Below are 72,089 nucleotides of genomic sequence, written 5' to 3'. Positions count from 1 at the left end.
AAGAATCGAGAATGGAACAACGAATCATCTTCTTTCTCTAATAATTCAATGAAATGTCAAAGCTTCTGCGCGGGGAAAAAAAAAACTCAATTCAGACAAGGATTAAGAGTCGAGAATGGTACAAAGAATCGTCTTCTTTCTCTAATAATTCAATGAAACGTCAAAGCTTCCGCGCGTCGCGCGGAGGGGGGGGGGGGAACTGAATTCAGACAATGATTAAGTATCGAGAACGGTACAACGCATCGTCTTCTTTCTCTAATAATTTGTTGAAACGTCAAAGCTTCCGCGCATCGCGCGGAGGGGGCTAACTTAATTCAGACAATGATAAAGAATCGAGAACGGTACAACGAATCGTCTTCTTTCTCTAATGATTTAATGAAACGTCACAGCTTCTGAGCTTCGCGCGGGAGGGGTGGGGAAACTGAATTCAGACAATGATTAAAAATCGAGAACGGTACAACGAATCTTCTTCTTTCTCTAATAATTTAATGAAACGTCAAAGCTTCTGCGCATATTATCCTCAAATTTGTGCTCGCTCGCTTCGCTCACTAGCCGAATTGTGAAACCAGAAAATTACTTTTTCAGGAAAGAGGCTTCAGCCCCCCCCCCCCCGATGAAAATGTAAAAAAAATTGTACCGGTATGGTGCTTCTAATATGACCTTGTCAGTATTGGTATGTTGAGTTGAAAAACGGTCTGCGCAATTTTTCAAATCTCCGGCCCCCCCCCCCCCCCTATTGGAAAATCCTGGATCCGCGCCTGCTATATTACTAAAAATGAAATTTATTTGATTCAATTCTGAACAATAAGTTTACAAAGAGTCCAATGCTCATTGAACCTTGATAATTTAAACATGTTTGACTTTTGTGTGACATTAAAGGAGTGGTGCTGGGCGAACAGGTGTGTTTTGCACTGCTATGGAGTGTATCGCTCAGATAGCTGAGGGAGATTCAGTCGATATTTTCCAGACAGTCAAGATACTGCGAGCTGATAGGATGCAGTTCGTTCAAACCGAGGTATGAAAACTGATTTCTTTCCTTAGCACACTAGTCAAACATAGACATATTGGCCCGAACTCACAAAGAAGGTTTGTCGACAAACCTTGGTTTTCGTACGTCATATGACGCGTTTTACGCGTTTCTTTACAAACCTGGTTTGTAAAGAACAAAAGGAGGTTTGGCGAAACAAAAGGAGGTTTGAGCTCAAACCTTGCTTTGTGAATTCGGGCCATAAAGAATAGGAAACCACCATTCGTTTCGCAAAGTTGCGCTTCATTGCTTCACACACGTTGGTCTCATTTTCCCCATGTCATAGACTCTACACACAAGCGTGTTTGTGCTGACAAACGATTGTTTTCCAAAACCAAGATAAAGCCAGAAATGATATTAGTTTAAAGAAAGAGAAAATAGTTCCGTACCATGTATAGTTGCAACATGTAAACATTCTTTCTCGTTGTGCTATGGTATGCAGAGGAAAAAAGTTAAATATTAATAGATATTCGGAATATTCTGATCGGTGTCAAATCTATGACTATTTCGTATCTATTTTGTTAACATGAGAGGTATACAGCTTCTGAATCCTATAAATGCGTACATTTTCTTCCTTATACAATATCATCTTTCTTCTATTTAAAAAAAATTCTAATCTTCATTTCCCCATATCCACATAATGTATGTGAATACATATCAGGTAGTAAACAAGAAAATTCCCTGTCTATTTTGTTCAGGAGGAATATGCTTTCACCTACGAAGTCATCCGTGAATACCTGCACACTGAAAACTATGAGCAGCTTCCATACCCGATAGAGGACCACACGTATGGCAATGTCGAGATCGACTATACACTTGACCCGGAAGAGAACCCGTATGAGGTCACTGATCCGCAGGAAGCAGGTGCCACCGCACTCATGTATGGCAATGTAGAGACTGAGAGGAGCCAGGATAGACCGAAGCCAGAGCCTCAACAACCCTACTCTGTATACGAGAACTTTGCATTTGATTCTTAAATTCATATAGCTTTGCGTTTGTTGAATGGTGGTCTATATACGAGAACTTTGCATTTGAATCTTAAATTCATATAGCTTTGCGTTTGTTGAATGGTGTTCTGTACCCGAGAACTTTGCTTTTGAATCTTAAATTCATATAGCATTGCGTTGTTTGAATAATGCTCTGTATACGAGAACTTTGCATTTGAATCTTAAATTCATATAGCATTGCGTTGGTTGAATGATGGTCCTGAAATCTCTAGATGAAACTGTATTTGTAGTTTTTTTTGGTTGTGAAATATTTTTCTTTTAACCTTAGAACATAAAGTGAAACTGAAGAAACATTCTTGTGGAGGGAGTTGTGGTATAGGTGGTCCATTTACTTGATTCTCAATCCAAGGTTGAGGGTTCGAATCCCAGCCCGGCACCAACATCATATGGCAAGCCATTAATACACATCTGTACAGGTGCATTATTTTTGGTGATCGAGTGAATGTTCTAAAGCTTTTAATATGAAGTACATAATGTCTTAAAGATAAACTTGAGTTCTGGTAAAAAAAAGAAAATGAATTCTCACAGAATCTAACGAAACTTACACTGAATGTTCAAGATTACAAATAAATGTCATGTGCCAAACAATTTTGGAAGAAAATTTATACTGGCTGAGTAATGAGCATAGAAAGATAAGAAAATCAGGGTAGTACTAGCCCCGACACCATATGTGTTTTCCCATATACATCTTTCTGTGTAAGTGATTGTTACTTTTAAAGTAACAATCACTTACACAGAAGACTCTGCCAAATTTATGATGATTTTGATGACTCCAGAACCTTGCATTACACACCATTACTTACATGCTATATGATCAACTTTTCTGATCCATTTCACACCCTTTTTTCACAATGCAATCGCATCACCGGTACTCAAGTTTATCTTTAACCCTAATAAGGTCGGGGGGGGGGCATAATGCCCCCCTGTCAATTTTTTTGCCGCTGCATCAAAACCCCTGAACCTTTGGGGCTGAAATTTCATGACTGTTTCCCTCATGTCTCCCGCACATTTTGATACCAAATTTGCCATGGGTGGACCTATTGTTCATGTGTTAGGTGAAAACATATCATCACATGTCTATCAAAATTCGAATTTTTCAAAAAAAATTATTGTGTTGTTGCTGAGGTTATTTTTTAAATTACTTGTGACATTTATTTTCCATTTTGATGACGGGATCATGACGAAATTTGTGGTCAAAGACGACGAGTCCAAATCAAACTTCAGTTTTTACATGCACTTGTGATGACAATCGAACTTAAATGATCGCCGTAAAATTTTAAACGTCCCACAGAAGTCAGCCGTCACTATAAACGCGTCTTAGATTGGTCTTCAATTGTGCTCGTCATTAATTGTCTTACCGCTGGAGACTTGTAGATGTCTTTTCTGTAACTGCTTTTGATTCTTTTTTTTATGCTTCAAATTTGTCAGATCAAAATTGGATAAAATGACCCTTCGAGGTCTGATCTTAAAATTTATCGACCTTTGATACTCCAGACCTACAGGCAAACGATTTAGACGTATTTTATGATCCCACGGGCAGTGGAAACTACCTCGCACTTTTGGTCATCTTAACGTGTATTCTTCGCTCAAGGCCCCAATTTAATTCCAAATTTCCAACGATGTTTAAATTACACGAGGGTTTGTATCTTTCTACAAAATACACGATAAACAATTAGCCGAAAATAACCTCGTGTCAAGTTTAGCTGAATGAATGCGGGTATTATTCGATGGTCAAAAGTTTGTAAAACGACTTTGAATTAAAGGGAGACAAAAATCTTTTCTCAAAGTTTGTTTGTTGATTCAGGGAAGCAGGGTGCGATCCAGCCGGGGGCGATTCTCAACAACATGAAGCAAATAGTAAGCATCTAAAAACCAGATGCCTGTTTTGATTATGATTTAAATTTGAGTGTATGAGAATATAACCACTAATTTCGCTGAAACGATTCTCCTCCTCCCCGTTCTTCTTCATCTTCTACTTCCTAGTAGTAGTAGTTGGAGTAGTTATAGCAGCAGTATCATAATAATCATTGTTATATTTATAATTATAGTAAATATCGTAATTATAATCATTATTATAAAGCTTATTTGTTATTATCATTCTCATAGTTATTTGTATGCTTTTTCTTCTGATCATAATTATCGTATACACAATACGTCATGTGCCACGAATTTATTGCTATGATACATCCAAGATGTCTACCAAAATTGTCAATTCGTTGCTGAAATGTTATCAAGCCAAAAGAAGGAACATTAGAATTTCCATTTTAAATTGAAATAAATTATATAGGATGACCGGGGTAATAACATTATATCTGTAAGGCGCTTTGATAGGGCCCTCCTGAAAAAGCGCCATATAAGAAATAGTTATTATTATAATTATTATTAATATATAGAGAATACAATCCTGATTTTGGAACTAGGGGATTAACATGGACATAATGCACTTGTTTACATGACCACATTATCTCTTATTCATTCTACCTCCAATTTTTCGGACTGTTTTCAAAACAATATCATGTTTGTCGATCATAGTTCTATGAAGCTTGAAGTCTCATGGTGATTTAAGCAATCTAAGCAACAATTTCTGAATTTTAGCGACAATCGTTCGCCTTTGCTGCTCTTTAATACTATTATGACGTGCAGTAACAAATTGAAATTTCAGAACTCGTGATAAATTCGTTAACAGTTGATTCCACTTGGTTGATTCTATTGTTCGGGTTATTTAGCAGAACGAGATAGAAATTGATATTCTCATGGCTAACGACTTTGCGTTAGTAGTTGTTCATCGTCTCTACAATGCTATTAGAACAATATTTGGTGACAAAAGACGGCATTTCTATGTAGCGTCAAAAGCCATCAGATAACAAAAACATGGCAGATAAAAAGATCCTCAGTACCGGGTCTAATAATTTAAAGAACACTTAATTTGAACCCGGCCATATTCTCTCTCTTACTCGTTTGTCATTGCCTCCATTTTCCCTCGCTTACTTCATTCTTACCACGGAATATGTAATGTGTATATGTAGGCCTCATTATGTTAATTAGGGTCAATGGTCAAATTGTCTCAATATATCTTCTATACATCTATAATGATCAAGGCTAAACAGTAGACACTTGACATATGGATAGATTATAATGGGAGAAGCATTTTATATAGCAATATGACATCGTGAACATGCATTCTTTATTATGTAAATCATTAGCATACGTATCACCTAATTCGTCAAAGTGACGAATTAAAGTCTAGTTCAGTTTAATTTTGGCGATTACAAGAGGTGGGTCTATATAGACAAATGCTCATGTACCCCTTACAGCTCATGTTATGTATGTTATTACCAAAGAAGAAAAAAAGCAAGTCAGTCACTCAATAGTGTCTGACAGTGAAGTCTAGCAAGTAAACGGGTTTCCATGTATAATTTGAATATTAAGACACTGCTAACGTTCAAATGTTACAGATAGGACATACATGACATTCATAATTCCTGCAAAGTTCTACAGAATTTGAGGTTGGCTGCAAAAGAGACATAGTATCTTTAAGACTCATGTAAACCTGCAGTATTAGCTAGGTTCTTTCGTTAATGAATTAATGAATGTGAATTTGAAGTCTATAATGGTGTGTGTTGCAGAAAATGATGATATACATGTACAAATGCTAATTAACATCTTTTCTATTTTGGAATTGCACTTATAATTGAAATATATTTTTCAAAGGGTGCAGGTTTGTGTAGCGAATTCGTACGACTGACTGATATATTGTAAATAAAGAGCAAAGTCCATTACTATTTACATTAACAAACCACAATAAAGCAGACAGTTCTTTATAAATGCTGCATGCCAATGGCTGATGTATTTGAAAATGATTAACGAATATGCTCAAGGTCACTATGGCCTTTGAAAACTACATGTAAGTGAACTAAAAAGTGTGTTTATTCTTTGCAAAGTATAAATGTATAAAGTATAAATGATGTTAGATAAATTTCTAGTAATGATTGATTTACACTTAAAACAAGTAGTCTCGAATTAACACTAATCATGCTTGTGATTATTAGAAATAAATGTATAGCTTGCAAACTAATGCTTGTGACACTCTTCATTTCCCCCTCTGTATCATCAAGTGCGTAATGACCACATAATATTAAAAATGCTATCAGACAAAAAAAAATCGTTTCGTTTTCATTTTCATTTTATGTTGTTTATTTGCTTAAAATTCGACAGCACATAATGAAAAAAAATCAAGGTTAAAAAATTGAGGTTACCATGATATAAACTAAATTCTAAAAATTGATACAAATAAACAGAGTAATATGCTCAGGGAGACAAGCAAACATACCAGTGATAGTTGTTCAATTAAATAAATCAAACAAATGCAATCTTGTTTAAACAAAATAAATCATAAGATTTACATTTATTATTTGCAGTATTTGTTATTATGTATCGGGGATGTGAAGGAACTGCTCGAAATAGAAATTACACAATTACCATATTTATAGAATAAACGTATATCCGTTCATTTATTTCGCACACATGTCACAACTATAATCATAAAATTAGATTATGAATAAGAATAAATAATGATAATGACCCAAATAAAATAGTATTCAATTCCATCGCAATAATGTTGATAGATTTAATTGGCTTTATCAAATAGTAAGCCTTGCCGAGAATTCATAAATCTACAAAATAAAATATATATTTTAGATAATAATTGGTTAATCATATTGTGTGGCCTGTACATAAGTTACTTCGGAAAGCAAGTTCAATACCTCTTTATGACCTGAAAGCAAAAGACAACTGATGCTGAATTATAAGTCTCATGTTCTTATGCCATAGATATTCGTTTAACCTATCTGTTTAAAATGAAGTCCTCCTCAAATACGCTGTATATATTTGCCGCAGTACAAAACAGTACCGACAACATCAGTCTGATATGTATATATGTACATATGTTTATCTTTTGGTAATGGTTAACAATATAGTTAACAAATATATAGTTCATACTCTTACCAAGATATTATTGCTTAAGTATGTAAAAATGTATTTGTCCCGAATAATGTTTCTTGAGAATTTGACATATTAATGCTTACATCTAAAATTACTCAAGAGAATATATATATATATATATATATATATCATCTGCGAGAATCTTACATCATAACACCGGCTATTTCTCCTAGGACATCCAGTTCAGATCCAGTTAACAACTAAATTATTCATACACTTACCAAGCCTGCCAATCAATACTTCCAAAATGATTGGCTTATAAAGTCTGCTATGGAGCTGTTTTACATTTCGGGTAAAATACTTAGCCAGAAGCATCAACTATAAACCAAAATTGCCTAATCTTTTTATTTAAATTTTCATCAGAAATAATCACGCAATCACGAAATGCATTTTCACGCCTGTTTGAGAAAGGGAAAAAGCATTTTGCCATTATTTACAGTGCAAATTCCAGGTTAAGAAAAAGAATTGTCGTGGTACATCGGGGGCTTTGAAACAAATAAAACAAACCCTTATTAATAAACAAAAACAACGTTGATTTGTACTTTGCTATCGACAGGTAAGAACCATACACGTAGTCATTGAACTAATAAATAATGTGATGATGATTTGATCGAATTCGACCTTCAGAGAATCCAAGTTCCTTCCTATTTCTTGGTATTAGCAACGGATGGTATGGCCACCAATACAAAATTATCTGGCAAAGAAAGTACTAGGAAACATGTAGAATCATCATTAAAATATATCAAGCTTCTACATGACATGTAATGATGGAAAATTGGAACTCACAGTTGAAAATTGTTCAATTCCAATGTTCTGTGCCTTTTGAAGTGCAAAATATATTCAATGTATTCATTCCTACCGTTGTGAGTATAAAGATCATACAAAATACAATTAGAGCACATCATATCATTAAATATATGTTGCTACATGTCTGTACACAAGGCATCGGAGGGGGGGGGGGGAGGGGTGTTCCCTCAAACTATCTCAATCTTTAAAAAATGGTAAAACAAGGAGGAAGGGAGAGGAACATAAAACGAAGGCGATAATACCCCCTTCCCCGAACCCACAGTAAGAGCCGTGCGTTTCCCCAACTTTCACTATGAACATGACTGACAAAGAAAGCGTACAAAATATTCAGTTCCTCAGGTAGACAAAGGAACATCCCTTCACTGCTATTATGTAAACATGTGTAGAACAGATGAATATGCATGTGACACCTGTTCTACACATTTTTACATAATATCAGTGAAGGGATGTTCCTTTGTCTACCTGAGGAAGTGTATATTTTGTCCGCTTTCTTTGTCAGTCATATTCATAGGGTTTCCCTTGACACGCAGTGCCCCTCAAAAACTGGACCCATACTTTGCTCGTACACGTGAGGGAAACCTACTCTTTGCTCTCATCTGAGAAATACATGCATATTTCTAATGATTCAATCTACATGAATATACATTTAATATTTACTCCTCGGTTGCTGTATTCAACTTCCTACATTCTCGCTCATTTGCCACTCATGTGGTTTTTTTTTAAACAAATAATACTAATAGGCACCAATATATTGATGGATGACTAATTTGGGCAAAGCATTGGTTTCGCAAACCTACCCATTTCCAATTTTGATTAGCTCCATGACAACCATTTTATCACTAGTTATAGATTAATCTTACATTGGAAACATTTGAATGATTTTGAAGCCCCACTTTTTTCGGCATTATATCTGAACGACCATGTACAGTGCATTTCAATGTTTCAACAAAGTATGTTACTTTAAGATACATTGTATATCAGTGTTATAGCGAATGTTATATATTTATCCTCATGAAGTGAATCATAAATGTTATAACCGCTGTGTATGCTACTTTGTTCTATTTTTGCACTCGTGGCCTTGATTGTGTATCCCATAGAAATATGGTTTTCATCAGATATTTGAAGCATGAAATATTAAATAAGTGTCTCTGAAAATACGTGGGATATATAAAAAGTTTTTATTTTGTTGCTGTTTGATGTAGAAAGTTTTACTGCTCAATCTAATTAGAATAAATGTTCAGATACTATTTATCATTATAAATGGAAACCTGAATGATTTAATGTTTAATGATAACATATAATTTATAACATATAAGTTATCTAGCCATAAAGGGGCTTTAATACCGGGCCTTGCGTAGAGTTGCGTAGTGTTGAGTACCGACTTCGCCGAGCGTACGCTACCCTACCCAATATACGCAGAAAGTACACAATTTGTACGCAAGTCTACGCAACACTACGCTTCTGTACGCCAATCCTATGCAACAGTACGCTACCCTACGTCAGTCCGACGAAGCAGTAAAAGCTTGCTCACACAGTACGCAACCGTAAGCAAACCTGTACGCCAGGCCTACGTAAACTTACGCAACTCTACGCCGAAGCAACGTTTTTAGGTACGCGGTGCCTATGCACAGGGTACGTAACCATACGCCATCGTACGCCAGCCAACGCATATCCTACGCAGGGACTACGCCGAAGCAACATTTTTTTCATGAATACGCAGCCCAATTTCGGCGTAGTCGGAACGGCACACTACGCAACTCTACGCAGATCCGGTGTAAAAGGGCCTTACTTAAAGGTAATACAAAGTTTTGGTATGGGGTCATGAATTTGGTTCAAATGAACATATTGGACGCATATGCGGTCATACAATATTCAGTGATCGTTGTCGCGTTTGAAATCGAGTCTAAAATTATGCAATTGTAAATAATAAACTCTTTATGTTGTATAGCTCCCTCTCAAGGTCAAGATATAAATTAAGCTATAAACCAATGTTTCTTGACTAAAATCTACCGATTAGTTATTCTCGTTCGGAAATTATATATCACAACTACATATTCTGAGATTTTCATGGTCGCAGCTACCATCGTACGGCCGTAGGCGCTATTTGAAATTTATCAAGATTTACCGGGAGCACCGGTAAATTTTTATTTTCAATTTTTCTCGAAAGCAGTAGTTTAGGGGCTAAATTTTCTAGTGCTTATAATACATTCACAGGGGCATCCAAATATATCGAAATTGTAAAGAATCACTATCCACCCAATTTTCGAAATTCCCCCAAACTTTGTATTACTTTTAAGTATGGATTGATTTGATTTCATCTTAGCCAAAAGATAGGTTAAATAGGAGTAAAGGCGAAGGCGAAAGCGAAGAAGAAGTGTTGGGTTTATTCAGATCAATCGCAACTCTATAGGACGGGGCCCAGGAATGTTACCGGGACGATAAACTATTCACCTCCCTTTCTCATCGACAGACAGAGAAAATGACATAGTGAGAGACGAGGAAGATGACAAAGAAAGAGAGACAAATAGGGAGAAAGAGAGAGACAGAGACAGAGAAAGAGAGAAACAGAGTGAGAGAGAGAGAGACAGAGAGAGAGAGAGAGCGAGAGGGGGGTGGATATAAGAAGTAAAATGATATATCGATACAAAGGTTACATTGAGCTCTGTATGAAATCGCAAAGTTCTTAAATATGAAGTGTATTTAAAACTAATCAAGCGACCCCCAAATAATCGGGTCAACTTGATTCATGTGAAAGAAATCGAGACAGTCACTACTCGGCTATATGCAATATGCATGTATCTCTTTCAAATCATTGACTCCAACACAGTTTTATTGGGGGTGCATTCATCCGTCATCCTTGTTTTGACTTTTAACTGGTACACAGAGCAACAACAAAGAATAGTATAGTAATAATGACTGCTTAGAGAGAATTCGACTGATTGTCATATAATGCTGAATTCAACAGCAACATCTACAACAACATATTATAATCTTCAATGTCCGACATAGAAACGTACTAAAACGGATAAGTTTAAAGGGAAAGTCAACCCCGATAATAAGTTTGTTAAATAAAAGCACAAACATGAGAGAAATAAATAAGTAGAAGGTTGACCACTAGCAGATTTAAAATGTTAATTTTTGAAGTTGTCATCAGTGAAACACTTATTGGTAACAGCTCCTCTCCAATTTGCTCTGTACAGAAAATGTCATAACAGTTCATTATCCTAGTTATTGATGATGGAATAGATTTGTTTCATACAGGGGTTGTATACAATCTCATTGCAATAATTATATTTTGGTTCAATGTATGATTAGAAAGTTCTTTAAGTGAAATTATATATACATATTTTAGTAAATGAGAGTTAGGCGAGACTTAGACTAGACTTAAACCTAGGTTTAAAGTTAAACCTGACTTCAGAAAACTGGCCTGTGAGTTTACATTCCCCCCGAAGGCGTGATGTCGTTGAGCGAACTGTCAGGGAGCAGCAGTGGTCACATGATTTAAAGAGTTAACGGGATATGGATTGAAGTATCATGGATCCAATGATATGGAGGGAAACTCAAGTGGTCAACGTTCTTCTCTGGGTTCGTATTAGGTTTAGCGTCCATTTTAGCGTCTAATTTAGGTCTAGGGGCATGATTATCATACGGCATAGCTGCTTGGGGCTTACGTGACAACCAAGGTTGGCCCCAAATTCAGCCAATGTGTTACAACGAAATATTGCTTTCTGCCACACCCACATGCATCCTGCGACTGTCAGTGTTTCATGTGTCATATATTTTTTTCAAAATAATTTTCATTTTCAAAAGAGCATCACGGGCCTTTGTACCTTGGCTATTTCAATTTGAGTTCAGTCCCAGTTAATAGTACACTGCTGTGTATGATTAAAAAGGGATTTCCCCTACGGAACCCAGGGCAATGACATTGTGTATTGATCGGTTGGCAAACAAGCGCCTCGCCGATCATTAACAATGGTAAAGGTAAGATAACACAAAAATACCGTCATGCCAAGCTTGAAACCTCAATTCAATATTTTTATTATTTCCTTTTCACGAGGCGATGGATGCAAAGGGACTGTGAGAAAGACTAATTATTTGTATTTGATTTGTCTTCGTACAGTTGACACCCTGAGTGATAATTAGTAAAAACAAACTGTCTAGAAGTTTTGTTTGGATAGGATGAATCTTCCTGTTATGATGCATAGCAAATATGAAGAGTAGAACAACGTAATATCAAACCTTGAAAATGTTTATACACACACAAGCGTAAAATGAGAATTTTCTTGCAATACAGTTGAGAAGCTTTTTATTCGTTGTGTAATCACATGTAGCATTTACTATGATAATATTCTACATGGGAAATCCCTAAGAGACCCCCCCCTCCCTTCCTCTTGATAGTTGTTAGCAGACATCCCTTTGATGAAAAATGAGGTTGGGACCACCCCAGTAAAGTGTTCCTACAATGAATACACATGCCCAATGATGAGATGTACACAGTGAGAAAAAAAACATGAGTATAGTAGTTCCTGATACAGTAAATATGTTACTACACGGTCCGTATGATTCAATGCAGGAAATAAAAGCCGTTTCCGGCCACTTATTATATCCGAAACAACCAATTAACACGACTGTTTGTGGAAATAGACCGGTACACAGTGTCCTGGAATACCAGATTTGATACAGTTCTTCAGAGATCATAATGATATATTATTAAGTCGAAAAACTAAGCTTATGCATATTTATATTCACTACTAGTCCTCAACAAGTACCATCAGGGCCCCGTCTTATAAAGAGTTAATATTAATCACAACTTATTTGCGATTGATGAAACATCAGACTGATATAGGATACAGCAAACATATATGCGATTGATTGGAGGTTGGCGATTCACAAATCTTTAGAAGACGAGGCCCAGATCGTACCATACTTTAATTGCAATAATTTTAACAAAAGTATCGATGGAATTGAGGATAATTAGTACTATCTTCATAGTTTTGTTATTATCAATTTATTATAGACCATAGATGAATGGTTTGCTTTTTCATCTATTTTCACATTCAAGGATATTATTTTCAATATGAAATGACACAAAGGTTAGAAGCTTCGTCCCGTATTCTACTAAACGTAAAACCCGACACTGATTGGTTTAAGAGAAGGTTGAGTTCTGGGAAGAGGTGAAAAATAATTTGTGAGCGTTATCATTCTTATTTATGCAAGTGTGGAAGAACATAAGATAAGGCATGTTCCCTGAAAAGGACATGTTCCCTGAAAAGCATGGCTCTTCAAATGCCTTCATATTCTAAATATGTCATGTAACATCGTAAAAATCCAGTGTAGGATTTTTACGCCACGTGTTCGTGTAGTCCCATATACATCTTTCTGTGTATAGTGTTTGTAACTTTACCAAGACTTGGCCAAATTTCTTATCATTTTGATGATTCCAGAACCTTGCAGTACACACAAATTCTTATATGCTAGATGATCAACCCTTTCTGGTCAATTCCACACCGTTTCTTTCACAATGCAATCGCATGACCAGAACTCAACTTCATCTTTAAAGGCAGGCTTTACTACTTCAGCTAGAAGGGATTATACCACCCAGCGAGCCAGCGAGGTCACTATAACAGGTGGCTATCTCATTAACTCAGCTCTCATTTAACATAAGAAAAAGAGGATCATGGGGGACCAGCAGGCACCGATTGGGGAAGTTTTCTATATAGAGGGAGCAAGTAGCTACAAGTAGGACAGTGTGCCTTTAAGCTTTTGTCCAAGGAAGATAGTCTGAGGTCTACTTTACTTTTTGTTAAACGTAGTCTTATACCCAGGTTCGGGTTTATATGAATTAGAATGATATCAACCTAAGAGGAGCTAAGAGCGCTCTTCTTGAAGTATAAATATCGTCACCTTCTTAAAATAATGGCCTAAGTCATATTTTCAAGATTTGAGAAAAAAAACCCAGAGAAAACTGAACTAAACATGATAAAATGAATGATATTTTTTTGCTCACTTTACACAGAAAGGTTTGGGGATACATGAATATTGAAATACAAAGCAAGTTTACACCTGACTTAGGTCGAATTAATCCGGAGTATTAATAAGCAAAACGGTTAATTTCATTTATTCTCAATACAAACAATATGATTGAAGGAAATGTTTCTCAGTCATCTTCGTTGATATCCGAGTCACATTTCTTGACATATAACAATGTAGGCTCAAAAGTAAAACGGCCTATTCAAGTCACATGCTTAACTTAGGCCATTATAGGCAGTTTGAATATGTTCAATTCAGCACATAATGTCATAGAAAGGTGGACAGCCTCCGTCTTTCGGATGGTGATGTTAAAGGTCGGTCCCCAGACGTAAATAATCATATCTGATTGATACACGTCTGTAAAAACCCAATCACACAGACACTCATTCAAGAGATGACTTGTGCAAACATATTATTTTCTTCAAAAATGTGACTTAGGCCATTATTTTAAGAAAGTAATGATATGACGTCGTTTGAAAGAAAGCAGAATTACTATCACGTGTAGATGCTTTGATCGTACTAAAGGATACAGAAAGCACTTCCATGGATATTGACTTAAACTGTGAAATAGATCTTTGATGAAAACGAAATAGTTACGCAGTATGATGGAATTTCAGCTGTGGCGTCGATGTTGGGATTCTACTCCATAACGATGAGCATGGAAAGCGGAAATAACTTCGCACAAATAAATACTACTCGGCTTTCCCGCGTCATGGTGTGGAAATATGACCTTGATTGAGTAATTTTCTGATGATGACAACAGCCTGTTTTGGTGTCCTTTTGTCGACTTATCACTTGACTGATTCACAAAGAGAAACATATTTACCGTTCTACCACAAACGTATCATCGAAACTATGATTTATTTCACTTCGCGCGGTACACCTCATCACATCTCTGTAGCTCTCATTTACGTACCACCACTGACTGATTAATGGTGTTAATGGATATAACTCCAAGCGCAATCTTTTTTGCAACGAACATAGAAGGAAATAGATGAACTGCATCATACTCTATGCGTTTCTCTTTTTCTGTGATATTGACGATGTTTGGGGATTCAGTACTTGGATGGTTTAGGATTGTCCTGCCTTTGACTCTAATATGGATTATTTCTTCTACAACAGGTTTGTATTGAACTTACTGGCTGCTTCTACTATTCTATTCTTAACGCATGAAATTCATTTTGTTCACGTTTATTGAGGCTATCACTATATCACATTCGAAAGACTAAACTTACATTGACAATAAAGAAAACATAAGACCATATAATTATAATTGCCTAATACAGTGGGTATAACGGTGATATAACGGTCCAATTTATACAGCCGAGGTAGCCACAAGTCATCACTGTTAATACTGCTCTTAGTGCGGGCTCGACAATTATTAATACCTCAGCATTGCCAGGTACTCATTGATTACACACGGGGCGTGGAGAGGTAGAAATATGGATAAGACACCTTGTCCAAGGATGCAAGCACCCAGCGAGAATCGAACCCGGGACCTCTCGTTTGCGAGTCAAGAGTATTTACCAATATTTCACAGTGCCCCGACTCTATATTAGTGATTGTATGCTCGGGTAAATAACTGGTTATGAAAAAAGGGAGAGTTAGTTAGCTGGAATAATAAACAAATTAGAGGGCTAGCTTGGGTGCGATAGGAGCATTGGTCTACATCTAGAAAAGCGCAAGAGGTGAAGGGGTTGGGAGGTGGGACGAAGCGATTGAGAAAGTACGTTAAAAAGGATAGACAGTCAATTACCAAATGATTTATTAAAGACCTGCTCCTGTTAGACGTCTCTGGTAAATTTTGTTGGAGGGAAAGGGACAGTGGTCCACCAGATGAATGAAATTAATGGAAGGGGCTTGAATTAGGGAGGGTGAAAGGGATTATTGGCAATTATCTTCTGTTTACTTCCGTCTTCCCTTCCCCTTTCCCCCTTCTAAAACTCCCTTTCAGTTGTTTTCTTTTATGTTCCCATTGTTTCGATATCAAATTCGAAGACGTCTTTTTTTTTTGGGGGGGGGGGTATGGTGAATCTCCAGTGTGAATATTACCGTGTTGAATCTTATTACCTTACAGTTGAATGTCAGGAGTTTTCTACATCAAGTTTGAAAGTGTTTGGTGGCTATCAGTATGTCTTCTACCATAGTTTTGGTAACACATTCTCTGACAAACGACTTTTGGTTCTATTATTTCCTCGTACATAATATGTAGACAACGACCAATTATACTTTGTGCTATTCTCTCAGTACTGTCCAATGTATTCTTGTCTGCTTGATTTACATTCCCAAAGTAGCATATTATGTTGTACGTTACAATGCTTCAATCGGGGCTCTGTAGACAAATACAAATCATAATGGTCTTATCTACAGGAGAGAGAGAGAGAGAGGGGGGCGGATGTTAAGCTGCTAAAGTGAAAACTCCGCTAAAGTGTAACCCGCCGCCTAAGTTTCTGAAAAAGTAGTTCACTTCAGCGAACGGGCATCGCGGCCGTATTGTACGTGTGATATTGGCGCGCACGGAGGCGCGATGAGGAACTGACTAGTGTCCATCAATCTATGCATTACATTACAGTTACTTATCACAGTTATAGTCTTAGTATATTTCATGGAAAGGGAATTAATCCAACTATCAGAAAACCTCCCCTTGTTAGGGTATAATCAAAGACAAACAGAGATAGGCCTATATACACCGTGAAAAGAGTAGTTTACATCAATTTACATGCGACCCTATGGCGCTCTACTACCAAATTTTGATGAAATTCCCTTTCTTAGCATTCACTACCAAGGTTTTTACTTTGTGCCTGTGGTAACATGTAACCCAATGATGAGTTAAATGTTGGTTGCAAATGTATGTTTGACTATTGATTTGAGCAAATTGGTGGTATAAAGGTTATAATGAATTATTAATATAATACAAAAAAACGCAAGTTGTCTGGAAAACAAGATGCCTCATTTCTATTAAAATTTAATTATGAACTTTTATGACCTACTACTCAAGATCAGGTACTTTTAATAGCTGCGCAGTCTTCCAGATGTTCAGTTGGATGTTGGTGGCACACTCATTAGCCCTTCAAAAACAATAAGAAACCTTGGCGTTGTATTTGATTCTTGCATGTCGATGTCTCACCATATTTTTCACATGTGTAGTATGGCTACGTTTTATTTAAGGAATATTGCTAGAATCAGAAGGTTTATTGACCAGTCTGCCTGTCATAATGCTGTGCGTTCTTTAGTTCTATCCAAGGGTGTCAATTTGTATCCGTGGTTGGGGGGATGATAGGTGCCAAAATATTTTCGGCAATGGATCAAATCAACCAAGAGGTAGAAGCGTGTGGCAGGTTGCACCCCTCCGTTCCAAGTTATTAACTTTTTCAAGTCACCCTCAATAAAGATAACATTTCAGAGAATATAAGAGTGTTAATAAAATTAATACCATGCTAAATGTTAGTCCTGACTCTTGCCTGCAGTGTAGGCCTACCATGCAGACTGATATCATCTATTTTTAAACAAAATTTAGACATTACCAACAAAAAAAATCCAACGGTGATGGATATAAACTTGTGAAAGAATTATGTTACCAGTGGGCAAATGCATTAATAAGCAACCAGGAAAGGTTCATGTAGACAGAAAATTCTTTATTTCCTGGTGATAGAAAAATAAATTTTATGAATATTGATGTCTTCAAACAACATTCATCGTGAAAAACCCATTCCAATATTCTGTGTAAGAAGATCTCAAAAAACATAGTTCTCATTAGTAAAAGAAAAACATATTGCTTTTGGTTCTTCATTTGACTCTCTTCCTTTTTAATTAAACCAACTGAATCCTCTCTGCGGGAAACTCAATTCAATGGAACAGAATATCACTAATGCAAACTTTGGTTCTCAAAATGACAGCAAATTTCCACTTCTGATCTCATATAAACTGTCTGTTTCATGGGCGGCCGAGCGACTTCCAAAGTGGGAGGGGGGGGGGGGGGACCAAGAAAAAAGGGCACCTACAATTTCAAAGCTAAAATATGCATTTTGTTTAGACATTGGTAAATACCCTTACATTGTGATTACAATATTTGCTTCACTTTATACACCATACAAGATATTGCTTAAGCATCATGCTTTGCAGTTGGGGGCGATGGTCTGAAAATATATTTGCGAGCGAGCGAAGCTTGTACTGCGGCTACTATTGTTTATGAGTCTTATTCTGTAAAGGCAGACTATCATTAAAATGTCAAAAATTAGTGATGCTCCTATGTGTGTGTCGGGCGTAAGATAAGATGACTCGATGGGATCGGAGTAGGCTTCGGGTCGGGAAGCGGCAGGCTTAGTTCTGGCCGCATTCTGTGTGGCTAGATCCATCTTGGGCATGTTGGGCGAGCCTGACAAATGCTCACCCTTTTTGCCACTCTTTGCTCGCAGGTTGTAATTCTTTTGAGTGGCTTCTTGTTGAGGTCGTTGAGAAGACAACTTTCGTGCGCGCATTTTATTGGTTTGCTTTTTTTAGCGAGGGTTTTTGGTCAAAAGCAAGAGAGAGCTAGAGCGTGCACATTACTCCGTCACCGCCATTTATGATTTATGAGTGGCAATTTTTTAAGATTTGTGAGGTTGCAGTGCGAAAAATACAAAGAGTATTGTCAGAGGTGAAAATAGGGCACTTCTGACCCTTAAAAAGAGGCACTCACCAGGGGAAAAAAAGGCAGTCATGAGAATAGGGAATGGGCATTTGTCGACAGAAAATGGACTCCCATCATATTTTGATAGGGGCATTTATAAAAGGTGAAAAGGGGCATTTATGAAAAGGGGATAGGTCCTTTATTAGAAACGAAAATGGGCACGAATCATTGTTTAAGGAAAATTATCAGAGGTGAAAAGAGGCACTTATCGCACCTGAAAAGGGACAATGAACAAATATGAAAAGGGGCACTTATGTGAATGAAAAAGGGGCACTTATAAGAAAGGAAAATGTTCACTAGTTGAAAGAAAATGATTTTAAAGGGGCATTTATAGGAGGTGAAGGGGGCACTTATCTGAAGTGAAAAGGAGTAACTTGTCGTACCTGAAAATGGTCATTTACAAGAGACAGGGCACTTATGAGAATGTACAATGGACACGTATTGCAAAGAAAAATGGGAACTTGTCGAAGGGAAAGCGGCACACTACCAAATAAAAGGCACTTATCAGAGTTGAAAAGTTGAAGGGGCACTTTTACCAATTAATAGGGGCACTTGTCAAAGAGAGTGAAAGAGACAGAGAGAGACAGAAAAGGGGAGACGAAGAGAGTGAGAAAGAGAGAGAGAGAGAGAGAGAGAAAGAGAAAGAGAGAGAGAGAGAGAGAGAGAGAGAGAGAGAGAGGGAGGGGGAGGGGATCGGAGCGGAGGGGTAGGAAAGTAAATGAAAAGACTACGCCTTTTTTGCACAGACAAAAAATATGAACATCATACCCTTGTTAACCATCTATTGTTTTATTGATTCTACTATTTTGGGTTACACATGTGATCGCGTCGCGTCTAAAAAATAGCAGCCCTATGTTTCTATTGGTATTATTATTATTAGTGTTGTTGTTATTATTTCGTTTATCAACCGTAGCTATTTAAAATTAACAATTACTTGGAAAATGACGCCACTTGTTTGTTATCAGAGAGAGGATTTGAGAGTCGGCATTTAAAAACATATATATATATATATATATATATATATATATGTATATATATATATATACAGGGGCGGCGATTTTTTTTCATGACCCGGGGGGGGGGGGGCGAAATGCGAAGGAAAATTGTATTCCGTTGATATCACCAGTGGCGTAATGAGCAAAAACTTTTTTCTTTTTGGAGGAGGGGGGGGGGGGGCACAACAAAAAAATCCGCGTCACCACCACTCTTATGCGTTACATGCAGGCCCCGCGGAACGTTTTTTCAAGGAGCTAAAGTATTTAGGATCAGGTAGAGTGTAGCGTAAATTGGGGTGGGCTCTAGGGGCAAAGCCCCGGCGGGGATCAAGGGCGGAGCCCCAGTAAGCTCAGGGGTTTTAAGCATTTAATTACGTTCAGATGAGCATATTTTTGACACCTTATTAGTGGAACTGGCAGGTCACTAATTGTGGGGTTCAGGGGGCTGAGCCTCATGAAGCTCAGGGGTTTTAGGCATGAAATTACGGTCAGATGAGCATTCAGGTCCCATCCTGGGGCCCTTGGTGGGGTCCACCCGGAAGCTAGGGGATTTCGGGCAGTTAATTACAGTCAGATGAACATATTTTGATACCTTATTTGTGACACTGGAAGGACAGTAATTGGCGTGAAGTCCAGGGGGCGGAGCCCCACAAATTTCAAGGGTTTAGGCATTAAACTACGGTCAGATAAGCATCCAGTGGCCCATCATAATATGGCCCCTGGAAGGGTCCAGGGGCAATGCCTACGCAAGTTCAGATGTTTTAGGCCTTTAATTAAGGTCGGATGAGCATATTTTGATGCCTTATTTGTGACACTGGCATGCCACTATTCTGTCTCTTTTTCTATTTATCGTTGACATACTTTTTCAAAAATGTTTCAGAGCCCCCGAGCCCTGCCGTTCCGTGGGCCCTGACATGTTGGCTTCTTAATAACCATATGTTTTGCCTGACTGTAAATTTGGGAATTTTTCTCTGTCTAACAAACGCAAACAAAAGTATGATTTAAACAAAAGTAAGGAAACATCACGAAAAATCATGTCATTTCAGCAACATTTGTAAATCATGGGTATCGAATTAGAAATAAAACAAGTTTGAGTTTTATTTGGGGGAGGAAAATACCCCCCCCCCCCTATCAGTACGCTAGTGGGTATCACGGTGATACCAACGGAATACAGATTTTCTACAATATTTACTTGTACATTCTAAAGGATATTATGCGAGGGAGCGTAGCGACCGAGCTAGAAGATTTTTGCATTTGTATTAGTCTAAACGCTGCACTCTTGGGCCTCCAGAGCCTAAAAGTGTGTTGCAGTCATTAGTCAGTATTCGCTATACATTTTCTTTATGCATTTTTCAAAATTTTAGGGGGGGGGGAACGAAGATCCCCCTCTAAAAAAAAATTGAGGGTGGGGGGGGGGGACCCCCCCCCTCCGTCCACCGGTATCGCCGCCCCTGTATATATAAATAAAAAACATAGCAAATGGGGAAAATGTATCAAAATATATTTATATGTTTAAATGAAAAAATTAAAAGTATTAACACAAAAACAAAAACATTTTTGTAAAAACAAAAACAGGATATTTCTAACATGTCAGGTGAGTGTACTGAAAATAAAGTAATTCATATAGAAAATAGATTGAAGCTTTATGCGAAAAAATAAAGAAATTAAGGCCTTGAGTTTTGCTACTGAGAGAATAATTGTCATAAACAAATAAAATGTATACAAATACGTACACGCAATTAACTGTCACATAGGAAAAACTATGATAAAATGCACTTCAATTTCTTTTCAGATGATATAACAAGTATTAACAAGTATTAAACAAGTATTAAAATTGAAGTCTTGGTAGTGTGCTAATCACAGGTGTGACTTGGATATGTTTAACATTCTGAATTTGACCATATGGCAACAGGTCAGTCAGAGTCTTTGAGACTCCAGAGATTTATGCTTGCTAGAAAGCGACCTGCCCCTGATCGTAGGCGGTTTTGCTGATCCCAGGGGGTCTCTGGGAAGATTACTGCCAGGAGGGTATGAGGACCAAACTTAAAGATATGGTTTGAGCCTTGCTCCATTTACTTCGTCTTTTATTTCCTAATGGTGTACATACAGAAAGCGACTTTCCAAGCTCATTAACTGCAATTGGAATCTGATTTAATATTCTGGCCCTGATTTTCACACGCTGCTATGTGTTTGTTCTTTGGTATCATTACAATCGCTTCATTGCTTCCCTACTGATATTAAAGGGATCGTTTAACAAAGTTAAATCTGAGATGCATGGCCCTATATACGTGTTATCAGTGTTTGTTATATGGTCCTATATTGAAGCCCTACAACAATGGTATTTCAAAATGATCGAGAAGTGCCTAAAAAAAGTAAAAACCTTTGAATGACCGGTTTTACCATACTCGTTTTCCCCAATAGACTGTTATGAAAACCGTTTGGCAAACGCAGAATTTGATTTCGATTTTCAATCATAAATATCTTAATAATCAGACAGGCGATCGGCTTGTAAAAGTCATGGGGTTGCTTACTGACCTAAAGGTTTATAATTATCATTGCAGCATGAGCTAAATCAAGGCTTTGTTTTAAAGGATCTAAGACAAAGTTACCGTATCCCTTTAAGTTCAAGAGGTTATTACATGTATCTAAGTCTGAATGAGATCTTTTCCCTTCTTTTTTGAATGCGAATTAGTTATTACTCAAGCTTGTCATTGAAAGCAAGCGCTTTATATTGCTTTGTCAACAAAATACAATCTGCTTTCAATTCTCTCTATGTTATCGTCACAATCATGCCATTTGGACCTTTGAAAAAGGACAAAAATGTTCATGTTCAAATTGTGTTCCTACAGCGCATTGGATAAGACAGAGAACCCCTTTAAAGGGATCATTTAACAATGTTAAATCTGAGATGAACGGCCCTATGTGTTATCAGTGTCTGTGATATGGTGTTATAATGAAGCCCTAAAAGATTGCGCTTCAAAATGATCAAGAAGTGCCTCAAAAAAGTAAAAACCTTTGAGTGACCGGTTTTACCATAATTGTTCCCCCCAATAGACTGTAGTGTTATGAAAACCGTTTGGCAAACGCAAAATTTGATTTCGATTTTCAATCATAAATATTTTGATAATCAGACAGGCGATCCGCTTGTAAAAGTCAAGGGGTTCCTGATGGGCTAGGAAAATTGTGTTTTGAGGTCAAACAAATTGCAATAAAATATTTTTCACTGCAATGCATTTTAGTAAGGTCCCCCAAATGACATACTAAAAGTCCGAAAAAATCCGTGTAGTGGAAGTGACCCTAATTTGCATAAATCCAATATGGCCGCTATTTCGAGGATTTTCACATAGATTTGTCAAACTGTTCAACTTGTATGGGCTGTTGTGGCACTAAACAAATTGCAACAAAATATTTTTTATTGCAATGCATTCTAGTAAGGTCCCCCAAATGACATACTAAAAGTCCGACAAAATCCGTGTAGTGAAAGTGTCCCTAATTTGCATAAATCCAATATGGCCGCTATTTCGAAGATTTTCACATAGATTTTGTCATATTGTTCAACTTGTATGGGCTATTGTGGCACTAAACAAATTGCAAAAAACATTTTTTTTTCATTGCAATGCATTCTAGTAAGGTCCCCCAAATGACATACTAAAAGTCCGACAAAATCCGTGGAGTGGAAGTGTGTCAAATTTACATGAATCCAAAATGGCCACCAATTCTAGGGTTTAATTTTCCTAGATTTGGTCAAATTATTCACCATACATACCTTTTAGCATACTTTGGGTGTACTTTGAGCGACAACGCTTATTCATGTTGTAAAACATTTTTATGTTTCAAATGTATCATAATTTGGTTCTTTAATTTGCATACACATACATTTTCAAAAAATGGGTTAATTTGCATAAATTTTGTGTTGATTCTCACCTTATAGTGCATTTCAGAGCAGCTATAATATGTGTATGTTGGTTTACAATCCCAGTTCAGTTGTTATTACAGGATGTAGATCATGAGGCCTACAGTTTGGTATACATATTTTAAGTTGATCGGAGTAATAGGTAGTCTCCAACAAACATACATTTATGTGGCATGCTGATTAGTAGTAGCATCAAGTTCTACATGTAGGTCTAATGGTGGTGAGTTGGTGCAACTAGTGCCGCGACAATCAATGCAGGCTGTTGAACATTGGAGGCCATACTTCCGGCACATGTATTTCTTGGCTGCACAGTCTTTCTTGCATCCACATCTGATGACCTTAAGGAGTGATGCGGGTGCTGGTGTTTTATCAGTTTTTATTGGAAGATTATTCCCATCCATGATCTGCCAACTCAGTTTTCCGATGTCAGGTTGTGCCATTCCTGTCTATTCTGATATCTGATAGTACACACCCAGACTGTGGAACTTTGCTGCTGCTGAAGTTGGTGGCAAAGTCTTTGCTTCTAATTAAGGCAGACAAGATTAATGATACCTCTACGCAATACTTATGTTGAGTCACTACCATACCAAAATATGAGTGTCTTCTATCCAGCTGTAATAATGGTCTCCTTCAGGTCTGATGCTGGCTGACGTATCATAACGGCAAGCTCACAAAATATGCGAGACGTTGTCTGGCAGCACAGAAGCACATGGACAAAGAGAAAGTAGTCACACACACTATCTTCCTAGAGTTTCCTTCAGCTGTTTCATATCACATCTTCGGTTCTACTTGGAGTTTGCCTTGGGCTGCATGATCAGGTGCAAACAAAAGGTCCTTCGCATTCAGATCAGCGTAGAAGATCAGCAAGATGAGAAGGTTTGTGTCATCACCGACAAGAACTGTGGCTTTAAAATTCTGCTGCATCACAATTAATTCCAGGAATGTGCTCCACATGGAACACCTGGGTGCCGAACAACCTCTGGAAGTTCCTATATGTGATCAATATAGGAACTTCCGAAGGTTGTTTGTACTCGTGGGAGATGTATGTTATACAAGTATGCTATCAGCATGGTATTTAGAGCAGCATCAACGAGGAAATGTCCCCGCACAACTCTAGAGATCCCCTTTCCACCCAGCATATGGCATACACTACTTCAAGAAGTTCCTGGAGTCCTGAGCCTGTCTTCAAATGCTCTGCAGAATGATCACACTTGGCTGGCTCCTGATTATTGTGAGTGCCTTCCACCATAGCGGCTGATCAAAAGTCAGAACAGGTGTATGGTATAATTATATTATACTTGGTACGCTCAAAAAATGAAGACAGGACTAGGTTTCCGCTTGGTTGTATATGAACTCAACGATATGCCAGTTGAGCTATTTTATTCAACCTGAAAGGAGAATAAAAAATAAGCATCCTCAGTATACATGTCTATAACACATAAAATGTACTGAACTAAATCAGTATGCATTTATCCGGTAATGTATAATCAAAAGCCTTAAATAGCATTCATTAAAAGTCTTGACTCTATATCCAAAAACTCTGTAAAAGGCCTAAACCCCCATTAATCTCTATGTCAAAATAACATATCTTGACAGAAATACTGCTTTCATTAAAACCCGAGTAACCAAGGTCCCCAGCCTAGATAAATTCCTAGTCAAGACTACCTTTAAATATATGCTTAATAAATAAATCCCATCTTACTCAAAATATGTCAAACTTGTCTTTCTTATTTAGACTCATTGAACTCATTGACTCATTGGAATTATAAATTCCAAAAAACCTGACTGTAATTCAGTCTTTTTCTTTCATAACTCTCATTTATCCGACACTTATTTCATATGTCAATACCAATAATTATAATTTGTCAACTAAAACAACCTTAAATCAGCCTCTGACTAATGTCATTATAAGTCGGTGATTTAAAAAGCACAAAATCCCTCTTTATAAATGTGAATTAAACACTAACTAAATACCGCACATACTTTCAATGTAAACGTACACATTACGCTGCACACTTCTATACACATTAACATGCACATTACTAACACATCTTCATACTCGAATGTGACACCAAATAATCATTAATTTCCACCAATTCATTATCATACACTTTATAATATCTTATCCAAGCTTTACTCACTTGTTTTGCGGAAATTGCTAGCGACTCTGAAATACCGTTGCCATTTTCCTAAACCTGGAATTCTGGCCTCTAAATAAGCATCTGAAATGATATGTCAGACCACATCCGTGGAAAAATGTGCTCTGCAACGTATACACTTACTTGACCCTAGAAGTAGGTCAGGGTCAATACGGTATCTTGCAAAAATCTTGGAAAAAACAGATAACTTTCATGTTTCGCTGAAACAACCTCCCCCCAATGAGGGCAACAATAAAATTGACATCATTTTCATAAAAGTACGCAATGTTTCTCATTTAAAATAGAACAAAATACTTTCTTCAGTGTTTCACTCCAAAATCTGTAAATGACTCATAACTAAGTTGTGAAAAATACTTCTTCTCACTCTGCTTAATTAACACTTTAACAGTCTAAATTACCATCCAAACTATTAGCAAGGCTAATGAAAAGTATCTACAAGCCTGCACGAACCTGAAAAAACAATTGTTGCATGAAAATACACAAATTTACATTTCCTGTCCAAAAATATCAAATGGATATTCCATACCAATTTGCTTCCTGTATACATAATCATAAAATCAACTTTTCTCTGCAAACTTTCTTTGCTGAATTTGCTAATAAATGGCAAATATCACTCAAAATCTCAAATACAAAAAATGTATTCAAAATATACTAAACTTTGTACATAATTTCAAACTGTTGAATTTTGTTCTCAGTGTAAACTGTGCCAAAAGTCAATTCCCATGTAACAATAGCAAAAATTGAAATTTGCACCAACAAAGCTTTGTTATCATCTATCTGAAAAAAGTTGATTTTGAACAAGAACATAGAAAGTGAATAAATTTGTTATTCTGTGAATACTATAGACAGACATATTTCTGTTCAATCTACTCTTCGTATCCTTCTGCTGGATATAATACGACCACTTTGTTTATTGGCCTTCTATACTCTGAATTAGCCGTCTTTACTGTCACGTTTCTGATCTTATTATCAGTTCCAGGAAAAACTTCAACAATTCTCCCTAATGTCCATTTTCCTCGAAGAGCGTTCTGATCTGACAATATAACTATGTCATCTACGCGAAGATTACGTCTATCAACATTCCACTTCTTTCGAGGTACTAAGATTGGAAATACATCGCGATTCCATGTTTTCCAGAATGAGTCGACGATTCGTTGTACAAATTCGACTCTATGTCGCGGATTCTTCGTTTCTCTGAACGGACCCTGGGGTACCCTACTGGATGCTCTCCCTAACAAAACATCATTGGGACAGAGATAACTACCATCGTCGGGGTCATTCGGTACCCTCCCTATTGGACGCTGATTGACGAGGTTTGCTACTTCTACCAAACAGGTATATAACTCAAAAGGAGTGAGGACCTGATCACCTATAGCTTTCTTTAATGCGGACTTACTACTCTTCACAAGTGCTTCAGCACATCCATTCTGATGAGGAGCTGAAGGGGTTGTAAACCTCCACTCTACACCTTTCTCCGCACAAAACTCGCGTAGTAGATCGCTATCCCATCCCTTTACCATCTCATGTAGCTCACGTACCGCTCCCACAAATTGTGTACCATTATCGCTCAGGATGACCTTCGGTTGACCTCTAAACGCAAAAAACCTACGTAGAACCTGAAGAAACTCCATTGTAGAAACATCTACCGCTAGGTCAAGGTGTACCGCTCTTGTGTTAAGACACGTGAAGATCACTCCATAGTGCTTAGCAACCTTATTCCGCCCCACCTTCACGCTGTACGGCCCAAAGTAGTCGCACGAAGTATACAGGAATGGAGGCGAAAACGGTGTCATACGTATCTCTGGTAGCTCAGCCATAAACTGCGACTCGACCTTGTGCTGCATCTTACGACACATCACGCACCTGTGCTTGATAGTCTTGGCAAGCCTATGTATGCCAATCACCCAGTAGTTGCTTCTCACTTTCGCTGCCGTTGTCGCAACTCCATCATGCCCCAATTCATGGACATGCTTAGTGATGAGCGTAGAGATGCGATGCTGATGAGGTAATAACACGGGATGCCTGTTGTCATACGAAATCACGCCTTCTCCAACTCTACCTCCAACTCTGATGATTCCATTCTCTATGTAGGGTGTCAGAGTCTTGAACTCCCCTTTCTTCAGTCTGTCATGAAGCGGTTTCTGAGCCTCTCTGACCCAGTACGCCTCTGCATCACCTAGCTCAGCTGCTGTAAGTGGTCCTGCCGTCACTTTCCCTCTCTCATCTCCTGATCTTACCCTCGCCTTCATGTTGTGGGTAAATCTCCGTACATATGCAGTGACTCTCACCAGTTTTCTCCAGCTGGAAACTCTTTCACAGTCGATGCTGTCTGATGCCAATACTACATTCGACACCTGTTGAACTTTACGCCTTTCACTGTCCATTGACGAGATCTCAGATTTCGTCTCACTCTGTGGCCACTCCTCCTCAGGTGATCTTAGAAATTGAGGACCACACCTACACCTCTCTAACTTCTCTACTGTAACACCTCTCGAAATGTCGTCAGCTGGGTTTTCTGCTCCACTCACATGTCTCCACTGTTGGGGATTCGACTTGCTTTGGATTTCTCCTACTCGAGCTGACACAAAGGGCTTAAAACTTCTTGCCTGACTTCGAACCCATCCAAGCACTATCATGCTATCTGTCATGAACACTGTCTCTCTTAACTCTAGTGTGGTCTCATCTCTGATGGTTGCATCGAGTCTAACAGCAACCACTGCAGCTTGTAGCTCCAATCTCGGCAGCGTCAACTTCTTTAGTGGTGCCACTCTAGATTTCGCCGTCACAAATCTAACATCATAGCTGCCATCCTCTAACTCCCAACGAATGTAAACACAAGCTCCAAACGCCTCTTCAGATGCATCACAAAAGACACATAATGTAGGTCGTCTCATTGCACCGGGTGGTGTCAAACATCTCTGGAAGGACACTCCATCTAAGTTCTCCATCTCTCTGAAGAGTTTTACCCATTCTGCCTTTTCTCTGGAGGGTAGCTCTTCATCCCAATCTAAACCAAGCTGCCACAGGCGTTGCATTCCTATCTTTGCCTTCACCAGTAATGCTGAAGCAAATCCTATGGGATCAAAGATCTTTGCAATCTGGCTTAGTATCCGTCTCTTTGTCCATTTGCTGGTGGTGTCTTTCTGTTCGTCTGGAAGATCTGGGATCATACTTCTTTTCACTCTGTATGAAAACTCATCTGTGTTTTGGTTCCATACCATCCCCAGAACCTTCTCCTCACTCAGATTCTCAAGAACGTTGGTTTTCATCTGAGAAGTCTCATCTTTCAGCTGTTTGTTGGATTGCCAACCCTTCACCTTGAAGCCTCCGTCAGCTAGCACCTCATCTATGTCCTTGACAAGATCTTTCGCCTCCTCTGACGTTCTTACTGAGGTACATATGTCGTCCATGTACGTGTCACGTTTCAGTACTTCTGCTGCCTTACGATGTTGAGACTCTCCCTCTACTGCTGTCCTCCTCAGAGCTATCTGAGCCATTGCTGCAGCAGGCTTATCTCCAAACGTGACTACAGTTTTCACGTACACATCCGGTTCTCTCTCTGAATCTAATCCTCTCCACAAGTACCGATGGACGTGCTGATCGGATTCTGGAATCAGTACTCGGTGGTACATCTTGGATATGTCGGCGCATATCGCAACTCTGTGTTCTCTGAAGCGAAGGAGTACTCCGAACAGACTCTGTAATAAGTCTGGCCCTTTGAACCAGTAGTCGTTCAGACACTGTCCCTTGAAAACTGCTGATGAGTTGAACACAATTCTCACTGGTGTGCTCTTTTTTTCCGGCCTGACAACCGCATGATGACCAATGTAATGTACAGGCCCATCATGCCTCTTCTTCTCTTCATCGGTCAGCTTTCTCGAAAACCCCATCTCGACCATCTCTTGCATCTGCTGTTTGTAAACTTCAGCATGCTCTGGGTTCTTTGCAAGCCTTTTCTCCGTCGCCTGAAGCATTCTCTCTGCTTGCACTCTGTTGTAGGGCAGCTTCTCTGGGTTATCCTTCCATGGGTAAGGAACAAGCCACTGCTTACCCACTTTCTTGGCAGAGTTCCAGATAAGATCATGTTCATCTTTCTCTACTTTAGTCATCCTTTCGGCTTCACAATGACAACCCACATCAACTCCCAACGACTCTGTAGTCCAAAACGCTGATAAGTCAGTTGCTGGACTCAGTTGCACGTTGAGCACTCTATTTTGATACTGCTGGTTCAGCTTAGATGCTCCAAACACCACCCATCCAAGTGGTGACTTCCTAAAGATGAAGTTGCCTCGTTGTCTCGTTTCACCTGCGTGCATCATAGCGTGGTCAATTCCTATCAGAAGATCTATAGACCCACTACCTCTACGTAACTCTCTGGGGTTGAGGCCTACTTGCCGGGCAAGATTATCAGTGTTCACCTCCTCAATGTCATCATTGATGCACGGTAATCCAACAGCTAATATCTTATGGATTGTCTTCCCATCTACTGAACTGACCGGCACTCTATACAAGGATGTTGTCACAGATTCCTCTACACAGCCCACCTTGGTTATTGTGATACTGATGCTCTTTCCTGTCAGTCCCAAGTCTTCAGCGAGCCCTTGTCGGATGATGCTGATCTGGGCCCCTGAATCTAACAGCACGTTTCCTTGGATCTTCAGCTCTGAACCTGAAAACCTTGCCCTGATGACGGGTAGCATGGCTTCAGTACCTCTTACAAGGGCCACTCCCACCGCATTGTTGTCCATGCTGGGATGTAACAAAGGATGATGAAAAAACTTGCAAGGTTGCCCCTTGTATTTCTCTGGACACCGTCTCCTTTTCTTGCAAGTAGCCATTCGATGCTCTCTGCCGGCTTGCTTCAAACAGCTATAACAAGCTCGGTTACTCTTCACCATCTCCAACCTCTCCGCTGTAGACTTATCGAGGAAAGTCTTGCATTGGTCAGTCCAGTGCCCATCCTTATTCTTGCAGATCCAGCAACGATAGTCTTGCTGTCTCTCCTCAAATGCTGTAACCTGACTAACAGCGGATCTGGACTTAGAGGCTGCATCATTCCTTACTGGAGCAGATGATCTTATCCTTGCTCTCAACTCAATCTCCATCCACTTCAACAGTGCCTCTAATGTCGCCGTTGTTCCTTCTCCTTGCTTTCGGAACCACATCTGTCGATCTGTGACATAGAGCTTCTTCTCAATGATGGCTAGCATGTGACTATTGTTCATATCCTCAGCTCTATCTACCTCCTTCAAGGTATTGAAACTTCTGCGTATGAGATTCACAAAGTCACAGAATCTCTCATCTTCCCCATCTTTCAGAGGACGAAATCGGGATACGTCTTCCATAATAGCATCAGCTACCATCCTTGAGTCTCCGTAGAGCAGATCTAGCTGACCCCATGCAGCTTCATAATCTCGCCCTATTCCTCTAATGTGTTGAAGTGGCTTCCCCTTCAAACAAGACCTCAGGATCATCAAAGCATCCCTCTCATCGTAGTGTGGATGTATAACATGCTGAAAATCAGCCTTGAATACATTGTATTCTCTTATGTCTCCTTGGAACGTTGGTAACTTGGGCCTCTCCATGTTGAAGCGAGGAGCTTGAGGCCGGTTCGACTCTGCTTGAACAACAGTTCTCTGGGAGCTCTCCTCATCTCTCTCTGTTGGTTGTTGAGGCTCTTGCGACGAAGACATCTGAGAGATATAATCCTTCTCTCGGATCTGGAGCTTGCAGAAATAATTCTGGCACTCATCAAGCCATAGCTCCTCCTTGTTGAATTCTTCATCGTTCTCAATCTTCTCTGTATAGGCCTCGTGTTTGGATTGGAGGTCTACGTAAGCCTGGTTGGCTTGTTTGAAAGCTTCCTTCACCTCTTCCACCGGCCGCTTTTCCTCTATCAGGAAATCCAACACATTCCCCAACCTGGTGAACTTGGCTTTGGTCCCTCTCCTCTTCAACCTTAGGCTTGTCATGTCATCAGTCGGCATTGCTTCAGTTCTCGATGTACCGGCTCTGGAACAAGTTGAATTGTTGGTACGCTCAAAAAATGAAGACAGGACTAGGTTTCCGCTTGGTTGTATATGAACTCAACGATATGCCAGTTGAGCTATTTTATTCAACCTGAAAGGAGAATAAAAAATAAGCATCCTCAGTATACATGTCTATAACACATAAAATGTACTGAACTAAATCAGTATGCATTTATCCGGTAATGTATAATCAAAAGCCTTAAATAGCATTCATTAAAAGTCTTGACTCTATATCCAAAAACTCTGTAAAAGGCCTAAACCCCCATTAATCTCTATGTCAAAATAACATATCTTGACAGAAATACTGCTTTCATTAAAACCCGAGTAACCAAGGTCCCCAGCCTAGATAAATTCCTAGTCAAGACTACCTTTAAATATATGCTTAATAAATAAATCCCATCTTACTCAAAATATGTCAAACTTGTCTTTCTTATTTAGACTCATTGAACTTTCATTATAAATTCCAAAAAACCTGACTGTAATTCAGTCTTTTTCTTTCATAACTCTCATTTATCCGACACTTATTTCATATGTCAATACCAATAATTATAATTTGTCAACTAAAACAACCTTAAATCAGCCTCTGACTAATGTCATTATAAGTCGGTGATTTAAAAAGCACAAAATCCCTCTTTATAAATGTGAATTAAACACTAACTAAATACCGCACATACTTTCAATGTAAACGTACACATTACGCTGCACACTTCTATACACATTAACATGCACATTACTAACACATCTTCATACTCGAATGTGACACCAAATAATCATTAATTTCCACCAATTCATTATCATACACTTTATAATATCTTATCCAAGCTTTACTCACTTGTTTTGCGGAAATTGCTAGCGACTCTGAAATACCGTTGCCATTTTCCTAAACCTGGAATTCTGGCCTCTAAATAAGCATCTGAAATGATATGTCAGACCACATCCGTGGAAAAATGTGCTCTGCAACGTATACACTTACTTGACCCTAGAAGTAGGTCAGGGTCAATACGGTATCTTGCAAAAATCTTGGAAAAAACAGATAACTTTCATGTTTCGCTGAAACAATACTATTTAGCTCGGGCACAAACAAAACGCTGAGTAGAGTAAACACAGGATTGATCACTAGGATTCATGTCAATCATGGGGAGAAGCAAAAAAGATGACAGTCCAGGGAAGTTGTTTACCGTTGTTTACCATCTGAATCGTTCAGGGCTTTGGGAACGCAGTAGTATAGATGTCTTCAACAACATTTATTAAGGTTAAATGTTGGATCTTCTGTTCCCCGATTTACAATCAGCTGGTAAACCAGAGGTTGTACAGGTGTAGATGCATTGAAGTATTCAATGTTGATACGTCCAACAGTAGCAATGTCCTCAGCGGATACCGTTTTTCTAGGTTTAGGCTTACAGTACTTTATCACTGAGGTTTTGGTGGCTATGGTGCCCATCTGTGGAAAGTACCTCAGGAGTGTCGATATTATGGTCGACATTGTCTGCAATATACTGAATGCTCTCTTGAGAAAGTGCCGCATGCAGTGTGTCGATCAGAAAGCGAGATGAGAATTGATCATTGTATTTGTAATCCAAGTCCAAGCTGAAGAGGAGCAAGGAGAACCCTTGGACGTTTTTGCCCAATAGATGCCAGCATAACATCTACTTTTTTGCCAACAAACATGTTCCTCTATAGCGCTTGCAGTGAATCTGTGAGAAATGAAAGTATAGTAGTGGTAGACGACATTTCAGCAGGAGTTGGGTAAACGCGTCACTTGCAATTTTCTTTAGCTTGACGTCATTCTTTAGCTTGACGTCATTCTTTATACGGTGAGGCAGCAGTCCTTATGATCCTCATTTTCTCCTGCTTTGTTTGTTGTTCTTTCCGTTCAGTTCAGTTATAACAATCCTCTCACCAAAGTGCACATGTATGTTCTTTTTCATGTATACCCCACTGTAGGCCTGAGTATCCAGTAAATACTCTGGCATCTTAGTGATCAACTACTGCTGTTTGTTCCTCATCATTTTCCTCCGGGAACTTAACTACTTTAAGAATACAGTCAATTTCACCTCATCCTTAGGTCGGCCAGTTTTAGCCTTTTTGGAAGTGCTTGTGCTCACAGAGTATAACATTGGTATTTGTTTTTCAGTTTTAAAGTTCACCATGCATTGTTTATGGTATACAGCATCAACTGCGGGAAGATCGTTGACAGATGCAAGTCTTCTAAACACATTTTAGGACCAAGTATTATTTCTATTCATGCATATTCCTACTATACAACTACAGTAATAGGACAACCAGTACCAGTACCACATCAGCAACTAAAGCCCCCTTCCTATTGATGTAGGCTCATGTGTAGGCTTGTCTTTGTATAGCACTGCATAGAAAGGTGTACATTCTGTGACGTCATGAATTACAGGCTTAATTTGACCGCTGAATTACCTTAGATGAAGTGGGGTGTAGTGACAAACTTTGATTAGTCATTGTGCCTATGTGAGATCATATATTTTTTTTTATTAAAAACATATATTGTATTCTGCATATTATAAGCTTTCCATCGATATTATAATGAAACTATTATTGGGTGTTCAACTTTAAAGTTCTACAATGAATGACTATGAATGAGACATTAAGCTTTATCACTGGATATCACACAATTAATAAACGCTTTCAGGTCTAACTTAGTTGAATATTTGACAAAAATAGTGATTAGAGAGCGCAATACCGCAGTAATATTCTTGTATTGTGATGAGCCATTAGCATGCAATGTATGCTTCTGTTTGTCACCTCTCTAAAGTAAATTGATGCGATGAGAACAACTTTTAACCAATCTAATAACCATGAGGATAATGTAAGGTACAGGCTGTACCCCTACATAGCCATACCACGTACCAGCAGCTCTTGTGTTTGTACGGATACTCATAAGGGCCAGTTTTTCTGAAGATTTTTGTTTGAGTTTTTTCAAACTAAAATGACATGATATTTGTGTTGCGTATTACAATATATTTGTCTAGTGCTTAATGAAATAACATCATCTGTTATTAAAGGTGATAAATTGAGCATAAATTACATGTTGTATTGTGTGGGTGTGGGTGTGTGGGGGATTTTTTTCAGGTGTGTGTTATACCTGAAGTATATGGGTATTTTAGTTGATAAAAAAAAATGTACAGCAGATCACTTCTCCAACACCTTTAGTGCCACAACAGCCTATACAAGTTGAACAATACGACAAAATCTATGTGAAAATCCTTGAAATAGCGGCCATATTGGATTTATGCAAATTTGGGACACTTCCACTACACGGATTTTGTCGGACTTTTAGTATGTCATTTGGGGAACCTTACTAAAATGCATTGCAGTGAAAAATATTTTATTGCAATTTGTTTGAGGTTTACCTAAAAAATGTGATATCTTTCTTGGCCTATGACTGACCTGAAGGTTTATAATTATTATTGCAGCATGAGCTAAATCAAGGATTTTTTTTAATAATCTAAGACAAAGTTACTGGATCCCTTTAAAATGGTTTCAACTTCATGGTTTAACTACTTTCGAAAAAATCAACCTACATTATGTATGGCAATGTACTCTTGAGCGTCAGTTGTATTGGCTTTGTAAAAGCTCATTTAGTTACCTGATTAACTAGTAAATATATATATATAGAGAGAGAGAGAGAGAGAGAGAGAGAGAGAGAGAGGGGGAGGATAGGTGGGGAGAAATAGATTGAGATGGAAAGATACAAAGAAAGGTGTAGAGAGATAGAAGAGAGAAAGAAAGAGAGAGAGAGAGAGAGAGAGAGAGAGTGGGGATGGGGGGTGGGGAGGAAGAGATTGAGATGGAAAGATACAAAGAAAGGTGTAGAGAGATAGAAGAGAGAAAGAAGGGGGGAGAGAGAGAGAGTGGGGAAGGAAAAATAAATTGAGATAGAAAGAGAGAGGGGAAGGAAACAGAGTGTGTGTGTAAGAGATGGGGAGAGTGAGAGAGAGAGAGAGAGAGAGAGAAAGAGAGAGAGAGAGAGAGAAAGAAAGAGAGAGAGACACTATTAAAGGTATACTACTATTCTTACAATTCCTGGCATTTGGAATTTTCAAAAATGTTTTTTGTCTGTTCCTTTTCCTTCCTACGTTCTCTTACCTTTTCCTCTTCACTCTCTCTTTCTCTCTTCCTTTCTCTCTCTCTCTCTCTCTTTTTGGCCTGCGTTTTTTTTTTTTTTTTGGGGGGGGGGGGGCGACTGCCCCCACCGCCCCCTGGCTACTCCCCTAATATTATATCAAGTCCTTTACTAATTTTGCAGGTGAAGGTTGCTTTGTTTTGGTTGGTATATGTTTGTTTGGTTATATGTATCTGTATATAGGAAGTGAATGAATATTTATTTTCCCAGTGTAATAATGTACCTACATGTACACATACACACGTACATGTTCATTCCTAATGCTGAACTTGGTGTAATAACAAGTGTAATATCTCAATGGCAGTTATGTTATTTTGCAGCTCCATGTACCAATGATGTGGTTCTACAACTCTGCAATAAAATTATGATTTTCAATAATTACGTTTATTTGCACTCTAGATGCATCCAAATACAGCAGTACGCTTCTTTTTTAATTATACCTGAGTCATTCAAATGCAGTGCCTGAATGTGTGGAGGTAGATGTACTCTAAAGTTGAATCTATCCAGCAACAGTGAATTTTTGTGTATTTTTTATGTTGCAGGTGAGGTTGTTCATATCACAGTGCTGACCATAGGATACACCAATGTAGGTTCATCTAGTGGTCAGTATCAATGCTACCGCAGTGAACCAGATACAGACGCTACACTATCATTTGGTCGATCAGCACCCATAACAACAGACAGATCACCACCAGGAGATGTGATTCATTCAGGAACTGGCAGTGATTTCATCAGACGGGTCATATTCCCTACAGGAGATGGATGGAATATAGATGGTTTCGGACCTTTCTACTGTGAGGCTTCTAAATCTGCTCGAGATGTTACAAGGGTTACAACTTTTTTCCAACGAAATGATGGTAAGATTATTATTATAATATAATTATAGGATTTCCTTATTTTTTAAGATTTAGTCATTAATGCTTCATAGAATGTATAGTGTTATCTTTTATAGATTCAATATTTTTACATGTATAATTCATGTACACGTACGTTATACAATACATGAATAATCAAAATCAATCTCAGTTGAAATCCTGAATTGCAAATGAATATTATCAATTAACATCCCAAGCACCTGCTATCAAGAAAAAACTTTTTTTTCCTGATAGATCAGTAAGAACATATACATGAAGTATCACGCTTTGTAAATAGGAAGAAATAATTACAATTAATCACAATTCCATTTTTTGTCAACAGATATATATAAATATATTGTAATGAAGAATAGAGAATCGAACGATCATATTTTGTGATACGAGAAAAATATGAATATTATTTGTTGATTATCAGTGGGTTATTTCTAAAAATCTTTGCAATGCGACTTTGCTGTAAATGATTTTGTTTGGATCAATAAACCATTATTTTTCTTTAACAATATAGACTGAGCTTATATTGCATTTTGGAGATTCCTCAAATATTAGAGTTATAGCGAGGTTTAATAACAAATCATGAACATGCACCGTCATATTATTTGTCATGGAACATCACGGAGTGATCCTCATTGAAAACAATTTGAATAAATCATCACGTTTTTACTACCATAACACTACTCTAAAAACCCATTAAAAAACCCGTTGAAGTTTGATCATACCGATTTTGTTGGTGGGTAGTGCGCATGGCACGCTAGTCGGTGCTCTGCATGCGTTAGCGCTGAAGTGAGGAGAGTCATGTGAACGAAAATGGGTATCTTACAGAAGGTTCCATTTGCACTGCCAAAATCTACAAAAAACACAGAGCTGGATTTTTGATTTGTCTTCGTGTTTTGAGCGAAACACTAGAATGTGAGAAAATCAATGATATTTGGTTGCAGTAAATGCAGCTGCAAGGAAAAATGAAAATAAGAGTTTACTACAAGACGGTTGAGGTTCAGGGGCGAGAGTGATTCAATAAAATGGCTCAACTAATATGATGCGTTTGAGAATGGCTAGTACAACGGTTTGATACTTATATCTAATTAGAATGAATCTGACGATGCCAAAGTAGGATTCTTTGAAGAAATGTTAAATTTCTGTGTAAACAGCACAACATTTTAAAAATGTATAAGCAAAGCAAGGAGTTGATAGAGAAGGGGTTGGAACTCTTGTAATTTATTCAAACGCATGCGTGAGTTCTAAAGCGTAACAATGGGATGTGTAACATTCCATTTGGCTTTGAAGTTCCATGCTTCGAGCCGTTCTTCCACTGCGGGGAATTTCGGAGGCCAGGCACCAGTTTCTCATTTATTACAAAATATTAAATTACCGACACAATTTCAGTGTAAATTATAAAATTTATATCGGGATTGTATAGGGAATAGTGCATTAAACAATTTTTCAAGCTTAGTACTCTGCCCTTCCTATAATTTGTGCGCCAGAGTCGGTAAAAGAAAAATTAGATCCTGACTGAGAAAAACTTAATACTTTAGGATAATTCGCTTATTTTCGCATGTTTTAATGTCCCGTCATTTAATTCATGATTTACCATCTTCGATAACTTTAAGTTTGCTAATGCGTGTTTTCGCGTGTTTTTTAAACATTTTTTTGGAAAAAGGATGAAATTACACAAGTTTGTGTTCGCTTATTCTAATCATTACACATTCAACAATGGCGAGAAATCATTAAAAGGGACTGCGAACATTCGCTGGGATAACATTTTCTGATGTAGGAATACTAAATACTGATATTTCATGCGCTGTTATATCTCACCACCTGGTCAACAGTTGCAGATTAACGCATAACTTTTCGGCAGCCTGGAGCATGGGGTCAAAGGAGAGCGGCTTGATTCCACTCCTCTCTATCACCTCCTGAGCAAAGCATATGCACGGGAATGCGTTAGGCCTGAAACATGCCCATTTGTGTTGATGTTGTTTGATTACTTACATTAAAATTGTCAAACGAAAGTCCAAACAGACTTTGACATACACCAGACTAGTTGCTATGTTGTAATATTGAAAATGATCTAAACTTGATATTGAAAAATATCAACAGGAAAAGATTTATTCCAATAAGCAAGTGAATATTTTCAGTATTTATTTCAAGATACATGTAATGTATTTAAGTTAACATTTTGTATTTGGTTAATTTATTATTATCATCCCTTTTAACAGCTAAATTCTTATCAAGTGATGGACTGTTTACAAAGACAGTCAATGTGTATGACTCCGGAGTGATGATAAGCATGGATTTTCGTAATAATCCTGATGAGAGTGACAACGCCATTACTTGGATGAAAGATGGAAGTGCCGTTCTTACATCATTTGATGGGCAGACTCAGATTAGCTTCCCAAATACAATCCAGACATCAGACCAAGGAATCTATGAGATCTACTATAATAACGAGAGGAATCAAAATAGAGGAGGATTATACAGACTCATCGTCAGAGGTAAATGTACAAGTGTATTCCTGTTTAATTCAAACTTGGTTTTTTAAGAGGAATCATTTGTTCTCCAATATGATATTGCTTATTATGATGCATATACAAAGTTTTGCCTCATATTTTGCCTCATATTTTGCCTAGACATTTTTATTTTAGATTGATTGGATGATATCTTTACATATTCATTTATATTTTAATATTTTAAAACCCAATATCACAGAACACCCTTTAAAACAATACTTTCTAAGCAGTATGAACTGCAAGATAAGCACATTCTATTAGACCATGTCATTCCACTCATATTCAGTAATAACCCTTGACCATGACCATTTATGGGCATGAGGTCTTTATGTTTAATTCACGAATGTTGATGTTTTATTCATGAATGTTGACCATGGCCAAATATGGTCTCAAATGTCTTATGGCAGACCATGGCCGGAACTTTCCCAACAGTATAAATAGTTTGTGAAATATTTCATGGGGGTTCTTCACTTTCTCGTCCTCACCACCTTCAGGTGAGGATTGAACAGCGAATGCCCCTGCCTATTGTAGGCGTATACAGAGGGGTGGCTGCTATATTAAACACGGCACTTTATCGGTATTATCCTCAATAAAATACTATCCTGAACTTTATATGAATTATTTTCCACTGTTTTCCATCTTCCCCAATTCATCTATTAACAGATATGTCTTAAGTCATCTGCATGTCTAGCTAACACTCGCCCTATTAGCCACGCTACGAGGACTACCAAATATCTAATTTTACAGAGTGTTAATACAATATTGATGAAAAAAATGAATGTGAAAAACTTCTCTCCCTATCTCATATTAGAATGCCCGGCTGGTAAGTGGGGTCCCCCTGAATGTTATGGTATCTGTGAAAATTGCTACAATGGTGGAGTCTGTGATGACAAGTCTGGTCTATGTATCTGTCCTAACAACTTCAAAGGACCGAATTGTTTAGAAAGTAAGTACATGTACATGTAAGCCTGTAGAACTTCATTAGGAATGATGTTTATTTTTATCTGTTAATAGATGAATTGAGGAAGATATTCTTGTCGTATTCTATTGAAAATGAACAGATTAATGTTCATCTATTCTACATGTTCATTTCATGTCTTTCTTCTACCTGACAAGGAGATAGATACATCAGAATAGTATACAAATATACACTGGCTTGAGAGGTTCTGGTTAAAACTATGCGCAAGAGGTGACTCAAAAAGTACTATTTGCTGAGGGGCGCAGCCCCTCAGCAAATGGTACTTTTGGAGTCACTGAGTACCGAGGTATATTTGTTTTATAACCTGAATCAAAACATTATTTTATTTTTTAAAAAATTGGGAAGACAAAAAAATTTAGAACCCCAAAAATGTCAATTTGTATCTGAAAAGATTTAAACCATATTTTTTTCTTCATTAAATTAAGATTTGAAGAAGAAAAAAATCAATTAAAAAAAAAAAAAAAAAAAAAAAAAAAAAAATCACATTTTTTTTCAACTCCCAAATAGTTTTCCCAAATAGTACTCTCACATAGTACTTTCATTTAATAGTTAAAATATTTCAGGTCATGTGACGAGCTCTCAACCAATCAAAAGCCAACAAATTTTTGATTCAGGATATATATACATCATGTCTTTGGACATTTGTATGTACTTGTAAATTTTCATTTCACTATTAACCATTTGCGATAATGTTGATTTATCATTTATAATTCTGTTTATAACAAGTAGCTTTGTGATATTTTATAATGCATTATCTGTCATTTATTATTAGCAGTCTGTTATATAGACGTAAATGACTTTGTAAATACTTTGTAAAGTGTCCCTCTCTACTAGAGCTGCGGATCATTCTATTGTACATGTAATGTTTAAACACTGTACGTCAAGTAAATCAATACAAAAATGAATGACAAATAATAAACAGCAGGGGAAAAGATTGCTCTTGTTTCTATTATTCCTTGATACCATATGAAATGTCTAAATAATGACTTAATAAATGTCTCAATAACATTAGATTTTATGATCAACAAACTTTGTTATCCATGGTATGGAAGGGCTGTATTCAGTGTAGAAAAAAACTATCATTTTTAAAGTGCATTAGACACCATCAGTAGTTTGCAAAATGAGATTACAGGTAAGCAACCATATTGGAAATTGATTTCATAAAAATCTAATTTCTTATGCAAGTCTACAAGGCTTTGGTACAAAAATGCAACTACATGTATTGTTGTTCTTCAGTTTGTAGAAATGATGGTGGAAATCGATTCGGATGGAACTGCGAGTTTCGATGTACAGTTAGTACCAGTGATCCTGTCGCACACTGTCATGGGTTTCTTTTTTGCCTACCTGATCCGTATGGATGTTCATGTGACGTCGGTGCCCATGGTCGTACATGTAACACACGTAAGTCTTCAATATTCTATCAATTGTGCTCAAATTTTAGTAGTGAGATAAATGTACCTAGGAGGCGTAAAAGTTATCATACATGTACATCTGCAATCCTCAGAAATTATAATTATACCATAATGTAGCTGGATTTATGAGTGTGGTCAGGCGCAACTCAGTGGAGAAGGAGAAGGAAAAGGAGAGGAAGAGGAAGAAAAGAAGAAGGAGGAGGAGGAGGAAGGGATGGTGGTGGTGGTGGTGGTTGTGGTGGTGGTGGTGGTGAAGATGAAGGAGGAAAAAAAGAGGATAAATTTATAAGACGAAATTATTGTAACATGTACAATGTTTCTTTCTTGTATTGTATTTGACCATCCTGTTTTTGTGATGTGTTTTTAAATTTCTATTACAGTATGTACTGCTGGTACATATGGTCCAGGATGTACACAGACATGTCACTGTGCAGGCGGTGGTTCATCATGTAACATCTATAGTGGAATATGTACAGGTGAATGTCTGACTGGCTGGTCTGGGGACAACTGTCAAAGTAAGTCATGGTCAACAACGAAAACAAATAATATGACAAAATGCTTTCCTCAAATAAGATAAATCAGAATTTTACTTTTACAATATATCTTTGTAATTGTTGTTATTTTGTTAATTTCTAACCCCGATGCCTGCAGGACCTTGGGGTGCCTGTACTATACCCATTTGGAGTAAGATAATTCACTATTATATAATCACTGGAGGTTATATAGAGGAGATGCATGCTTTCCATGAATACTTGAATCTCTCTAGTGAAGACTCTGCTAAATTCAAGAATATGTGTAATAATTTAAATGAATAGTTTGGAAATAAATCTTTTTTTTGCAAAAGAAGCAATCTGATTTTTGTGAAGTCCACTTTATATTATTTGGTAGTAGTACTTGCTAAATTGTGATTTCTGAAATATTTTCTTATCATCCCCAGTTCCAGATGAATGTGAACACGGTTACTATGGATCTCAATGCACTGATAAATGTCATTGCTTGAATGATGAACCATGTGATAAAGATACTGGAGGGTGCCCTGAGCAAAAGTGTGCACTAGGATACAAAGTACGCAGTGTCCAGGTCATATGTCAAGGTAAAATACTATTTTTCAATAAAGGGTGTTTAATTTTCCATATCACTTTCTATTTATATAATAATCTCCAGACTACACACAACATGTACATCAAGTGTGGCGCAGTGTGCTTGATACACCAGGATTGTTTTATGTACGCATGTATGAGCACTCATAAATCCATGTACATGTATATATTGGTCATATCAACCAGATATATGTACATACTGTAGTGCTGCGAAAGTAAATACAGTATTATAATGTTTACTCTGTAGGGGGATTCTAGTATGCAAGTATTGACTGCTTTGTTGGGCATGGTTGAAACTGTTGCCCAAGGTGATTTTGAAGCTGTACACAGTTCAGTTGATTAGATTATGACCTCGAAAATCAGGAGTCATTATTTGGTGTACCGAACTTTTTTCCTGTCATTATCCTACACTAACCAAGTTCTTAGCTACGACCCTTGACCCAGCAGTGACCTGACCCTAAACCTTAACTAAAACCAATCGCGACCCGAACCCTAAACCGTACCTTTGATGAAATACAGCCCAAAACAACTGTCCCAGGAGCAAACGTCTGATAACCATATCCTCAGCTCTATTCTGTAGCAGAGACTGAGAGAGAGAGAGAGAGAGAGAGAGCTGTATCCTAGTTGTGACTAAATGTATTGTCTTAGAATAAAGAGTTGCAGCCAGCATGGTGGGCTGTCCACCTGAAAGTAGTAATCAAGAGAACAGCAGATCAAGAGGAGGTCCCTGAACTGCTGGCTGCCATAGATTTCTAGTAGTCCTGGGGCCCGTTTCTCGAAACCGTCATAAGTCTAACTTCTTGACTATCCCATTGAAACATGTGTTAATTCTATAACACACGTTTCAACGAGATAGTCAAGAAGTTAGACTTATGACGGTTTCGAGAAACAGGCCCCAAGGGGAGTGTTTCACAGTGACTAAGATTGACTTCAAGTCGGACTTAACTATACTGTTACACATGCGTCGGCTTTTAAAGCCGGCCCCGGAGGCTGCCTCACACCTGCAATTTGAAGCCGCCTCGAGATCATCAAACAACTGTTACACATAATCTCGGGCCCGCAATTTTGTGTCTACACATAGACCGGCCTCACGTCGCCTTTTCACATGCTTACGTTGGGGCGCACACCAGAAAGACAGAAAGAGAAAGTGATAGAATGATAAAAACTAAGAATAACATAAAGAAAGGTGATAGAAGGAAGAAACAAAGAAATACATAAGGAAAGACAGAAAGAGAAAGTGATAGAACGATAAAAACAAAGAATAACATAAGAGAAGACAGAAAGAGAAAGTGATAGAATGATAAAAACAAAAAAAATAACATAAGGAAGGACGGAAAGAGAAAGTGATAGAATGATAAAAACAAATAATAACATAAGAGAAGGTTATAGAAGTAAGAAACAAAGAAATGCATAAGGAAAGACAGAAAGAGAAAGTGATAGAACGATAAAAAAAAAAGAATAACATAAGAGAAGACAGAAAGAGAAAGTGATAGAATTATAAAAACAAAGAATAACATAAGGAAGGACGGAAAGAGAAAGTGATAGAATGATAATAAACAAATAATAGCATACGAGAAGGTGATAGAAGTAAGAAACAAAGAAATACATAAGGAAAGACAGAAACAAAAAGTTGATGTTACACATACGTCGAGCCGCCTCCGGGGCCGGTCTCAGTCCACTTTCAGACGTATGTGTAACTGGGTTCAAATGGCAGGCCGTTCATGCCACTGTTTGCTCTCTCATTTACTGGCGTTTGTCTCTCAAGGGACATACAAATCATGGTCACAAATCTACAGAATTTACATTTTTTGATAATTCGATATTGAAGGAAAAGATATTATCTTAAGATCATAATGGTGAGAGTAACCAGTGGCATGAATGGCCTACCATAGTTTAGTCCTACTTAAAGTAGCGATCTTGGTCTTTGTGAGACACCCCTTGGACCTTGAATTGTAAAATTAAACTTAATCAGAAGAACATCAGCCAAAAGAAAAACGAATAATTTCACATGATTAAAACGATTTGATTTTTGTGTTTACAACCCTGTTTCCAGTAGACCTCGACCAAAGTTATCTTTGCCTTTAGTATTCTATAATAATCGTTGACCAGATGTTTCCAATAAACAAGATTTTTGTTTTACTTTTTTCAGAGTGTGAAGGGGGTACCTTTGGCTTGGATTGTCTTCAGCAATGTCATTGTGCTCAAGAGGCTTGCGAGACGAAGAGGGGTCTATGCAATGGACAATGCCTTGATAGCTGGATTGAACCGTACTGCCTTCAAGGTAATTATAACTAGCATATTGTATTCAGGCTTGTCTCCTTACATTTTCAGCTGAAAAAGGTTCAGATTAAGACCAATCTCAGAGTGCATATGGAGCTATGTGTGCGTGTATTTCATTTCATTTCAATGTTATCCATATCCATAATTGTATCAAACGAATTCATTTTCACTGGCAGCCTGCCTTAGCAACACACGGAATTAAGAAAAGACTTAACTCCGTTTCGTTGGCAATCGGCCGTAGACGAAAGACTTCATGCATGGCTGATTGTCAACGAAACGGAGTTAACTCTTTTGACAATTCTGTTTTTTACTACGGCAGGCAGCCAGTGAAAACGAATTCGTTTGATAAAATTATGGAAATGCAAGCACTACTTTAAACATACAGAACTGTGTCACTCCTTGCTCATTTTTCGTGATTGAGGTGTCATATGAAAGGGCAAAAACTCAACTTCCTAGAAATGTGATTTTCTCTTTGAAATTCAGATATCGTCCGCCAAATGACTTTTGAGTTTCCTCTCTTCAAATTTATTTAAATCACTCATGCGTGAAAAATCAGATGAGTTGCATCAAATGAAAGAGATGGATCTCAGCTTTCCAAATATGTGTCATTTATCAATTATAAAAGTGACTAAGTTATGATAAAACATCGATAATTATCGGTTTCATTTTTTCTGGGACGCACTGTATATAATATGAAAAGAAGAGGGCCAACAAGAGAGCCTTGAGGCACCCCACAGGTAATATTTTTAATTGATGACTGGTTATTTACAGATGTGTATTGAGTTCTGTCTGAAAAACCGTTCAAGGGGCTTCCCTCTGACACCGTAGTGAGACAGTTTAATAAGAAGAATGTTATGGTCAATAGTATCGAACGCCTCTGAGAAGTCTACAAATAAACCGTTCGTGTGGGAAGAGTTATCAATTGCACAAATTATTTTATTAATGAGTTTTAACATAGCATGACTTGTGGAGTGTTTTTTCTGAATCCAAATTGAACATCACTAAGTAAATTGTGTTGTGTAAGGAAATTTATAGTTCGTGAATACACAAGTTTTTCTAACATTTTGGAAAAAGAGGTAAGTAAAGAAATGGCCTGTAATTTCCCTGTTCACGTGAGTCACCTTTTTTTAATACAGGTATTACTTTGGCTCTTTTCATTAAAAAGGGTACGCCACCACAATGAGGTGACCGAGTTGCCATCTTCTATTGCTGCAGACATGTATATTTTTATTCAATGTTCTGTACTTTCGCTGTGATTTTGACAGGGATATCACGGTTATAAGCAATTGGTCATTCTTTCTAATACAAACAAATCCATTCTTTTATTTTTGAATATCACGATTGGTCAATGTTCTATAAAGTACATGTATGATTTTTTTTCCTATAATGTATTCTCGGTAAAATACATAAGGCAAGCAGATTTTGTGTGCAAAATTGTGTGTATTATTTAATGCTTTTTCTTTTCATGGTTCTTGACAGGAATATCCAGATTAGTTCCAGTGAGAGTGAACCCATACCAACCATCTAGCTTCACATGTTATGTTGAGGGTATCCCACTTCCCGATGCATCCTCAGTTGATCTTTACAGACGTACTGGAAGCACCAATAACAGGACAGGAATCACCAGGAGATCTACCACTGTCTCAGGGTCAGAACGAGCTGTTGTCTTTGATGTTGATAGTGTGTATCCACTGGAATCTGGGGAATACGTTTGCTTTTTTACTTTTGAAAGTAAAAGCTCTCACAGGACGCCTGTTACCAATGCAACCTATGGTGAGCAAATTGTGTGACATCGCTTTACTCAAATGTAATTCTGTGAGATACCTGTTTAATAGAAAGCATGACATCACTCTCTTTAAATGCAGAATCATTCTCAGTCAGGCTCTCTGCATACCGGGTTACAGGGGATTAATAAGTTTTGTTGTTGGAGGCTCTGGCTTCTGGACTTTCATGTCAAATGAAGAGGCAGGCACATGCCCTCCCTCTCCATAAAATATCAACCACAATAAAAACAACAACAACAATTACAACAAAAATTGTTTCAACATCAATGACAATCATAACTACACCACAAACCACTACCACAATAACAACAGCCACATAAAAAACAACCATTTCATCAGCAACACCAGTCACAACAGCTGTAACATCAACAACAGACGTGTGTTGCAAAATATGTGTGAATTAGCCTTCTAGTAGTACTGACAAATGGCTGAGCCTAGGGGGCATACTGAATAAACCAATATCTACTAAAATGAGGACATGGAATATCTGTTGTTATATTGATACAGTTGTTTGTGCAGGCAAGTCGCGTCATATACATTAACCCGTACATAGGCCCTACATGTGAGTTAATTAATACACTTTATATTTTAATATTTAATAATGGTAATATTTTGGGTTTATATAACACTTGATACATCTACAATGTCTTAGACTGCTTTACAATGTATTATGAACCCTGTCATTGTACTCAGGCTCGCTCAAACACAACGTATTCACTTTCTCCGTATCATATAATTATATGGTAGCTCTGTAAGATGTCAGTATAGTATTCATGTGTACTTTGGTAAATTTTATATACATATTGACTTGATGGAAGAACCTAGTATTATTGTCTCTTTTTTTTTTATTGTTCAGTTCTGCCAGTCATTGAGAATGCACCAGTTATAGTGAGCACCACGTCAACTACAATTGGTCTTCAATGGAACGCATGGTCTGCAGAAGACGACATAGGTGATCCTCCTCTGGTAGGATATGATGTCTTTGTCGAGAAGGATGGTGACTGGTTAACGGATCAGAGAGTAGAGCAACCCACAGCATCAGCCATCGTTAGTAACCTGACACCCGACACAGATTACAGGCTTCGTGTGGCAGCAGTGAGGGAAGGAGCAGGTGGAACAGGACCCGAGTCTCCTAGGAGCGACACAATAAATCTCTGTAGAAGTAAGTATTATACTCGGGAGGAAAATACTTGGTGATGGAGTTATACACCAATTCAAACATTTGTTTACAGGTACATTGTTTTTGCATTAGTAATTGATTTGTGCATTTAGATGTACATTTTGGATATTTATGAACTTTTCATTGATTGAATGCACTTTCCATCGAAAACTTTAATCTATCTAGTTTTTTTAGTAGAATATGTACAACAAAATGTTGCTTTTTTTCTATTCCATATATTTCGTTTTTTAATTGTTGAACCTTTCTAAATTTTGACACAAAAAATTTCCTCTACAAAATACGCATTTTCAAAAAGAAAGTTTATAGTACCCTTGACTGTGTTTTTCCCAACGGTAGTTTCATTTTGTTAACTCATTGACATTTGATTTAAAGCCACATGAAGAGTGTTTGTTGAAGCAATGCATGATTTTACCATGACCTACATGTACATGTAATGAATTCATCTACTATAAGTCCAAGCCATTTAGTATCTTGTGTATACTTTTAAACTTCAGAACCCAGTGCTTCTCCAACTGGACTACAAGTTTCAGCCATGAACCCTAAAGAGCTAGAGGTGATATGGGAGGTATGAACTGTTTTAAGAATAGCTGTTTGGTCACTTAGTGAAATGTAGTTGGATGTAAGGGGTTGTCCAGAACACAAAATGCATAATTGTTAATAGTCACAATTGTATTAAATAGAGGTAGAGCTGCACCCTTATGATATTGAGTTGGTAAATATCTCTTTTACCTTGATTACACCTGATTTTATCTAATATTTAATTACATTAATTATCAAACTCACTTCAATATTATGCCTTTGGCATTCTGGATGCTTTTTTACTTACTTCTCACCATTTGACTAAACAAAATAATTTGGATTTAAAAACAGGTGTACAAATTTCTCTGTTTGCCAGTTAAAAGTGTGAGATCAAATGGAGTTTGATTTTATTTCACAGAGCAAATAAAGAAATGTCTTGTAGTCAAGAGATTCTTGTTCTGCAGAATGCTCCATCATATTGATTGCAGCATCCTTATAAATGTGAAAAATTGTAGACAAAATATTCTAACATCTTGTAGTTTTGTGTATAAGTGTGAAAGTAGCTTCTTTTATGTGGTTGCGATGCATGTACTATGTATTTGCACCTTTATGTTTCAGCACCTCCCCTCGGAATCAGCAGAATGCAGGAGTGGAGTGACCCATTATATGATCTACTACGCTCCAACTGGATCAACTTCTTCAAACTCTATCTTGGTTCGTAATGACACAAGCTCTTACACGTTAGAAGGGTTGGATACTTATTTGGACTATACCATTCAATTGACTGCATCAAATAAAGACGAGGAGAGTGACCGGAGCAGTGAGACGGTCAGCAGAACACTTGAAGAAGGTAAGACTTCATCAGCTAATTATCTTGGATTCTTCAAAGGAAATATATTGATATTCCGATAGATAAAGTATTGAAAAGATGAGATGAATGAGTTTTTAGCTTGTTAGCTCTTATAATATTTTTTAAATCTTAACCATTACCCCCCCCCCCCCAAAAAAAAAAAAAAGAAGAAGAAGAAAGAACTTGCAATCCATGTATATTCACACCCTTTCATACAAATTGTATACTAGTTTGTTTATGCAGAATTCCTGCTTTCCCTTCACAGTTGCACCTAGTCCTATCAATTTGGCTATACCGCAGAGTACTACAAACTCCTTCACTGTATCCTGGTCTACCCCTCTACCACCTAACATCAATGGTAACATCCAGAAGTATGTCGTCCGCTACCAGCAAATTGATCCCGTTGATGGTGACTATACGTCAGAGGAAGTATTGAATGGTGCGTTTGAACATACTGTGGTCGATCTGACAGCAAAAACAAACTACTCAGTCCAGGTAATACATCTATATGTATTAATATGAATGTATATATACCACATATATGAATATTCTAGGCTTGTGATTGGTCAAAACCGCAGGCATAAAGTTTGCTATATGGACTGCTTGGTAGTGTAGCAAAGGAATATGATTGGGGATACCTCTATATGAACTTTAGCATACAATGCAAGGATGCAATACAAGCGCATGAACTTAACAATCGATGCACGCAGAGGACATTTATAAGCACTTGTGTCTGAGAATTTACGTCACCTGGCCTCTGAAAGGACAACTAGAGATGAGCTTTTTGAGAACTTACACTGTAGGATCTGTGTTGATAGAACATAAAAGAGCATATTCTCCGTTTGGCCATACTCTGTTTATGAATTGTGTCGTTTTACATGCAACTTGAAAGGGCAAAAAAGGTACGGTGTTTTTTAAAAGTGTTACAATATTAAACAGAACATGAACAGAGCAAGTTCCTTTCGGATAAGTAACCTGAGATTTGCGCTTACGTGGATGATAAAATTTCAAGAAAAAGGTTAGATGTATAGAATTATTTTTGTTATGATATCAACATTTCTTATATAGGTACAGACTGTTAATGGAGCTGGTTCTAGTAATTGGTCAGAACCTGTGACTGCTGAGACGATACAATCAGGTAAGAGCAGTATAATGCTGATTAATGTTGTGTTCATACATGTGTATGTAGCAGTGATAGTAATATAACGCATATGAAATTATAAGGCTTGCTTTGAACATTAGAATGAACCCATTCCAGTATCTTCAACACCATTGCAAAATCAACTCAGGGCAATTTCAAAACCATTGGCATATCCCATAGAAAAGGTGATTGTATTATACCAATGCTTCATTGCAATGTTCAGATGTTTCAGGCTAATAACTTTGTTATTCGTTGCTCATTTTTCCTGATTGAGGTGTGTCACATGAAAGGGCAGAAACTGAACTTTCTAGAAATGTGATTTCCTCTTTGAAATTCAGATACCGTCCGCCAAATGAATTTTTGGTTCCCTCTCTTCAAATTGATTTGAATCACTTATGCGTGAAATATGCATTATATGAGTTGCATCAAATGAAAGAAGAGGATCTGAGCTATACAATTATGTGCCATTTATTGATTATAACTGTGATTAAGTTATGATAAAACATCGATAATTCCCGGTTTCGTTTTTTTCTAGGACGCACTGTATATTCATAACACTGCAACAACTATTCTATTGACATCCACCCTTGGCCATACCCTTACAGATGTGAAAATGCTGTCTAAAAATAGATGGAACAAAATCAACGAAACATGCACACATTTTGCAAATATAATTTTACTGTCCAGCTTGACGCACCACAGGGTCTTCTGGTGGGGTTTAAGTTTCTCTCATCTTGTCATATATTCATTTAAAGCGTCAAAACTGAAATACAATCGCGACGGTTTTATGCGATTTCCTCCAACTTAGCAGCGCGTGCTGTTAAAAAATGTTAGGCGTTTAATCAAACTGTAAAGAGGGATGTCCATTCTGGTATTAAGTTGGTTTTAATGGAAGCAGAAAAATAAGAGGGACGGGTCAGTGAACATTTGATCAAATTTCGATCAAAAATAGAAATTGCGATCAATCAAACACAGTTTTTCTTTGCTATTGGTGGCAGAATGGTCTTTTTTCCATACAGGGGTTGTAAAAAATAATATTTGAACATTTGAATTTTCTTTGGGAAAATTAAAGATTTCTGATTTCATTCTTCTCTTTCGTTTGATCCCAAATAAAGGTCCTGTTAAACTGACAGCTGGGGTAGCCGTTGGCGCCATTCTGATCATTTTGATTATCATCATTGTAGTCATCATCGTGTTCAAACGACGAAGGTTTGTGAACTATTTTCTATTTTCAGTCATGATTATAATGTTCATGTACAATGCTGTCACTTTAATACTTCTATAGTAATTATACAGTAATCCCCTGTATACCATACTCTCGATGTAAATGAACTTTTTTATGTACGGACTTTAAGAACAAGCAGAATAGGGAAATTTGAAAATAAATGGCTATCTACATTCTGATAATTCTCTATTCCTTTCTTCAAGGAATACTCTACCGATGAAATATTTCTTTAAGTTTGATAGTTACCAGCTCTCGTAAATTTCTCTTCTGCTCACTTATTCTTCGCTTTTCGTCTTTTGCATTGAAACCGCAGGCGCGGATCCAGGGGGGGGGGCCGAGCGTGCCTTGGCCCCCCCCCCCGCAAAAAAAAAAAAAAAAAAAGGAGAGAGAGAGAAGGAAAAGAAGGGAAAGAGGAGAGAAAGGGAAAAAAAGAATATGAAGAAGAAAAGAAAAGAGGGAAGAAGGAGATCGGGGGGGGGGGAGGACTCCCCCCCCCCCCCTCCCCCAGCAAACCTAAAAGAGAGATAAGGAAGGGAAGGGAAAGTGAAAGAGGAGAGAAAAAGAAAGGAAAAAAAAGAGAATGAAGAAAGGTAAGGGATATCAGTTGCAATTTTCCCGCCAACAAGGTGTAGATCGAAGGGGGGGGGGGGGGGGCACTGGCATACTGATAGGGGAGGGGGGAAGTTGGAGAAATAGAAATCAAACGTGTTTAATTTATAGTTCCATAACGGTGGTTAACAAATAATGCTGAAATGAGATGATTTTCCTCACTTCATGCGTTTGTTGGAAAATGACAAATTCCTAAATTTACAGCCAGGCAAGAAAATGCTTCTTGAGATGCATACATATCAGGGCCCGCGGAACGGCGGGGATCGGGATCCTCGAGCCCCTCCCCCCCCACACTTTCTTTGAAAAAGTATATTAAAGAGAAATAGAAAGAAAGAGAGCGAGAAAGAAAACATAGTTAACTGCCAGTGTCACATTAATTTTATAATGGGGTATCAAAATATGCTCATCTGACCATGATTCAAATTAATGCCTAAAATCCTAAGGGCTCTGCCCCCTGGATTCCACCTAGGGCCCTAAGGCGGGCCCTTAGATGCTCATATGACGGTCATTTAATGCCTAACACCCCTGATTTCGGGGGGCTCTGCCCCCTGGACCCCACGCCAAATAGTGTCCTACTAGTGTCACAAATAATAAGGTATCAAAAATGTTCATCTGACCGTAATTAAACGCCTAAAACCCCTGAGCTTCTGGGGGCTCTTCCCCCTGGACCCAACCAAGAGCCCTTAGGTGGGCCCCTCGATACTCATCTGACCGTAATTGAGTGCCTAAAACCCTTGAGATTCCGGGGCTCCGCCCCCTGAACCCCAAGCCAATTACTGACCTGCCATTGTAACAATTAGGTATCAAAATAATGCTCATCTGACCGTAATTTAATGCCTAAACTCCTGAACTTCCGGGGCTCTGCCCCCTGGACCCCGTCTAGGGCGCTAAGGCGGACCCCTGAATGCTAATCTGACCGTAAATTAAAACCTTAAACCCCTGAGCTTCCGGGGCGGACAAGGTATCAACATATGTTCATCTGACAGCAGGCGCGTAGCCAGGGGGCGGTGGGGTGGTCCCCCAATAAACGCCGGCCAAAAAAGAGAGGAGTGTAAAGGAAGAAGACGTAGGAGGAAAAGGGAATAGACAAAGAACATATTTGAAATTCAGACAAGGATTAAGAGTCGAGAACGGTACAACGAATCGTCTTCTTTCTTTAATGATTTAATAAAACGTCAAAGCTTCCGCGCTGCGCGCGGGGGAGGGCAGGGGGAACTTAATTCAGACGAGGATAATTTTCAGGAAAGGTACAACGAATCGTCTTCTTTCTATAATAATTTAATGAAACGTCGAAGCTTCCGCAATTCGCGCGGAAGGGGGGGGGGAATTGATTTAGACAAGGATTAAGAGTCGAGAACGGTACGACGAATATTCCTCTTTCTCTAATGATTTAATGAAAAGTAAAAGCTTCCGCGCTCCGCGCGGGTGGGGGAAACTTAATTATTTTCGAGAGCAGAACAACGAATCGTCTTCATTCTCTAAAAATTTAATAAAACCTCGAAGCGGGGGGGAAACTGAATTTAGACAAAGATTAAGAGTCGAGAACGGTACAACGAATCGTCTTCTTTCTTTAATGATTTAATAAAACGTAAAAGCTTCCGCGCTTCGCGTGGGAGGGGGGGGGGGGCTGAATTTAGACAAGGATTAAAAGTCATAACGGTACAACGAATCGTCTTATTTCGCTAATGATTTAATGAAACGTAAAAGCTGTATTCAGACGAGGATTATTTTCGAGAACGGTACAACGAATCGTCTTCTTTCTCTAATGATTTAATGAAACGTACAAGCTTCCGCGCTTTGCGCGGGAGGGAGGGGAAAACTGAATTCAGATAAGGATTAAGAGTCGAGAACGGTACAACGAATCGTCTTCTTTCTCTAATGATTTAATGAAACGTAAAAGCTTCCGAGCTTTGCGCGGGAGAGGGGATGAATTAAGACGAGGATTAAGAGTAAAAAACTGTACAACGAATCGTCTTCTTTTTCTAATGATTTAATGAAACGTAAAAGCGGAGGGGAAAAACTATTTTTAGACGAGTAGGCACGTAAGGAAGGGGAAGGGGGTTAGGGGGTTGACACTCCCCCCTTCGGTTTTTTATGTGTGTATTTTGGAGCAACCCCCCCCCCCCCTTTTCTGTGATTTTTTTTTTTTTTTTTTTTTAATTAAAAAAAAAAAAAAAAAAATATGCCAATGGCTGACCTAAAAAAGGTGACCTTACCCCCCCCCCCCCCAACGGAACAAAATGTCGAATTTTCAAATTTCGAGACCAAAAAAAAAAGTGTCCTCTTCCCCCCCCCCCCCCCCCCCCCGCTTATTTAGCGGCTGGCTGAGTCGTTACGATTTTTTTTTCGGACCCCCCCAAAAAAGTGGGGCCCCCCCCTAAGAAATCCTGGATCCGCGCCTGTTGAAACCTTTGTTTTTTGGCTCTCTTTCTTTTCCAAAGGAATGATAGTAATCCGTCTAAAAAAGAAAACATCGAGGACCAATTTCAGGCACCTTTGGATTTTCAAGACACGCCATTAAAAGGTAGGCCTATGTTTTGATAGTAATTAATGTGATCAGGTAAAGAAAAAACTATAATCCTGAAAATAGCATGGAACGACGTGCTAATGGCAACAAAGAGACAACATATTCTAATTTTTCTAACCCCATAGAATTCTTACAACTCAATTATGCCCTTCCCTGATTCATAATGTCACGAACAAGACAAGTTTTTGGAAGAAATTTTAAAAAGTTTCAAGTGTAATGAACTAAGGACTTCTTTGGTTATTTGCAGTATAGGCTGATTCTGCGTTTTGCCACCCAAGGACTTTTCCTCCAAAAAAAGGATTAAATTGACTTTTTTTTCTGTTTATGTATGTATTATGACAGGAAATGACAACATTGGACACGCCTCCGTTTCGAACCCACACCATTCACCTCCAAGGAGCACAAGACCCAAACCAGCTGTAGCCATGAAGCCCTTTGTACGGGAAACGAAGTCCTTAGACCTCGATTCAACCGATGGATCTCCCGACAGGTCTAGCAACAAACCGATACCCCTGGCTCAGTTTCCTGCTTTCGTCAACAAGAACAGACACACCGCGCTCTTCTCCGAGGAATTTCATGTAGGTTTAATGAAGATCATTTCTATCAACAAGAAATATGTCTTCTTTTTAGTGTTTTGCGCTGAACATATTCTTTTAGCACTCAAATGTGTGCTACTCGCAGACTTAATGTCTTCCTGTGCTGTTGAGAACACCGAGTAGCGAGACTTCATCTTTGTTTGTAGCGTTTTCTGATTATATTTGTATATGCAAAATTTAAAACAATAAACTGAAACTGCAATTATATTTCCTTTCTCTTCTAGGATTTACCTGGCCCAAACATCTATCCTCAGACCGTGGCTCAAGAGGAGATCAACTTCACGAAAAACAGATACAAGAATATTTTACCATGTGAGTTTACAAACTAACAGGGTCTTTATTATGTTGAATTGTTAGGGATAGCTATAAAAGTTTGCTTTAACAAAGCTCTAGATAATGTACTTATCGTTGTCCGGAGGCATTATGTTTTCTGGTTGTCCGTCCGTCCGTCCGTCCGTACGTCCCGTTCTCGTGATCGCGTTATCTGAAGAACCGATCGATGGATTCCTGCCAAACTTTGGTTATGTATGTATCTTGCAGAGCCAATGAACTGATTAGATTTTGGGGTCACGAGGTCAAAGGTCGAAGGTCACAGGGCTCATTATGTATGCAAAAACAGCTCGTGATCGCGTTATCTCAAGAACCGATTGATGGATTCCTGCCAAACTTTGGTCATGTATGTATCTTGCAGAGCCAATGAACTGATTAGATTTTGGGGTCACGAGGTCAAAGGTCGAAGGTCACAGGGCTCATTATGTATGCAAAAACAGCTCGTGATCGCGTTATCTCAAGAACCGATTGATGGATTCCTGCCAAACTTAGGTCATGTATGTTACTTGCAGAGCCGATGAACTGATTAGATTTTGGGGTCACGAGGTCAAAGGTCACAGGGCTCATTATGTATGCATAAACAGCTCGTGATCGCGTTATCTCAAGAACCGATTGATGGATTCCTGCCAAACTTAGGTCATGTATGTTACTTGCAGAGCCGATGAACTGATTAGATTTTGAGGGTCATGAGGTCAAGGTCAAAGGTCATGTGGCTCATTATGTATGCAAAAATAGCTTGTGATCGCATTATCATTAGAACAGATTGATGGATTCCTGCCAAACTTAGATCATGTATGTATCTTGCAGAGCCAATGAACCGAGTAGATTCTTGGGTCATGAGGTCAAAGGTCAAATGTCATGGGCTCATTATGTATGCAAACATAGCTTGTGAATGCATTCTCATTAGAACTGACAGATGGATAACTATTTAACTCAGGACATCTTGCAGAGCCAATGAACTGAGTAGATTTTAGGGTCATGAGGTCAAAGGGTCATATATGTATATGAGAAATCGCTTGTAATCACCATATTCTGAGAACCTGTTAATGGTTTACAATTGAACTTGAATTTGAAAAATTTCTTCTGTTTTGGTTTGTAAACTTGCTCTATGACGGAGGCATCTTTTTCGACTGCGCGCAGTCAAAGTTCCATCTAGTTTTGATAATAATAGTTTGCAACTGTAGCGCTGACTGCAGTGGATTGCAGTGGAGCACCACAGTTCATTTGATTTACAGTGTACCAATGTATGTACTGATGTATGCTATCAGTTCCATGTCATAATTCTTTATTTAGAATATGAGTTTTCAATAATTCTTCCGTAAAGAGATGTTGCAAGTTTTATTACACTCTCAATAAAAAAGTAAAAGAGTTTTGTCCGTTGTCAAATCTCTGCAATTGAAACCTATACAGTACTTTTTTATGTTAATGTTTTGACTATAATTTGTTTGCTACTCTACCGGAAACCGACAACGAAGATAAACGACGAAAATTGCATGAGCAAAGAACTTTATGTTAAAAGCTACTGGCTATTTTTTTCTCCAAATATCCTATCTTTTATTCAGATGATTCGGCGAGGGTGAAGTTAGAAGTCATCGACAATAATCCTCATTCCGATTACTTTAACGCTTCTTACATTCCCGTAAGTAAGGTGGCATGTATCAATTTATCTATACATTGATTTATAAATATATTGGGTGGTATTCTCTTAAGTTAAGCCGGGACTAAGTCCAGACTAAACAAGAATTTTAGTTCGCACTTCTATGGAATGCTAGGTTTCATCTTCCTCCTTCAATATTCATGACAAAGATAATCTACCAAGGACTTTGTTGAAATTTAGTGTATACTCATATTATCTTTTTCTTCCTATTTCAGTGCAAAATTAATTTTTTGGACACTTTTCATTGAAGGATTAAAATAATCTGTTCAGGGTAAATTAGTTCACAACAGGCACTCCATAAAAGTGTGAACTAACTAAGCACGCGCTAACTTAGTACGCGCTACCGGAATACCACCCATTGTCATTACAATGTACTTTTATTTTAATGTTATAGAGTGGTTTGTCGTTGAATGAAGCGTCCAATATGAATGATATGAATCAAATCATTATTAACAAAAACTTTTAAAAAAACTTTGAAATATTAACAGGATGTAGCTTGAGTTGACGGACTACTTGAATTAGAAAACACGTTTCCTTCGCTGGATCTTTACACAATCCAAACACACACACACACACACACGCACACATGCATCCACACACACATACTCACGAACATCACACATGTATAATGGGAATCCCACCATCGGTTGAAGCTGCAATATAATTCCTCATATGACTTGAATTTTCTTGATCTTCTTTTATGTTCGATTAAAAAGAAGAACAAAATTGCCTACGGGAAAGCAATGCTGTAAATAGAGACTATCATTTTCCTCAAGCCTTGACATATGTATAGTTTCATTTTGATCTACTTTTCATTATGTAAACTATTATTTTTTCTTTTCTTCACATACAGAGTTTTGACAATGACAGGGCTTACATTGCATCACAAGGTATGTCCACTCTAATTTTTACGTCACGTTTACCAAGTAGTAAGTTATAAATACAAATCGTAAGACGTATGGATTTCGGTTACAATATTTCAAGTACAAATGTTTTATTCTTGTATACAAACACAAAAAAGTCGTCATTCCCATAAAAACAATGGAAACTTTGGTTTTCCGATGAGCCATAATTTATTATATTTGCAAGGACCGAACAAGGCCTCTATGGATGATTTCTGGAGGATGGTCTGGCAGGAGAATGTGACGACTATTGCCATGGTAACGAAGCTGAAGGAAGGAGATAAGGTCAGTCAATAGTATTTTCACTCGAATGTTAAATTCAAAGAAAAAAAGTCAGTTTAATTACTAATAGTTCACCTTTAATATTTGTCTTCATGAATTCTCAACACTTGGATTGCTAGCATTCATTTTCATGAGAGTTGCCAATGCTTTTATCTAATATCGTTTCAAAGTCTGTTATATTTTATTATGAGGGTCATCACTGGACATTCCTGACCACAATCGCCATAAAAACTATGTGAATCTCAAATTATCCTGATACTCCAATTCATTAATGACTGAATTTGTATCTTAACGTATACACAGATTTATTGATCGTGAGACCCTTATTCTATGCTGTAAAATTGAACAGGAACTTAATATAACCCATGAAGTTAAACGCTGATATTTACATTTCAATGCTTTAAAAAGTGTTGCTCAATGCAGATAGTACAAAGAGTTATCTAGGAAAGACGGATAATTATATAATTATACTATGGCTTAGTCGTAGTGGAGTAGTTTAAGCACTTGACATGAAATACAAAGGTCGTTGGTTCGATCCACGACACCGGTACTGATGTAGTTGGCAACTCGTTATTCTACATTTGCCAATCAATATCCAGGAGAAAAATGGGGACCTGGTGAGATGATGAACGCCTTTTTGTTAGTAATTGCTAGATGCCCTCACGATGACCATGTGGTAGAAATAGTCGCCAAAGAGTGAAGATGGTGCACATCGTGCTTGAATGAATCTGATACACTGGGAAATAATATGTGTGAAGCGCTCAGAGACGGTATTTATATCAAGCCCTACATAAACCCAGATTATTAAAATTATTAGTATTCACATAATAATCATATATTATTTCTGCTCCAGATTAAAGCGTACGGTTCTGTAATCTGATTATTTTATGTTTGGTTGCTTGAAATAGATCAAATGCGGTAAGTACTGGCCTAATATACCAGGCGATTCGGTGAAGTTTGGAAATATCAAAGTGGAACTGGAGTCACTGGAAGCATGCACAGGGGGAGTTAAAAGGAAAATGACGATGAAAAAGGTAGGCAAATATGTCATCTGCATATGCATTGCTACATCACATTTCAGGAATTAATTCCTGATGTCTTCCATTACCATGAACCAGTCGAATTATTATAATGAATATGAGTGAACCATCCGTCCCCTTGGACAATATCTATGAAAACGGTACTGCAAGTTAAGTCATTAATAGAAGTTTTTTTAAAGTTACTTTATAAATTATGATTTCATTAAGTTATTTTAATATGATTCATGCTTTTTTCAGAGCTAAGTTCTGTGCATTAAATTAATTCACTTTCACTGTGTATGACATGTGTTGTTCTCCTAACCAGGGGGACGACTGCAGGACCGTAACTCAGTTCCACTTCACAGAGTGGCCTGACAAGGGTGTTCCTAAACACACCTCATCACTGCTCAAGTTCATCAAGGAAGTCAAAGCTGATCATGGACAGTTCACTCATCCTCTGATCATTCATTGCAGGTAGGCTTAGTGGTCAATTTCACCTAGATCAAAACAAGTACCACAAACATCATCGTCAAGACCTTCAAGAAATGAACTCTACTTGTGATACTTTTTTTGTATTGATTTTAGAAATCATGTTCGGATTACGCAACATGTCATCGTAATGCTCGCTATAAGAAATAATAACATAATCAGAATATAAGAGATTTCAACAGCATATCGTAGACGAAAAAGAGCTTCCTAAAATAAGTTTGTATAATAATCGGGCTTTACTACAGCGAAACCTGGGTTCCCACACTCATGAATTTCAATTGACATTGCGTGAATATTTTGCTGACTTTTGCATTATCGTTCAATAGCTAGTGTGCATGCACATCGTTAAATCCGGAGAGAATGCGACTTTGTACTTTTAAAAAAAAATCAATAAAATGATGACTGATTAGTTGATCATTACATTTTCTATCCAGTGCTGGTGTTGGGCGAACAGGCGTGGTGATCAGTATTGATAGCGTCGTAGCTCACGCCAAGACAACTAGAATGGTAGATGTCTTCAACTTCGTAAAGAACATCAGACAGAAACGACCATACATGGTCCAAACACAGGTCAGTTACCTCTCAAATCATACACCAACTGCTGCTGCAGTTTGACACACAAACTTTTCAGTTTAGACACTGATAGGACCGACGGAATTCAACGTAAAGTGCTTTTGCAGAGATTGCCATATGATTATTCTACACGACATGATGTGAAATTAAAAACAGTATCACTATGCATATACATGTTAACAGCATTTTGGGGGGTCAAGTGTACTTTCTTGATTTATAAAACATACTTTGTATGGAAAATTTTGAATGATTAAAAATCCTTTAAAAAAAAAGGAACGTGTTGAAAATTTGCTTGTTTCTTCGCGTTGTTGATATTAAACAGGATATTCTCAAAGGAAATGTGTTTAATATCAAGAACCTTATAAAATTAACATAGGGCACCGCTTGTTCTAATTTTTAATTTTGTTGTACATGTTCCGTCGTATTTCGTAAAAAATATAAGATATTTTAGTGGATGAGATGGAATTGATACAAAATGTTTGAAGCTTTCGTTCCTTACATGAATACAGGAGCAGTATGCCTTCATCTACGGGGCTGTCCTGGAGGATCTTCTCTGGAGGAATACCCTGATCCCTGTCGTTCATTTCACTGATCATCTACAAGACTTACACTCTTCAGGCGATGGACGTGGACGGTCCAAGATGACCAAGGAGTTCCAGGTAACGCATCCCAATCATTAATTCGATAAATAATGAATGTCTACTGACAGTAACGACTTTAGTTCTCTCCCCGGTATTCTACAAGGGCAGGTCCACACCAGAACTTTCTTTAGTTCTGTCTCCATCTCTCTCTCTATATATATATAGCCTTCTTCTTCTTTAGCTGTAAAAATGAACAACTTCTGACCTTGATCATAAGCCATGTAATGGTTCCAAGTCAGTTCATTGTTCACTTTCCTCTAGAAAACCTGAAAGAAAGAGAGAGATATGGATGGGGGCATTATATCTTAGTTTCAACGAAACTATTTTTCAGGAATGGCCTCGGCCCAGTGGAAACAACTCATGGAGAAAGAGAAAATATCCCATTTACAAACCAGCTCTTGCGCTCTTAAAATGGAAATGTTAGGGATGTCGTGATCCGTCAAAGATAAACTCCAGTTCTGGTAAAAGAAAGAAAATTAATTCTCACAGAATCAAACGAAACTTACACTGAATGTTCAAGAAGTTTTGGAAGAAAATGTATACTGGCTGAGTAATGAACATAGAAAGACAAGGATATCAAGGTAGTACTAGCCCCGACACCATGTGTGTTGTCCCATATATAGCTTTTTGTGTACAGTGCTTGTTACTTTGCCAAGACGCTGCCAAATTTATTATGATTTTGATGACTTCAGAACCTTGCAGTGCACACTAATACCTACATGCTACATGATCAAATGTTTCTGATCCATTCCACACCTTTTCTTTCACAATGCAATCGCATTACCAGAACTCACCTTTATCTTTAATCACTGAACTGTAATTCAAATGAATTGTATTTTTTCGAATGTCACTCGCAGCACTATCTAAACTTAGGTTTAGTGAATGAGTACCTACTAAGAAGTAACAGTAATTCCTTGAATGCTTTCAGAACCTTGAGACAGCTAGGCTAAAGCCAAGATAATAATGTGATTCCGTTAACACCTTGAAGATCCCTTGGGTGGATAAAATGCGCAGAATGAACGTAGCTAATATTAAAGTTGAATCTATATTTCTGCATGCGCGAAAAATATGCCAGAACTAAGGCTGATGATTATCAACGTAATTCGTGATGTAAACTAAACATCATATTTTCTGATTAAATCAGACTTTGAAGAGCCTCTGTCCAGATCCTCCGGCTTCTCAAACAAGATCAGGACGCACTCGAGATAATCACCCCAAGAATAGATACGGAAACAACCTACCATGTAAGTAATGTTAGGATACCAACAAATACACACACACACACACAAACAAACACATACACACCATTTAAGTTCAATCATTTTCGTCAGTTGACATAATATGTAAATCGTAGACTCTTGACAAATGAGAAGTAGAACGCCGTGGTGAAATGTATGGCAATGTCGTGAGCAAATGAAATAACACCACACGGGGATCCCAAGATTGTCAGGAGACGGTGCAGTTAAGACTGGAATGGTGTAGGGGTTGGGGGATACCCAAATCTTTGAGTCCGTTAAATTCAATTCGAAGTCGGAGAGGTGATATCACATAAGATTTGCTCCTAATAATAATAATAATAATAATAATAATAATAATAATAATAATAATAATAATAATAATAATAATATGTCTTGTTTACCCAGGGTAGCCTCATCAGTATTCATACTGTTCTCCCTGAAGGCCCTGCAATCATATTATTACCCCAGTCATCGGATTCAGACTTACCTAAAATCCAATATTGCTATCAAACAATATGAAAGACTACTCGTACTTGTTTTATTGTAAATGTTGGGTTGTAGTGTAGCGTAACGCTGTTTGAAATGTTCTTTTGTTTCCATACCATTCTAGTGCAGAGGAATCGTGTGATACTAGACTCCCCAGATCATGATTACATCAATGCTAGTCAAATGAAGGTGAGATGTTCATTCAGTATTGATAGATTCAATTTACACATGTAATTTAGTGTCAGAAAAACTGAAGGATTAAATGACATTGAAACCGTTTACATCTTCATTTGACTCGTGTTCAACATAAGAAACTGTAGACCCATTGGGCGTTGGCAATAACCATGGAAACATAATGTGCTAATATAGGTATTATTAATATGATTGATAATTAGCACACAAAGTATGTGTTTGTGTGTCCTATCATACTTTAGTGACTTGTTTTATTACGAAAGCTTCCAAAACGAATTTGACAACAGTAAAATGCGCGGTAATACATTGATGATATTCCAGTTTCTATATTTTAATAAAAGTGACACTGTGGATCGATTCATACCCATTAAATGTACCCGCACTGTCGCCATTATAATATATAATGTACTATGGAAGATATTATATAAGAACTGTTACGTCTTTTATTAACTATCTTGGAATAAAACTTGATTGATAGTCATGTACGGGGTGTAGGGTGGGGGTGCAGTTCAGTAAGTGAGCCCCTCTCCGCCTAGGGTGCCCGTGCTTCGAATATATTGACAGCTCTTATAAAGCCTTTCATGACAATGGAAGTAGGTGGCAAGGGTCTCATGTTGTTACCGGATATTGTATTTATTCTTCCCTCATCTTTCAGGGGATCCACTGTACCTTCATGACAACCCAGATGCCACTGCCAACCACTGTGTCTGATTTCTGGTCTCTGGTCCTCAACTATAAACCATCCACTGTCGTCATGCTTAATGACAAGAGCCAAAACGACAAGGTAGTAGTGCGAGTATATGTCAATTTTTAAATAAATTGTATTAGTTTAAGTTTGGGAGATTTAAAGACCTTGCTATTTTGTATTGCTTCTTTTGTTTTTTGATACGAAATAATCCATATACTTAACATGATGAATGTTGAATTCCCATCAGCGGCGCAGAAGGGAGGGGGTACCGGTCCTTTGTTTGAACAACCCAATTCGAGCTCCTCCCTGGATTAATAGTGTTAGTAGTAGTAGTAGTAGAAGTAGTAGAAGTAGTAGTAGTACAATACAGGAACCAAGTTGCCAAGAATGTGCACAGAGCACGTTGTGAGTACATCAACAACATTATCGAGCAATCCTTAAGGACAATCCAAAGTCTTTCTGGTACTACATCAAGACATGTCGATCGGAAAACATTGGTATTCCTACTTTGCGTACTCCATCTAAGCTGTGCGCCTCAGCATTAGACAAGGCAGAGACACTGAACGACTACTTCCAGTCCGTCTTTACTCCTCACCAGCTCCACTCTCTTGTACAGAAAGGATATTCTCCTTTTCCAACTACTGGTCACCTGCACGTTCACAGGACCGGTGTCGAGAAACGCCTCCAGCAACTGGACCCTTCAAAGGCCAGCGGACCTGATGAACTTCCACCGAAGCTCATAAAGCTGGTAAATCGCGAGATTGCTTCTCCACTGTCCTTGTTTGTCAACAACCACTCAATCGACAACAGCCGTCCACGGCTGGTCCTCCATCCTTCAGCAGCGCAACCAAGCTGATATAATCTTCTTGGAGTTCAAGGAGGCATGCGATCGAGTACCACACCTTCTCCTGTCGACCAAACTTCAGTACTACGGAATAAGTGGTCACAAAAATGCTAGAGCAAGTACAAAGAATTGCGGCTCGCTTTGTGTACCGTGATTACAGATACACCACATCACCATCGGCTCTTGTGGCAGCTCTAGGGTGGGACACGCTTCACACACGTCGAATCCTCGACTAATGCACCCTTCTCTACAAGATCCATCACCGTCTTGTCTCCATACCTGCACCAACTATTGTCATCCCTGCTACATACTTCGGAGGACACGACCACAACCTGAAGTATGTAATTCCTGTTGCAAGTACTGACTCCTTCAAGTTTTCATACTACCCGAGAGCAATGAGGATCTAGAATCATCTGCCAGGTTCAGCAGTCAATGCAACAGGAATAACCAACTTCAAGGAGGCTGCTCTACGTACATCAGAATGATGCAGCCCCCTGTTCGTTCCCACATCATATAAGCTTACTTGCTTGGTTCTTACTTGCACTGGACTTAGCATATTTTACTCTAAATTAACGAGTGCTTTGTCCACACACCATTCCTGCAATTCAGGACACTCCTTGTAGTTACTCGCCTCACCTACCATCCCAGTATAGCTTCCTGAGTGAGCTGCCAAATGGATTACCCAACCAATTACCAAGGTAGTAGTAGTAGTAGTAGTAGTAGTAGTAGTAGTGGTGGTAGTATAGAAGTAGAAGTAGTAGTAGTAGTAGTACTAGTAGTAGTACTAGTAGTAGTACTAGTAGTAGTGTATGAGTAGACTTTAATGGATAACTTGGTTAGCATAAGGCTAATCTTCACAGTGTTCAGAAGGCTCATTTACAAACTAACATGGCTAAAGTGACTAGTAATTGCAATTCAAGAAACCTGTGGCATTATTTTAAAAAAACTGTAAGAGCGAGAGATATAAATGTAATAGGTCAGGAAAGGAGCGAACAGAAAAGGAAGGACTAACATGTATGTATGTGTATGAACATTTAACGATAGCCTTGCCTCTCCTCATTCTAGAGCTGTGCACAGTACTGGCCTGATGCTAACTCGGTTCAGTTTGGATCCTATTCAGTTTCAACCTTATCAACGTCATCTGATGGGGACATGACCATTCGGCAACTGAAAGTTACCAGAAACTCCAAAGTATGTCTTATTTCATATATTTCCTTTACGACACAGTGATTGTTGAAGAAGAGACTGTGAATTTAGATGTGATGCCCTCCGTTTTTACGGATCAAGAAATCTAATATTTTTAGCGAACCGCATTATGAATTTCAACCAGAACAGTTTTTCCAACCGGGCGAACTGCGACTTGATGAATATCTAGCTTTTGTCAAATATTATGGCAGTTGAAAAGCAATAATTTTTGGTAGAACGCAAAGATAAGATGCAAAACTGTGACCGATTCAAATATGCCTTATACATCCATTTCCACGGATCGTTTTGTTTCGTTTTCTTTTAGACGAGTCACACCGTCACTCAGTACCAGTTCCATGGATGGCCTAAACATGGATCAGATCCACAATTAGGGGCTAGGTCGTTGATGAAGCTCATCCGTGCTGTCAAAAGTTCCACTAACAAAATGAATGAATTCTCCATTCTTGTCCATTGTTTGTAAGTCTAGGATCTTTTCAATGCTTACTTATCCTAAACAATCGCAATTGGTGCAAAGTCCACTGAAGCAGGATCGGTCCATAAATACAACAGCAAAAATTAGCTGTATTTTTTGGAAACCAAGGCAATGATTTAAACATCTTTGAACTCATATAAACTTTTAAAGGTAAAGAACAGTATTGGAAACGCCCCAATTTCAAAAAATGAAATGGAAGCTCTTATTACCACTCATGTGAAAGAATATGTTTTGAATAATACATGATGATACAAAGATTTCCGGGAAATATTTGGTAAATTAGTTTATCTAAAAACGCACGTGTCGCGCAGGGCTTGCTAGCAGCAGTTAATGTATGCAAAGTGGATTCCATCTTTAGAGATACTATTATATAAATCAGGTTTATTAAATAGTAAGTAACCAGGGGTTCTAAAAAAAAAACATGCAGAAATTGAAATGCTTTAAAATCAAGGGATATCCAGTTGCGAGAAATGTATTACTATAAACGAAATTTATTTGATTCAAGTCTTAATAATAATTTCGCCCAATAGTCTTTGGTTATTTGTCTTTGCTTATTGTACCTTGATTATTGTACTTTTAACATATTTACATTTTGTTTAACATTAAAGGAGTGGTGCTGGGCGAACAGGTGTGTTTTGCACTGCTATGGAGTGCATCGCTCAGATAGCTGAGGGAGATTCCGTCGATATTTTCCAGACAGTCAAGATACTGCGAGCTGACAGGATGCAGTTCGTCCAAACTGAGGTATGCAAAATTATTTGTAATTTTATCACACAGGTCAAATTACTCCTGTAATAATAAATAAGAAACATGAACTATGATGAAATATCATCTGTAATTACAACATTTAAATAGTATTCCCTTGTTGTACTATGGTATGCAGCGGTAGAAGTTAAATTGAAATAGATATTTGAAATACATTGATCGGAGTCAAATCTATGACTGTTTTTTCTTCTATTTTACATGTGAGGAATACAGCCTCTAAAGGACGTATTTTAGTTCGAAAATATATTCGTGTATTTCCCTCATTTTACAGTATCATCTTTATTCTATTTTGTTTTTAAATCGTAATCTTCATTTCTTCATCCCTGTTTGCCAACGAATATCAAGTAGTTAACAAATATAACCTCCCCATACAATTTTATATAGGAGGAATATGCTTTCGTCTATGATGTCATCCGTGAATACCTGCACACTGAAAACTATGAGCAGCTTCCATACCCGATAGAGGACCACACGTATGGCAACGTAGAAATCGACTACACACTTGAACCGGAAAAGAACCCGTATGAGGTCACAGATCCGCAGGAAGCAGGCGCTGCCGCACTCGTGTATGGCAATGTAGAGACTGAGAGGAGCCAGGACAGACCGAAGCCAGAGCCTCAACAACCGTACTCTGTATACGAGAACGTTGCATTTGATTCTTAAATTCATATAGTTTTTCGTTGTTTGAATGGTGCTCTGTATACGAGAACTTTGCATTTGATTCTTAAATTCATATAGCACTGCGTTGGTTGAATGATGATCCTGAAATCTATGGATGAAACTGTATTTGTAGATATTTTTGGTTGTGAAGTATTTTTGTTTTAACCTTAGAAAATAAAGTGGAACTACGGAAAATTTATTGTGGAGGTGTCGTGGTATACGTGGTTCATTCACTTGATTTTCAATCTAAGGGTTTAGGGTTCGAATCTCAGCCCGCCACTAACATCATATGACAAGCCATTAATACACATCTGTACAGGTGCATTGTTTTTGGTGATGGAGTGAATGTTCTTTAAGCTTATGAAGTACATAGTTATGATGTATTAAAATGTCTTAAATGTAATACAAAGTTTTGGCATGGGGTCATGAATTTGGTTCAAATGAACATATTGGGAGCATATGCGATCTTAAATAATTCAGTGATCGTTGACGCCGTTGAAATCGAGTCTAAAGTTATACAATTGTAAATAATACACTCTTTATGTTGTATAGCTCCCTCTCAAGGTCAAGATATTTATTTAGTTATAAAACAATGTTTCTTGACTAAAAGCGACTGATTAGCTATTCCCGTTTTGAAATATATCACAACTACATATTGTGCGATTTTCACGGTCGCAGCTACCATTGTACGGCCGTAGGCGCTATTTGAAATTTATCAAAATTTACCGGGAGTACCGGTAAATTTTTATATTCAATTTTTCTCGAAAGCAGAAGTGTTTTAGGGGCTAAATTTTCTAGTGCTTATAATACATCCACAGGGGCATCCAAATATATCAAAATTGTAAGGAATCACTATCCACCAAATTTTCAAAATTTTCCAAAACTTTGTATTACCTTCAAAGTAGATATTCATTGATTTAAAAACTAACTTTATTTTCATTACTGCAAAGTTGAAACTTTGATTCGACAAGGTTATCAAAATTCAATTCTTGGAAACATTCAAAGTAATTATTATTATAACTTACACAGCGCTTAAATACAGCCCCGGCATAGCACCTGAAGAGCTCTCCGAACGCTGCTGAGATGTGTGAGATCACAGGATGGACATGATTTGCGCAAGCAGACGATGTCCCATGGCATCTCACACATTTTCAGTGCCTGTTCTTCATCTTCTCTTGATATCTTTCTCTTACTTCACTACCGTCATGCTAAATATATAACTCATTGCCTCACTCTAAACCCCGCGCGTGGTTTTAGTTTGATGACAAATGCAGCGATACAAAAATAAAGGAATCTGTCGCTTGTAAGTTGTAAACAAAATAAGACGCCATTGTATATTCAGCTGCACACACCGCGTTATGTTCGTCGTTTCAAGAGGGAACAAATGCCGCCCTTAATATCATTCCGGGGGGGGGGGGGATGGGGTTTCAATTTGAAAGTCTGGTTTCCTTGATTGTTAATTAACCCCCATCCTGTGTATTTACAAACAAAAGAGTTTAGTTATCAGAATCGGTTCCCTTTTGAATGATTTGAAATGCCATCCCATTTATATACACTAAACTCATTATAATTTGAGAAATAATAGCTGTCGTCTGCTTGGGCAGTATTGATCCATTATGTGACGTCATTAAAACATTGTTATTTTTCTGGCGAATCTCTCGTATATCCCAGATTCTATGGAGGTGGTTGTATTTGTATTTTTTTTTAATAAATCACCCGATATGTAGTTGACCTAAGACTTGTACGATGGCCATCTGTTAGCTTACCAGTTTCTAGTGATACATTGTTTGACATATTTGTGATTTTCTTTGAATTTCCAATTCAAGGTCTGTTATTCACGTCTGAAGTATGAACCCTTTTGGTTGATAAAATGATTGCTCTTAACCTATTAACCATTGGTGAATAGCGAGTTGTATCAAATATTTTGTATCCAAAAACTGTCAACTGTCAAATGATCTAACCTTGGATCATTGTTTCGTCTTTGTTTATCATGTCTGTCTGGTATGTATGGCTTTGTTTGTTTATACGAAAATTATTGAATATCAGTACTTTCCAAATAGAGGTTGTATTACCACCATTGTGTTGTCAGTTGACTCATGTAAACCTGCAATATTTAGGTTCTTTCGTTGAATTAATGAACGTGAATTTGAAGTCTATAATGGTGTTTGTTGCAGAAAATGATGATATATATATGTACAAATTAACATTTTTTCTATTTTTATTGCACTTTTCTATTTTTGAATTTATATTGAAATATATTTTTCAAAGGGTGCAGGTTTGTGTAACGAATTCATACGACTGACTGATTTATTGTAAATAAAGAGCAAATTCAATTACTATTTACATTAACACACCACAATAAAGGCTGACAGTTCTTTCTAAATGCTGCAAGTCAATGGTAGATGTATTTGAAAATGTTTAACGAATATGCTCAAAGTCACTATAGCCTTTTAAAACTGCATGCAAGTGAACTAAAAAAGTGTGCTTATTCTTTGCAAAGTATAAATGTATAAAGTATAAATGATGTTAGATACATTTCTAGTAATGGTTGATTTCCATTTAAAGCAAGTAGTCTCGAATTCACACTTATCATGCTTGTAATTGTTAGAAATAAATGTATAACTTGTGCTTGTCACACTTTTTATATCCCCCTCTGTATCATCAAGTGCATAATAACCACATAATATTAGAAATACAGACAAAAAAAAATCGTTTCGTTTTCATTTTCATTTTATGTTCTTTGTTCGCTTAAAATTCAACAGCACATAATGAAAAAAATCAAGGTTAAAAAATTGAGGTTACATGATATAAACTAAATTCTAAAAATTGATACAAATAAACAGAGTAATATGCTCAGGGAGACAAGCAAACATACTAGTGATAGTTTTTCAATTAAATAAATTAAACAAATTCAATCTTCATATACAGTAGGTTTGCGGGTGCACCATGTGAGAGAGAGGGAGAGGGTTGAGGAGTCCTGAAAAGGACCCTGACTCGGTAATCTTTCTTGGGGATGTGTAGTCCTGAAACGGACTGTTTTTTATCTTTCTTAGCATATAGTTCTAAGGAGAACTATAGCGCTTGGAGAGGATGAGTTGCTCGACGTTTCGAACGGGTTGACTATCCGTCGTCGGGAGTAAGCCGACACTTACAAGCAGCATCTAAATTCAATCTTGTTTTATAAACAAAATAAATCATAATATATATATATATATATATATATATATATATAATATATTTATTATTGGCAGTATCTGTTATCATGTATCGGGGATGTGAAGGAGCTACTCAAAATAGAAATTACACAATTGCCATATTTATAGAATAAATGTATATCCGTTCATATATTTTGCACATATTTCACAAGCATAATCATGACATTGTGAATAAGAATAAATAATGATAACGACCAAAATAAAATAGTAACAAATCCATCGCAATAATGTTAATAGACTTAATTGACTTTATCCCTCGAACCATCTCAGTCTAAAAAAAAGTGGTAAAACAAGCAGGAAGGGAGAGGAACATAAAAAGAAGGCGATAATATCCCCTTCCCTAAACTCACAGTAAGAGCCGTGCGTTTCCCCAACTTTCCCTTGACACGCAGTGCCCTATCAAAAACTGGACACACACTTTGCTGGTACACGTGAGGGAAACCTACTCTTTGCTCTCATCTAAGAAATACATGCATATTTCTGCTGATTCAATCTATATGTATATACATTTAATATTTATTCCTCGGTTGCTTTTTTTACAAATAATACTAGGAACCAATATTGATGGATGACTGATTAGGGCAACCCTTTGGCTTCGCAAACCTACCCATTTCCAATTTTGATTAGCTCCATGACCATAGGCGCCGGAAGTGGGGGACATGGGGGGGGGGGGCAGTTGCCCCCCCCCCCCGATCTACTTCTTCCCTCTTTTCTTTTCTTCTTCCTCATCTTTTTTTCCCTTTCTCTCCTCTTTCCCTTTCCCTTCTTTCCTTCTCTCACTCTCCTTTTTTTTTTGCGGGGGGGGGGGGGGGCAAGGCCCGCTTGGCCCCCCCTGTAACACGTCAATGGCCTCATTAAGGGCCCCTGGATGCTCATCTAACCGTAATTAAATACCTAAAACCCCTTAGCTTCCGGGGGCTCAGCCCCTTAACCCCTTGCCGAGGCTCATAACCTGGACCCCACGCCAATTTACGCTCTACCTGATCGTTAATACTCCACTTTGAAAAACGTTCCACGGGACCTGCATGTAACATGTAAGACTGGTGGTGATGCACATTTTTC

At 37.9% G+C, this 72,089-nt stretch overlaps 3 protein-coding genes across 3 annotated transcripts in view; 2 read left to right on the top strand and 1 right to left on the bottom strand.

Annotated features, from left to right (window-relative positions):
• LOC115928459 (receptor-type tyrosine-protein phosphatase T-like) overlaps nucleotides 1-2,501 on the top strand; it is a 6,864-nt gene extending 4,363 nt beyond the window's left edge. The window contains exons 5-6 of the mRNA XM_030995655.1: nucleotides 880-1,015; nucleotides 1,726-2,501. Of these exons, the coding sequence (XP_030851515.1) occupies nucleotides 880-1,015; nucleotides 1,726-2,004 (415 nt within the window). The 3' untranslated portion in view covers nucleotides 2,005-2,501. The remainder of the gene's footprint in view (nucleotides 1-879; nucleotides 1,016-1,725) is intronic.
• Nucleotides 2,502-24,786: 22,285 nt separating this feature from the next.
• LOC100890440 lies at nucleotides 24,787-32,682 on the bottom strand. The gene is made up of 3 exons (XM_030996608.1): nucleotides 32,470-32,682; nucleotides 25,591-31,728; nucleotides 24,787-24,837 (listed from the first exon to the last, which is right to left on the bottom strand). Exon 2 carries the CDS (start codon nucleotides 31,593-31,595, stop codon nucleotides 26,475-26,477), a length of 5,121 nt encoding a protein of 1,706 aa, XP_030852468.1. The 5' UTR covers nucleotides 31,596-31,728; nucleotides 32,470-32,682; the 3' UTR covers nucleotides 24,787-24,837; nucleotides 25,591-26,474.
• A 10,261-nt stretch (nucleotides 32,683-42,943) lies between these two features.
• On the top strand, nucleotides 42,944-67,815 carry LOC115928747 (receptor-type tyrosine-protein phosphatase kappa-like). The gene is made up of 25 exons (XM_030996606.1): nucleotides 42,944-42,965; nucleotides 44,807-44,938; nucleotides 46,417-46,710; nucleotides 47,578-47,883; nucleotides 48,396-48,466; nucleotides 49,039-49,270; nucleotides 49,536-49,765; nucleotides 50,339-50,408; nucleotides 51,527-51,620; nucleotides 54,687-54,769; nucleotides 55,115-55,350; nucleotides 55,593-55,680; nucleotides 57,261-57,337; nucleotides 58,209-58,245; nucleotides 58,445-58,542; nucleotides 59,884-60,032; nucleotides 60,482-60,617; nucleotides 61,130-61,279; nucleotides 62,406-62,505; nucleotides 63,110-63,174; nucleotides 63,833-63,961; nucleotides 65,775-65,900; nucleotides 66,220-66,371; nucleotides 66,996-67,131; nucleotides 67,537-67,815. Exons 1-25 carry the CDS (start codon nucleotides 42,944-42,946, stop codon nucleotides 67,813-67,815), a joined length of 3,492 nt encoding a protein of 1,163 aa, XP_030852466.1.
• The last annotated feature ends 4,274 nt before the right edge of the window (nucleotides 67,816-72,089 follow it).

The sequence above is a fragment of the Strongylocentrotus purpuratus genome, unplaced genomic scaffold, assembly GCF_000002235.5.
Source record: "Strongylocentrotus purpuratus isolate Spur 01 unplaced genomic scaffold, Spur_5.0 spur5_scaffold_3, whole genome shotgun sequence".
In the NCBI taxonomy this organism is placed as follows: Eukaryota; Metazoa; Echinodermata; class Echinoidea; order Camarodonta; family Strongylocentrotidae; genus Strongylocentrotus; species Strongylocentrotus purpuratus.
Note: the sequence above shows the minus strand (reverse complement) of the source record. Positions and strands in the feature narration are given on the sequence as shown.

Excerpts from the sequence above, each read along its gene's own strand:
- LOC115928747 (XM_030996606.1), top strand. The coding sequence starts at position 42,944 with ATGGTTGAAACTGTTGCCCAAG. Across the intron at positions 49,271-49,535 it reads CAGCAGAACACTTGAAGAAG|TTGCACCTAGTCCTATCAAT; the intron begins GTAAGACTTCAT and ends TTCCCTTCACAG. Across the intron at positions 60,033-60,481 it reads CCTCTGATCATTCATTGCAG|TGCTGGTGTTGGGCGAACAG; the intron begins GTAGGCTTAGTG and ends TTTTCTATCCAG.
- LOC100890440 (XM_030996608.1), bottom strand. The coding sequence starts at position 31,595 with ATGCCGACTGATGACATGACAAGCCTAAGGTTGAAGAGGAGAGGGACC.